At 40.2% G+C, this 72,089-nt stretch overlaps 1 protein-coding gene across 6 annotated transcripts; it reads right to left on the bottom strand.

The window, feature by feature from the left end:
- Positions 1-20,664: 20,664 nt before the first annotated feature.
- Ddx6 (DEAD-box helicase 6) lies at positions 20,665-50,235 on the bottom strand. 6 transcript variants are annotated; one of them, XM_076846319.2, is made up of 14 exons: positions 50,160-50,235; positions 46,282-46,750; positions 43,484-43,547; positions 42,023-42,127; positions 36,807-36,936; positions 35,851-35,997; positions 35,056-35,150; positions 33,944-34,066; positions 33,644-33,772; positions 32,491-32,607; positions 29,833-29,896; positions 26,057-26,158; positions 24,970-25,152; positions 20,665-23,903 (listed from the first exon to the last, which is right to left on the bottom strand). In XM_076846319.2, the coding sequence occupies exons 2-13, from the start codon at positions 46,479-46,481 to the stop codon at positions 24,977-24,979; spliced, it is 1,452 nt and encodes a 483-aa protein (XP_076702434.1). In that variant the 5' UTR covers positions 46,482-46,750; positions 50,160-50,235; the 3' UTR covers positions 20,665-23,903; positions 24,970-24,976. The 6 variants fall into 6 exon arrangements, with proteins under 6 accessions (XP_076702434.1, XP_076702433.1, XP_076702431.1 ...); XM_076846318.2 differs by lacking the exon at positions 50,160-50,235 and adding an exon at positions 49,677-49,738; XM_076846316.2 differs by lacking the exon at positions 50,160-50,235 and adding an exon at positions 49,475-49,554.
- Between the last annotated feature and the right edge of the window lie 21,854 nt (positions 50,236-72,089).

Below are 72,089 nucleotides of genomic sequence, written 5' to 3'. Positions count from 1 at the left end.
TTTTATTGATTGATTGATTGATTGATTGTACCAGGGATTAACCCCAGGGCACTTAACCACTGAGACATATCCCTTTTTTCATATTGTATTTAGAGACAGGGTCTCGATGAGTTGCTTAGGGCCTTGCTAAGTTGCTGAGGCTGGCTCTGAACCTATGATTCTCCTGCCTCAGCCTCCCAAGCCACTGGGATTATGAGCATGTGCTACTGCACCTGGCCTGAAGGCCACTTTTGCTGAAAACGCACTCTTCACTTGGCCTGCAGACGTGGGTTGGGGGCTGGAATGGGAAGAAATGGCTTGGCATCTCTACCTTCATATTGTGTCTGTCTGCTTTGCTGCCTTAGCCTTCGGTCAGATTCTATTCAGCAAGTGGACATGTGGAACATTTGAGAAATGTGTTGTCCAAAACTATAATACAGGGTTAATTTGACCTAGACTTGCCTAGTCTCCCTAGCCTGTCACCCCTTAAGGTTAAAGACACCTCCTAGCTGCTACAGAAGGACTGAAAAGAGGTGGCACCTGATTTCCTGAAAGATCTCCACCTATTCCCAGAAAAGACATGAATATTCCCCTAGTCCTTAATGTCTGTCTCTCCTATCTTGTTCCTGTCCTATGTCTCTAACCCCTCAACCCTGCAATAGAGAAGCTGATTTGTGAGCTGAGATTCTTCTTCTCCATTCTTTGGCTACTGAACAGAGCCTTTCTTTCTCCCTAGCACTTGTACTTTGGACACTGGTTTTTCCATAGGATGAGCAAGAGGAAGTCCCTTTTGCTTTCCCTGGAGAGGGTTCAGAGAAAGCTCCTTAAAGGAGATTCATCTGGTCCAGGTGCACTGCACATGCCTGTAATCCCAGTGATTTGGGAGGCTGAGGCAAGAGGATCACAAGTTTGAGGACAGCCTCTGCAACTTAAGCCCTAACCAACTTAGTGAGACTCTGTCTCAAATTTTAAAAATAAATAAATAAACAAAAGAGCTGGGGCTGTAACTCAGTGCAAAAATGTCCCTGGTTTCAATCCCCCGTATTAAAAAAAAAAAAAAAAAAGATTCACCTGACTTGGCTTTGTGTTCCTCGCCTTTTACCCCTCCCCCTTCTTCCTGTCTGAAGGACAGATGAATGTTCTGGAGCTGCAGAAGCCACCTTGCAATCAGGAGGCAATGGACAGCTGCAAGCTTCAGCAGAGCAGGAAGGTGGAAAGAGACTGACTAGGCCCTTATGGTCTCTGTGAGTCACCAGAGCCCTGGGATCCTGTTATATGAGACAGACAAACCCCTTGGTTGTTTCCAGACTGCTCTGGTGTTATGGCTGAAGGGAGTTTCTAACAGAGCAGCTCTTGTTCTCTTCCCCAGGTGGCTTCGGGCCAGGACATGTTTCTTCATCCCCACGACATTTTCAGCCAGATTCCAATGTCCCAGTACTGTTGTGCTCCTGGCTGCCTGTCCTAACCCCAGCCCAGCTCTAGGGGTGTAGGAAGGAGGATAAAGGAGGGAGACGTTACCTTTTAGCACACAACCAACAAAAGCCTAATATCCCTACTCACATGGATCCAAATATCCCTGCAGCAGGTGGTGCTGAGCATGCGCATTGACTGCCTCCCAGTTTGCCCCAACCCAGAGGAAAGCAGTTCCAGACACCTGACCTTATCGGCATTCTTGGGCAACCAACTCCTGGGAGCTCTGGAGCGGGTAGTGAGGCTGGGGCTGTCTGGCCACCCACTTCCAGCTCTGGGTGCTGGTGATGCTCAACTTCACGACCCCACAGAGACCCCAAAGATCTGTTAAACTGCCACACAGTCTTACGCATCTTCCTGCGCCATGCGATATATAGCTCATAACGAAATCACTTGGAAATTTTAAAAACAAGTCCATCAGACAGCATGCTTTGGCCCCATTTGGACAGGAGGGGAAAGGGCGTGGATGGCCAATGGCTCGCCTTGGGACGTGGACAGCTGCATCTGGCTGGAGGATGGGTCCGCAGCCTCCCGATCGGTCGGCGTCTGGGGTTGGGCTCTCGCTGACCCCCGGAGCCCTGATGGGAAGCCGCGAGCTGTTCATCTCTTAGAATAGCTGCGCACCTGCAGATAAGCAGTTTCTGTTGTGGTGAGAAATAGTGAAAAAAACTAAATAAAAAAGCAGTAAAGGACAAGCTCATCCTCACAGACAATTCTCTGCTGCTGTGAAACTACTACGGTCTAACACCTCCCACGCACTACCCTCAATCAGTGCCCTGGGCCAGGGCAGCGGAACTTGGCCAAAGCCATCTGAGACGAGGCTGCCCGCCACCCCTGCACTGCTCGCTCTTGATCGCTAGGCTGAGGCAGCCCTCTGCGGGGGACTTGGAGACACGTGTCCTGGTTTTGCCACACTTGGCCTCATGAATGCAGGCAAATCGTGTGCGCAGCCCTTGCAGCCTAATCACTTCTTAAAGGTCCCACCTGGTCCCATCTCTCAATACCTCTCAATGGGGATTAAATTTAAGCATGAGTTTGGGTGGGACTTTCAAACCATCACAGAGCTTCGAGGGGAAGGAGGAAGCTCTGGCAGCAGACCCTGACCCGGAACATTGACCACCTTTCCATGGCATTGACTGACTGCTGCCTGAAAAACACACTTCCAGGTCTCCACCTGAACAAGGCAGCCTTCCCTGCCCTACCCACCTGCCCTGGCTTGTCTAGCAGCTTGGCTCCTCTAGCAGTTTGTCCACCCTCCATTCCTGGGGTTTACAGTGGGGATGTGACTGGTCCACTCAAAGAGGGTGGGAGGGTGGGGTCTTCTGACATGAAAACTTCCAGGGGAGACAGAAGCATACAGGAGGCTCGTCCCCAGACTTGTCAACAAGATCCCCAAATCAGTGTGGGCTGCTGCAGGCTCCTGAAGGAGGGAAGAGCCTATTACCAAGGAAGAGAGAAGGAAAGAGAGGTGAAAAGGGCTTGAAGGGGTGAGTTCAAAGCTCTGCCCTTCTAGCAGCGTGGGGACACAGCAACAAGGTACCACGTTGGAAGGAGAAAGTAAGCCTCTCTAGATACCTGGTCTCCTGGAGCCTTGACCATGGACTCCTCAGACTCCTCAGATCTCAGAAGTGGATCCAATCAGTTTCTGAGGTTCTAAATGATCCAGTTCTGGCTATTTGGATAGAGCAGCATGAAGGGACTGAGGCATCTGGGCCATAGGGTGCTTAGCTGACAGGATCACCCTTCATCACTTTGAAAATACCAACCCACTGCCTTCTGGGTTCCAGGCAGGTTCTGGTGAGCAATGTGATAGGAACTTGTGAGGAAGTGATGTTGGAGGAGCCCTTCCTCTCAGGCTCTCAGATATTAGGAATGTGGCCATGGGTCTCAGGGGGCAGAGCATTTTGTTCCAGTGTGGTGATGTGAGTGAAGTGCCACTAAGCTTTTGACTCCAGTCAATTGAGTTGGAAGGAGGAGGAATTGCATCGTTTGAGAGGACATAGGATGGGGTCTTTACAAGGCTCAAGTTACGGCAGATTTGTGTACTCCTGGAGCTACTGCCTTGCACAGAGCATGGTGCACCGGGACCTGAAGGCAGACAACATCCTGCCAGAGGCAGCACCAAGCTCTGTGACTTTGTCCTGGTCTGCAGTTTCATGGCTGGGCAGTAGCTGGACGTGTTCTGTGCCACCGTCACCTCCTGGGCCCCAGAGCTGTACCAGGGGCAGGAGTACGTAGGCCCCATGATGAATGTCTGGAGCCTGGGTGTCCTCCTGTACCGCATGCTCATGGGGTGACTCCTGTTTAACGGCACCATCTTGGCGCAGCTCAAGAAGCAGGTCCTGCAGGCCAGGTACAACCTCCCCTCCAACCTGTACATCAAGGTGCAAAGCCTCATCTCCCAGATATTGACCATGGAGGCCAAGCACAGGCCCATGCTAGAGCAGATCCTGAGGCACCCTTGGCTGAGCCAGGGTGAGTCCTCCTGCTGAGCCGCTCCCCAAGTACCCAGATACTACATCTTGCTGCCCATGTTGGACCTGGGTTATGGGCTGCAGGAAACCTGGGTGTCGGTGTCGAACCGCCCATTTGATGAAGCCATAGCGACCTACCTCATGCTCCACTGCCAGAAAACCCAGGGGTGGGGGGTGAGCTGTAAGGTCCAGCTGCAGCCTGGGCAGCAGAGGTGGGGCTCTGCCCATCCCCCTCCATCTCTTCCAGCTTCACTCTGGACCCAAGGAGGGGCACCAGCAGGCTGGCTCTTTGCTCCTGGCCCCTCTTGTCCCACCCGCAGGTGCCTCCTGAACAGCACCAAGATGTCAGGGCAGAGGGCAGCAGAAGAACCAGCCTGCCTGCCGCTCCCCTGAGTGACCTGCTGCCTAGTGCCCCTACTCCCAGCCTTGTGGCCCCTCTGCTCGGTTGCTGGCCAAGCAGCAGCAGGAGGGAGGCAGAGAGCAAGTCCTCCCAGGCCGTGGCATCCAACCAAGCTCCCGCTCCACCCAGCAAACCCCACCACACACACAACCGGGACCCCTGGCTTTGCTGGTGACACCACCAGGGGCTGGAGAGAAGTGGACAAGAGGATGGCCACCTGTCTGGCAGCCTCTGTTGCTGTGTGCCGGCCCCCAAGACTGGCCCTGAAAACAAACAGTGGCTCCCGGGCCAGGAGGACACACCACCTGCACCTTTGGACCCAGTGACTCCCCCCAGTGGAGGGCAGGCCCACAGAAGGTGGTTCAGGAGTAGAGGGGCTCCCTGGGGGCACACAGCTGAGACACCAGCAGAGCCAAGTAGGAGGGGCGCTGCTGCCTTTGATCTCACATGTGCTTTGCTTGGTGTCCTTTTCCAAAGCACAAATCAGCTCCATGCACACTTGTGGGGTGCTGTGAGGTTTAGGCCAATCTGGGCGCCATGGGGTGGTTGACTCTTGCCCATTCACTTATCTGTGTCCTCAGTCAGATCCCATGGGGTCTCACCTGGGAGGAGTTGCAGCTGCTGGAGGGAGACGAGCAACCTGCTGTGGCTGCTGCCCCATGCAATCCAGGCCACCAGACTCCAGTGGCCTCTCCGCCCCATGGGAATAGACATTAGGGACCTTCCTGGGACACTTGCCCTGTACTGCCTTTTCTGCTCTTTCTCCCAGGTTCCTGGGGTAGACATGCTTTTCAATAAGTTCCTAATACATTTCCATTTCTCCCAGATCTTATCATAAATTTGGTGCTCCATCAATGATCAGATATTTCTTTTTTGTTGTTGTTGTTGTTTTTTCACATTTTCTTTTTTTTTTCTGGTTCTTCAATTATTTTTTTTTATTGGTTGTTCAAAACATTACAAAGCTCATGACATATGATCAGATATTTCATTCCTTGGCCTCCTCCCTGCAGCATCAGAAGAGTGGGTGGTAATGTCGTTGTGGGAATGTGTAAGTTGGTAGTGACTTTAGAGACCTACTAAGGTCCACCGAAGGTAACACGTGACTCAAAATGTTCCAATGGACAAGACTCTGAGCTGCCTGGGGGCAGAAATGTAGACCTTGTGTGTGACCTGACACAGATGGTGCCTGGCTGCCAATATCAGAAGGGAACCATTGACAGGAAGAGCCATCAGCTAGCGTACTCCTGGGGAGACACTCAGAATAGCTCAAGGAGACCTCGTGGTGCTGACCAGGATGGGAGTCTGGGTATGGATGGGTGCCTCCCCCAGAACAGCTTGGGAGCTGCTGCTTGCTTCTTAGTTTGACCGTAACATGCAAGGAATTCTGTCTTCCAAAGGTGATGCCTTATCTCTTGAGCAGCTCCACAGGACGGTCCCTTTGAGAATCCTGACCCAGGGATGGGCTGTTCAGCCACCCTGAATTTCCAGGGGTGCTGAGCAGTGAGCCAGACATCCTGTGGGGTGAGGGGAGCAGGGGAGGATGTATGTCCAGAGATATCATCCTGGAGGGGTGGAGGGCTTGCCAGGGCAAGTTTTTGGAGTAGAACATATTCCAGTCACTAACTTGGGGTGTGTGCTCTGGCCCTTTCTTTGTGATTCCCATGGGGTTTCCACTTAAACTGTGAAAGATACAAGTCTGATGTGAATCTACAGCAATAATATTCTTTTTAAAAAAATATTTATTTTTTAATTGTAGTTGGATATAATACCTTTATTTGATTTATTTTTATGTGGTGCTGAAGATTGAACCCAGGGCCTCACATGTGCTAGGTGAGCGCTCTACTGCTGAGCCACAACCCCAGCCCCAACAATAATATTCTAATGTGCAGCCCTGACCCCATCCCCCTTGGTTGTTGATGTCACAAAGCCACCTGGGCATACACAATGTTTTCAGTATCACAGACTCTTAATTGAGTGTTTTTTCTAAATTAGTCCCTTCCACGTAGACAACAAAAGTAATTCCAGCTCTTAGAATTGTCATGAACTTGCATATCCAGAGACTTGTGTGGCGTCACCCATTTCTGAGTCCCTGTCTAATGTCATTCAGTTCATCATGAAGGACTCCTCTCATGAAGGGGAGGTTCAGGCATGACCAACTCCCTTGGCTTTTGTTTCCTTGTGCTGTGGTTTGAAGAGTGTGTCCCTCCAAAAGTGCCGTTGAAACCTCAACGCCAATGCAGTAGTATTGAGAGGTTGGCTTTCAGGAGGTGTTGAGGCCACCAGGTTCTGCCTTCCTGGACAGGATGTGTTACATCCTTGTCTAGCAGGCAACCAGGCCCAGTTCCACCTTCAGTATCACACATGTGCATGTTCGGGCACATGCACATGTACACATGCACACTCATGTGCGCACACACACACAGACTTATCAAGTTGGGCATAATGGTAACTGCCTCTACTTCTTGTTGGTTAGGAGGCTGAGGCAGGGGTATTGCAAGTTCAAGACAAGCCCAGGCAACTTAGTGAGACCCTTTGTTAAAAGAAAAGAGAAAGATGCCAGGCATGGTGACGCAGACTAATCCCAGCAGTTTAGGAGGCTGAGGCAGGAGGATCACAAGTTCAAAGGCAGCCTCAGCAAAAGGGAGGCATTAAGCAACTCAGTGAGACACTGTCTCTAAATGGGGCTGGTGATGTGGCTCAGTGTCAAGTGCCCTTGAGTTCAATCCCCTGTATTACAAAAAGAAAAAATATATAGAAAGGGTTATAGGAAAGTAGCTCTCTACTAGAGTCCAAGTCTCTAAAAAGCTGGTCAATTTTCACTGTGCAGATGGTTGCAGGGCCCCTTCCCTTCAACTTAACCAGGTATGGATAAATCTTCTTTACATTATGAATCTTCAAGGCATATTGGAATGTTTAGAATATAAGAAACACAAATGTGCCTACCACCTGGCTTTGTCTTCTTTCCTTCAGATTTGATTCTGGATTTTGGATTTTTTTTTTTTTTTTTAAGTGGAGATTGATATCAGGGGTGCTTATCCTGATTTTGGAATGGAAACATCACAGCTCCACCCAAAATATCCTGAATTCCCTTTCCTTTATCTTCCTCCTTGTCCTGGACATGACTGGCCTCCTGAGCCTGCAGATCAGCATTCTGTCCTAACAGTTATGCTGCTCTTGGATATGTGTATGTCTGTGAACAGAGCTTGGTGAGGAACAAAGCATGGTTTTCATCATGGTAAAATACATATTATATGAAATTTACCATTTTAATGACTTTTTTTTTTTAATACCAAGGATTGAACCCAGTGGCACTTAACCACCGAGCCACATTCCCAGCCCTTTTTATTTTTTTATTTTGAGACAGGGTCTTGCTAAGTTGCTTAGGGTCTCGCTAAATTGCTGAAGCTGGCTTTGAACTTGTGATCCTTAGTCGCCTGAGCTGCTGGGACCATAGGCATGCACCACCATGACTGGTGCTCAGTTTAATTTTTTAGGAACTGTCACAGTGCTTTGCTTTATTAAAAACCTTATGTACAGTGGTGCACACCTGTAATCTCAGAAATTTAGCAGGCTGAGACAGGAAGATTGTAAGTTTAAGGCCAGCCTGAGTAACTCTTAAAAGTTAAAGTTTAAGACCCTGTCTTAAAATAAAAAATAAAAAGTACTGGAGATGTAACTCACTGTAAAGTGCCTCTGGGTTCAATCTCTGGTACTGGGGGGAAAAAAAAGGACAAGGTATTTGACTATCGTTTGCCAGTTTGCTGCCTTTTTTTAATGCTGGTATGTTTTTGAGACTTAGCTATCATAATACACAAATTCAGTCTGAGCATTAATGCCTTCTAATGTAGAAGTTTAAGTGATTTAAGGTTATTTTGATGATGATGATGATGATTATCTGAGTTTGATTTTCCCTTGTTCTGAGTTTCCCTTCTCTTGCTTCCTACTCCCTTTGAATTTCTTTAGACTCTTGTCACTTGTAAGTTTCATTCATCTGTTCGCTTCTTTGGCTTGGAAGTGCTGGATTTCATTCCTATTCTAAGTGCTTGCTTCTATTGACAAGACTAAAATTAATCAGAAACTATGGTGGGGGACGGTCTTTATGGGGAGTAGGACTTGGCCCGGTCACTCCTAGCTTCTCACTGTCCCCGGATCATCGTCATGTGGTTCTCCACGGCGGTGCCCACATTGGTTTATCCACAGGTTCCATTGGTTTGTTTCTACATCTCACTCCCGAGCTCCATTTCCTTTCTCTCACCATAAATATCTCAGTAGTTCTGCCGTTGGTGATGCTGGGAGAAACTCTTCCAGTCTTCATCTGAAAAGGTCCTTTTTTTTGCTTGCACTCCATTTGGGGTGACCTGTGGAGGTTATGGCGGCCAGTTTTGCCCTGTGCATGTCCCCACTCCTCCCAAAGACAGGCAAAATTGATTTTCCCTCTCCTAGTGACTGGGCTGGTCTTGTAACTTGCTTTGACCAATAGGAGGTGGACGGTCCAGGCCTTGGCCTTGGAGGTCTGGCAACATCCATTTTCATTCTCTTGGGATCCAACCATCATGAAACCAAGTCCACCTGCCCTACTGAGAGAGAGCAAGTGGACCTGAAAGATGAAAGCCAACAAGGGGAGAGAGATGGCAGCCAGCCACCAACGGCTCCAGCCCCTTCCACTGAGGACCACGCTTATGAGTGAGGCTGTCGGATCTATGGCCCGAGTTGAGCCACCCCCCACCCCCAACACCACACAGCACAGCCAGGACGTCCCAGCTGAGCCCTCACCAGACAAGTGACCCTGAGTGAGGAGGTGGCAGTGGGTTTTATGCTGTGGCATCTTGGAGTACGTTCAAACAGCAGTAGGGAACAGGAACCCTCCCGAGTGGCTCTGTGGGGTCTGAATTCCAGCGTGAGTTATTTCTTGTCAGCACTTTGAATCTGAACTCCAGTGGCTCTGCCTTCTCTTGCTGCTATGGAGAGTTCTGCTTCCTGGACACCCCCTCACCCCCACCCCCTGCCTCTGCCCCAGGTGATCTGTCAGGTGACTTTTAAAATCATCTCTGTTGTCCATGTTCTGTGGTTTCTCTGAAATGTATCTAGTACAGGCTTATTTTTATTTATTCTGTTCAGGAATTGTGCTGCTTTACTGCTTCCACTTTCTGGTCCTTTTCCTTCCAAAGGTGTTTTAAGCATCTGTTATACGCAAAGTGCTCTTCCATATCACCACCTAACCAGTGGCGCCCTCATGCTGGGTTCACAAAATCTGACTATTGCAATAACTTCAGAAAATGACAAAGAAAGCACGCAAACGCACAGAAGTACCTTTTCAAAACCCATGACGGCTCTTCGACCTTAAGGGCCACGGAAAGGGAGAGAGCCACTGGAATTCTTTATTCTTATATAGGGGACACACAAGGGGAAGTTCCATGGAATGTCCTATCCCAAAAAGGGCAAAGGGGAAGGATTACAAAGGAACAGGTGGGTGTAACTGAACCCCAGCAGGTGACACCTACTCCCAGAGCCAGGCCTTGTTATCCAAGCTGGGGGAACACCCAGGGTGCTACGGAAGGCAATAATTGCTCAGAACCTGGTGCATCAGGACTTAAAGGCGTCTGCAACTGTCACATATGTAGTTCATGGTTGATAAGATGTTAACAGCTCATAATGATTATGCTCATTCTTAGTGTTTTACTCTTCTCCTTCCTTTGCTTTTTTCCTTCCTCTCTCTCCTTCTTTCCTTCCTATGCTTCTTCTCTCTTTCCTTGCATCATTCCTCTCTCCCACCACCTTTCTTTTTTTTCTCCCTCTTTCATTGTTTTTTTTTTAATGGTACTGAAAGTTGAACCCAGGGCCTCCTACGTGCTAGGCAAGCCCTGTACCATTGATCTACATCCCCAGCTCCTATTCTTTTTTTTTAATGCTTTCAACTGCTTACATGCACCTATTTATATTAAAGATATAAATAAAATAATTTTTACATAAAATATAAGGATATTTTATACTATCTTTATATAATATGTATGCTTTGGCATTGTTCTTTCTGGGTATTTTTCTTAGTATATATCAAGATTCATTTTCTAAGTAAAAAATGGGATCGTGCCATGTATTGTTTCATAAACTGCTTATTTATTAGGTAAAATGCATGTTAATTTTCTATTGCTCTGTAATAAATTACCACTAAGTTAGCAGCTTCACAACACACATTGCCTCTTTTTTTTTTTTCCCCCTCTCTTTGGTACCAGAGATTGAACTCAGAGGTGCTCAACCACTGAGCCACATCCACAGCCCTTTTTTAAAAATTTGAATCGTGGTCTGGCTAAGTTGCCCTAAGAGCCTTGCTAAGTTGCTGAAGCTGTCGATCCTCCTACCACAGCCTCCTTAGCTGCGGGATTACAGGTGTATCCCACCACACACAGCCATTACCTCTTTCTCTAAGTCAGAATTTAGGCACAGCTTAGCTGGGTTCTCTGCTTCAGGGCCATTCTAGGCTGCTCTCAGGGACTGGCTGGGGCTGTGTTCTCATCAGAGGCTCAAATGGAGAAATGTTCACCTCCAGGCTCCCTCAGATTGTTGGCAGAGTTTATCTCCTACTACTGTAGGATAGAACTGGGGTTCCCATTCTCCTGCTGGCTGTCAGCCAGGGACAGCACTCAGCTACTGGACGCCGCAGCAGTTCTTGCCCTGAAACCCTCCACCATGGAAGCTTACTTCTCCAAAGCCAGCAATAGCAGGAGCATCTCTGACCCTCTGAGAAGACTGGCTCCTCTTTCAAAGTCTTCCCGGCTGACTTCCTGAGGCCTGCCCACAGAAATCCTCCTTTGGATCACTTCAGAACCAACTAACCTCGGACCTCAATGACATCTGTAAAGCACTTTCACCCTTCCATAGTCTGTTGGCTGGAAGTGAGTCAGGTCCCAACCTGAGGAGGGATTACACAGGTGTGAACACCAGGCAGTGGGGGCCAAGATCTGTCTACCACAGTTTTTTTTCCCCTACATCATTGTGTATTTTACTATGATACAATGTTAATGTTCTGATTGCATTCCACTGTGCAATGACTATAATTTATGTAAGTACTTATTACTGAACATGAAATAGATGATACAGACATTCAAATTCATTCCTTCTTTCCCTTTTCTATTACAAACAGTGCTGGAGAGAACACCTTTCTGCCTATGTCTTTATTTAGAACAAACTCCTGGAGGGCTGGGGGTGGAGCTCAGTGGTAGAACACTTGCCTTGCGTGTGCAAGGCTCTGGGTTTAATCTCCAGCACCAAAAACCAAAACAAACACCTAGAGAAACCCAAAGACACCTTCCACAAGAATGATACATTTGTCACAATTGATGGATCTGTATCATCATAATCACTCCAAGTCCATAGTTTACATTGGTATTATATATTCTATGACAAATATATAATATGTGGATCCACCATTATAGTAACATACAGAGTAGCTTCATTGTCCTAAATATTCTCTGTGCTTCACTTTATTCATCCTTTCTTCTCTGCTAACTCCTAGCAGCCACTGATCTTTTAAAGGTCTCCAATTTTGCCTTTTCCAGAATGTCACATAGTTGGAATCTTTCAGTAAGTAGCCTTTTCCAATAGGTTTCTTTCACTTAGCAAAATGCATTTAAGCTCCTTCTGGTTCTTTAATGGATTGATAGCTCATTTCTCTTTAGCACTGACTTGTCTATTGTCTATTTTGTCTATTTTCTCTTCATCCAGTCCATTGTCTAGATGTATCAGTTTCTTTATCCATCATCTTCTGAAGGAGGACATCTTGGTAGCTTCCAGGTTTTGACAGCTATAAAGAAAGCTATAAATATAGGCTTTTGAATGAACATGTCTTTAGTTTATTTGGGTGAACAACAAGGAGTACTATTGTTGAACTGTGAGGTCCAAATATGATTATCTTGTGAGAAACTGCCAGACTGTCTTCCAAAATGGCTGTACTATCTTACATTTCCACCAGCAATCAATGAGAGTCCCTGTTGTTCCACATTCTTGGGGCATTTGGTGTTGTCAGTGTTTGGGATTTTGGTCATTCCAATAGGTGTGTAGTGGTATCTTATTATTATTTTTTAGTTGTAGATAGACACAATACCTTTATTTTATTTATTTGTCTTTTTATGTGGTCTGAGGATCGAACCCAGGGCCTCACACATGCTAGTTAAGTGCTTTACCACTGAGCACCAAACCCAACCCTTATTGTTGTTTTAATTTGATGTGGAGCATCTTTTCATGTTTCTTTGCCATCTATATAGCTCTTTGGTGAGGTGTCTGTTAAGTTCTTTGGCCCATTTTAAAATCAGGTTTTCACTGTCTTACTGTTGAGTTTTAAGAGATCTCTGTGTGTTTTGGATGTTTTATCAGGTGTGTCTTTTACAAATATTTTCTCAGTCTCTGGTTTGTCTTTTCATGCTCTTAACATTTGCTTTTGCAGAACAGTTTTTAATTCAATAAAGCCCAGCTAACAATTGTTTCTTTCACGGATTAGAACTGTGGTGAAACTAAAAAGTCATCACAAAACCCAAGAACATGCTTTCTTCTCGGAGTTTATAATTTTGTGTTTTATATGTAGGTCTATGCTCCATTTTGATTTCAGTTTGTGAAGGATGTAAGGTCTATGTCTAGATTTGTTTTCTTGCATGCACGGCTGGAATTTTTGCTGTATTACTACTTTTGCTCTTTGGTCAAAGATCAGTTGACTGTATTTATGTGGGTCTATTTCTGGGCTCTCTATTCTGTTCCATTGAGCTATTTGTCTAATTTTTTTTTCCAGTTCTGGGGAACAAGCCTAGGACTTGACCACTGAGCTACATCCTCAGTTATTCTTTAACTAATATCATTCTGCCTTGATTACTGTAGCTTTTTTTGGGGGGGGTACCGGGGATTGAACTCAGGGACATTCAACCACTGAGTCACATCCCCAGCCTTATTTTTGTATTTTTTAAAAAAATTTTTTAGAAACAGTGTCACTGAGTTGCTTAGCACTTGCTAAATTGCTGAGGCTGGCTTTGAACTTGAGATCCTCCTGCCTTCACCTCCCAAGCTGCTGGGATTACAGGCATTTGCACACCGTGCCTGGCTCAATTACTGTAGCTTTATATCAAGTGTTGAAGTGTCAGTCTTCCAATCTTCCAGTCTTCAATACTGTGTTGGCTGTTCTGGGTCTTTGACCTCTCCATATAAACTTTAGAATCATGTTGTCAATATCCACAAAACAACTTTTCCTGGGATCTTGACTGAGATTGCACTGAATCTAAAGCTCAGTTTGGGACGGACTGACATCTTGACAACACTGAATTTACTGATTTATGAACATGAACAAGAATGTGGTTTCCACAAATTACATGTATGAAGATGTGAATTTAGCGTCAACATACCTTATATACTATCAGATAAATTGTGAATATATAAAGGTGTATTAAGTATTGTAATGCAAAAAATAATAATAAGAGAGCTCATGTATAATGGCATAATTTGGAGTGAACATACTTTATATACAGAGTTACAAAAATGGTGTTGTGAATGGATAATTATGATTGTAATGCATTCCACTATTGTCATGTATGTAAGAAAAAAAAAAAATGTGGTTTCCGCTTGTGTGTCTTCCGGGTAAGCTGGGATCCTGGCATCTGCCTCTCTCTCCAGTTTGGAGGCAGCAGTTCATACTGTGTCCTCACTTCTCTTATGGATTCAAGACGAGTTATTTTTTCAGTCTGTTCAGCTTTTCACTTGCTAGGACAGTGTGGCAACTTCTAGGCTCCTTATATGCCAAACCAGAAACCCTGCTTTAGGTATTTTTCTTCACAACTTCATTAAAGAATAATTGTTAAAAAATAAACTGCAAACATTTAAAGTTGCAATTTTATTAGTTTCAATATAAAACCATCCTCACTATCAAGATAACAAACATCCCTCACACCCACCCAGAAACTTCCTCATGCACTTTAACAATCATCTACTTCCTCTTATCTTTCTCTCCTCGGGCAACCAGTGGTTCACTTCCTGTCACTATGAGTCAGTTTACATTTTCCAGAATTTGACTTTTATAGGGAATGTATGTATTCTTTTCTTCTTTCATTCATCACAGTTATTCTAAGATTCATTCATATTATTTCATGTGTCAATAGTTCATCCATTTTTATTGCTGACTGGTGTTCCATTACACAGGTAGGCCACAATATGGTTATCCATTTAAGCTTATGGATATTTGGATACATAAGGGAGAGGTCTGAGCATTAGCACCCAGGACAAACTGCTGCTCCCAAGACTGGAGAGACAGAAAAATATGGGGTTTATGTGCTATAGGGGAGCATGCTGGTGGTAACCCCTGAGAATTGAGAGTGCTCTAGACTGGCAGACAGGCCTGTTCTACCTACCGTCTTCATCCTCCTGATCAGGATGTCACCAGCTGCCATTGGGTCCTTGAAACATAGCTCCTGATATTCTGGGCCATACCCCATGGCTTGGGGTGTGGGGAGCTGTGGGAGAGTCCCACTGAATGCCTCAAGGCTCCCTTTAAATCTATTCTACTGGTGGTGTGTCCTCTAGGCAGCCAGCCCTCAGCTCTCACTTTGCAGAAGTTTCTGCTTTTAGTCCGATAAGGAAGTTCTCGGGCTCTGCTTTCTGCATTTCTTGATTCCTGTTGGATTCCTATTCCAGCTCAAAAGACTTGTTGTGCCAAAGTGACATATTTTGGGGGTGACATATTTTGATTTCCCACAAATTCTCAAAGCTTTTGCAAATTTTCTTTTGGCCAATTCTGATCCAGAAACAGGGAAGAGGATTCTGGGGAAAGTAATTTTAGCTTAGTCAAATTGGCAAACTACAAATCCATCAGAGTAGAACTTTATAGGACAGGAGATTTTAGGAAATGCAGTTCCACATTAGCTATGTGGGCAAGTTACAAAACCATCATATTCTACCACTTGCTAACCTGGCATTAATCATACCTCCCACCCCACACCCATCTCTAGCTATACTAGAAATTGAATCCAGGATCAAATGCACTGAGTTACATCCCCAGCCCCACTCCCCATTTTAAATATTGAGACCGGGTCTCACTAAGTTGCCCAGGCTGACCTCAAACTTGTGATCTTCCTGCTTCAGCCTCCCTAGTCATTGGGATCACCGGCACACACCACCACATGGCCAATCACATCTCTTTTAAAGCCATGTTTAATTTCCAAACGAGACAATAGCAAAATCATGCTTCTGAAGAATGTTCTCCACTGTCTATCAAAAAGTCAAACACATGCTAAACCTCTCTCTAGAAGAGGACACCAATTTATATATGTCACTTTATCTTCAGATGATGTTCAAGGCTTTTCTAATTGGGTCAAAATCCCCTTTGTGTAAGATGGTTAATCTCTATTAATAGTTCTGTCTCAGATGGTGGAGAATGTGAGGAGGGAGAACGAGAAGAAATGGTTAATAAATAAGGAAGAAATACTCTGAACTATAATCATTCTCATCTCTGCCACTGATCATGTAGTTATGAATGGTGTTTACTACTTCCTTCTTACTCCTGCCTAAGCCTCCTGACAGCTGGGATCACAGGTGTGCACCACCATCGTGCCTGGCTATTTTCCATTAACTTTTATCACATTATACAGTCACCCTGCAGGATCTGCATCACAGACATGATCTTCCTTATTCTCTTCATGTAGTTATAAAGTTAGTCCACTATTCAAATCAGAATTAATCACCACAAAGTCGTTCTTTGCCTATTGGTTTATTAGCTTGAGAAGCTCAAAGTAGGCAGGTGACAGTCTCATTTCCAATCAGTGGAACCACTGCTGAGCTCCTTGGTGGAGGTATTCCTCTCTTGGGAACTAACATCTCTGAGCCAGTAGAGCCCGGAGTTGCCTTGGTGTGGTGAGCCAGGCAACACTTGGTTCATGATGGGCAGCTCAGGTTACATATTAACCTGGTGATTCTCAGTGGTCTCATAGTCAGGCTCTACCTACTAAGGTCTTGGTGGCAAACTAGAGCTGTTTTTCAAAAGGGGAATAATATTACAGAGGATGGAATAACTTTTCTTTAAAAACCCTCAAGGTCTGTGCAGTCATTCACCTAAAGAGGTATAGCAAAATTTCCACAGAGCATCCCTATCTGCCAGATACTTTAAGATCATTGGCTCTGCTGGATCAGAAGACCCCTAATGTCAGAACTACCTGTGATAACACCTAGATGTGTTGCAAAGCAAGTCAGATTTCCCAGTGAACAGGTTCAAGTTAGCACACTCAAAGTATCTAATGCTACCAACAAAGACCTCTTTCTTAAGATACAGCAATTTGTCTTTCACATAGAATGGGATATTTGCAACATGCCCAAGTCCATTGAAACCTTGGAAATTTCACTGAAGAGGCTAGTCCAGGATTTTCAGTGGGATTTATTTCCTATCCTACTATATGCTTGAGTTTTAGTAAAGTATCCAGGGCAAATGGTACATCCTGCTCTGTATTTCCATAATACAGTGTACCAGCATGATAATCTATAGCATTCAGAGGTGATTAGAGGAGTAATAGAGCCCCTGCATAGGACAATAAAGTTGTATCACTGGTCCCGTCAGCTGAAAGAAACTGCTTTTGACAGTTATTACTATCAAGTCTGAACAAAAAAGGCTTTCACTACAACAGCTGTGAACAGGTGGCAGGGGACATATTGATTTGCTCTACCAAAGCAAACATCTGGAACAGCAGTTGAAGTCATCTCTTGATTTTTTGGATAATCTGTCAGTCTCCTAGCCTCTTCTGCACAAACCAAATATACACATTGAATAGATATTTGGTGGGAACCACCAATTCTGCATCTTTTGAGTCTTTGTTGATAGCACTAGTCTCTTCAATTTTTTCAGAGAATGAGGTATTGTTTTTGGTTTACTACTTTGATAGAGGCAGTTCAAGTTGCTTCCATTTAGCATTTTCTGTCAAATTGTTTCTTATTTCGGTGGGCCAGGGAATTCATTTGTGGATTCGGTCAGTTGCTGAGGTTGTCAATTCCCTCTATGCTGTCTAGATCTGTTTATACAGATGAAGTAAAGCTTTCCTAGGCTGCTGTTTATTTCAGTCCTAGGGACATGGTAATCAATTAGCTCAAGATGAGGGCCCTTCAAACTCCCAAGGAAGCCTTCTTCTCTTTGAATGTTGATTGCATGTTTAATTTTCTGATTCTGTAAGTGCCTGAGGACCTATTGTCACTGTAATAATCACCACAGCCCCATTTCCCCATGTCTTTCCTTTTAACTGCATTTCATTCCATGATACCCCCAGTCAAAATCTGAATTGTGACACCATCATTTGCAGTGAATTAGGTTCTATCCTCTGTTCCTCCACCAGCCCTCATAAAGACATCATTGAGCTCATCAGATATGACTAACTCAACCCCAGAATTTCATTTTCAAAGTGTTTCCTGGGGTCACTTCTAGTACCAATTACTCTGTCAATTTGGGTTCCAACCAGAAAAAGATGACACACTTGCAACCAAGCTTATTATACACAATCTATTTAGAAAGTAATAAGTGTAGCAGAACTTAACAAGGGGAGGACAGTGGACAGAAAATGAGGGATAGGATCATGTAGATCCTATCAGAGCTGAGGGACAAAGCAGCCAGAGATAATCTTATAGGTAGGGAACTGGAGGGACACTAACTCTAAACTAGGGATGCAAAGGACCTTACTCTTCCCTTCAATTTCCACAGAGAACCCCTGGCCAGCAAAATAATGGAAGCCAGGGAATAGAATAAATGTTAATATGATTCATACAGGTCAATTCTGGAGACTGAGAACAGACTTGGGAAGGCAAATAGATATATCTTGTAATTAGTGTAATCAGAATGGAAAATATAGACACATCTAGGAACTGTTTCCAAGGAAATCTGACCTTATACCAGCCTGTAAAATAATCCTAAGTGATTTTCACGTCGATTCTCCTTACACCTTAGAAAGACTGGTGACATGTCCCCTTATGTGTTTCCTAGTCAAAGAACTCAGTTTGAAGGCAGGTCACCCAATTTGACTTTCTCATGTACAAGCTGCAAATATTGGACAATCTCTTTGAATTCTGAATTTACTGGAACTAAATTATAAGAGCATGTTCTGCTTTCTGCAGAACCCAACCAAGGTCACAGATTGTTTTTCCAAGTTTTTAATATCTTTAGGTCTTCATTTTTAAAAAAAAAAACAGGGGTGTATTGCAATTGTTTAAATAACATGTAGCAGTCGCACACACCAGTTGCACAAGTTAACCTCAGCAACTCAGGAGGTTAAAGGCGTAGGATTCCAAGTTCAAGGTCAGCCCCAGATAAAAGATACAAAATTAAAAATGCCCCCCCTCCCCCAATGGTAGGGCAGTGGCAGAGTGCCCTTGAGTTAAATCACCAGTACAGTAGGGAAGAAAAATTGTTTGCATCTATTTTGTTCCATTCTCATACAGGCCTATTCTTCTGCCAATACCATTAACACTTTTTTGACTACTATAGTCTTCCAATTTCCTGCTTTTACAAGTTAAGGCACAGCTTGCCTTCCCATATAAAAGTTTAGAATCAGCTTGTGGAAATCTACAAAAAAGCCTGCTGGGATTGATTGGGAATGCAATCTATACAGATGAAATTTAACCTCACCTTAGTATCTTCCCAATCCATGACCATTACTGCTCTCTCCATTCATTTAGGTATGATTTCTTTCATATTTTGTGGTTTTCAATATATATCGTGAATATTTAGGTTACCTATTGAGGGGAGGGGTGGTAAGGTCTGTGTGAGAAGCTCTGTGTCTGAATTTCTTTATTTAGGTCTTCTGATTTCTTTCATCAGTGTTCTTTAGTTCTCTTAACAGTTTTTGTGGGTGTGCTCGGCTTTATGCCTGAGAATAATTTTGGGAGGTAATGACACAATCCCTTAACACTGTGGACATCTCCCTCCTTCCCAACTGATTACTGGGTTCTCTATTTAGGCTATGAAGATTGTAAATATATGGTGGGACACTATCTAGGATAGATGAACACTCAGATTTTAGTCATCAGGACTCACAGAAATACTCTTGAAAACATCTGACTGCTTCACCATATGAATTACTTAAGTAAAATGTTCTCAGACCGAGACACGCAGCCTGCTGTCAAGGATATACAGCACACACACAACTGGAGTTCCAGTGGGCTTTTATTGAGATAAATTAACAAAAATCAAGATTTTTACCAACCATCTTTTCTGAACCTTATAAACTCAATTGAGACTCTGGTCTATATACGGGTACATACAACATAACACATCCCATCAAAAACAGTCCCACTGGAACACTTGCCAATTAACAGAAAGCCAATTTTCCCTTTCCCCAAATGTTTTCAAATTTGAATTTCCACTGTTCACTTCTCAGTGGAACTGGTCCCTTGTGGCTAGGGACACTAGAATTTTCTCCCGCTTTTCACCAAACAAAAAAATTTTTTTCAAGTTTGTTGTTTCAAAAAAAAGGGAAGTGACTTTGTTTTGTCCAGGCACCCCTCCCCGACAATCACTGGTTAAAATACAGTAGCCTGTATCTTAATAACCCAGCCCTACCCCCTCCCTTGCCCTGCCCAGCATTGTCTACTGGAGAATTTAAATACACTTCTGTTGGAATCTGTCAGCTGTGGAGGGGCAGAGTCCAGGTTCCAGGCTAGCTCCCTCTGACCTCAAACAGTTAAAACCTTTGGACACTTAACTCTTTACCCCAAAGATGAGTTTTCAGATCAGAGAGAATAGCTTTTCTTTGGGAGTTAAACAAAAAAAAAAAAAAAAAAAAAAGGAACCCATCTTTATGAATATAAAGCAGAACTACACAAGCTCACCAGTGCACATTAAGTTCACCAAAAAGCTGACTTACTTCAGCTCCCACGAGGCCAATAATTTTGCTTGACAGATATTTGGCAAGAAAATGATTCCACAATAACAACTGTAAAGATACATAGAACACTGGAAAACGCAGCAAATTAAAATAACATGGCTTCATTCCCAAGAACTTATTTCATCTTTTTGTTACTCATCTAGAAGGTCAGGAGTGTGGCTAAAGGCAGTTTCTGATGAGGTTATGAGCTTCCAAAGTGTTTCTAAATCCTTAGTGCAGACACCCTCCCCTTTGGGACACAGTACCCTCCCCTCCCACCCACATTAAAAAAAAAAAAAAAAGAAAAAAGAAAAAAAGAAAAAAAAATTAAACCAAATGATCAGAATGAGATGTTTTGATTCCAAAAATTTACACTCAAGGCTTTGTGCTGAGTTGTCTTGTTTTAACCAAGCATGATGGTATCAAACACAAAGCAGAGGAAAGATGCTCCCATCTCATTCTGAAAACAAATACTGATTAACCACCCTCCCACCCACCCACCCCAACCTTTTGGACCAACTTGAAAATAATTTGGAAATATATTTTGGTTTTCCTCTCCCTCACTTCTTTCCATCAAAGATCATTTTAGGATAAACTTATTCCACACTGAAGGGAAAGGCAAGAAAGTTTCACTTCAGAACACAAGAGAAAAACCAAACGGGCTCAGAGGCAGCAAGGTGTGTAATAAATGATCCATAACCCACTACACTACTACGTGACCAGAAAGCTAAACCATGAATTGGATGTAGTTTTAATAATAAAAACAGGGCCTAGTTCTCATCCAAATGAACCACTAGGAAGAAAAATAACCATTACTGAAAAAACAAAACAAAAACTGGAAAGAATCTGAAGACAATTTCCAATAGTAACAATGCTCCTTATAAGGGATTAAAAAAAAAAAAAAAAAAAGACTAGGCTTTGACCTAGTCTTTAGAGCATCTTTCCATTTAATAATTCCTATTCAAGTCAAGCACCAAAACTAGACAGCTGCCTGTCTAAAAGACAGTGTCCAATTGTGGTGTCCCAGATAGTTTTAAGTGCCACTTCCTCAACAGAGGCTGTACTTCAGTAATACTTTCAATTTAAGTCTGTGCTTTAAGAGGGACCCACAGGCATGTGGCACCGGCCAGCAGTCTAAGATTGACAAAGAAGACTGCTTTTTGTTTAGTTACCCACAGGCTCTCTGGCGAGACACAAAATTGCATTTATACTCCTTTCTTGTTCTAAATGAATGATCCCTCTTATCTTGCCAGAGGTGGCAGCAGGAGGGGGATATAAGAGAGCTGCATCAGTACAAGGCCAAGATATGTTGGTCAAAAGATGACAACTTTAAAGTTCCCTCCCCCTTGGAAAAAAGTTACTTCCTTAATATAGGGTTTTTATTTATTAACCAATGTTGACTAGATAGGGCATATATGACTTGGATGCCAAATAAAGGAGCTTGCTCTTTTTGGGTTTGTACTATGCAGCTCTTGCTACAGCTGTTAAGGAGTTAGGGCTGTCTGATCAGGAGGCATCTGCAGGATTTTGATCCCCAAGCAATTTGGGGCAAGTCTCAAATAGTTTTCCTTAGAATTAGGCAGAGTCAAAAAAGCAACTTCAATTAACTGATTTCTTTCTCCAGATGAACTGAGCATGAAAGCATATGCAGAATTTATCTGTAATATTTTAGGGGTTTGAAAAACAGTGGAAGATGGAAATCAATTTTTAAAAAATTTTTGTTTTTTGCTTTTTTTCCTCCCCAAGATGCCTCCTGATTGACCTAGTACACTGGGTTAAAAGGGAATTAAAAACATTTTTTTTAAAAAAAAGTTCACTGGTTTTGATTCATCTCACTCCTTTTGCCTGGAGATCAGGCCAAACATCAAGCATGTTGGGAGGGGCGCAATTTAAAGCAACACTACTGACTGTAAAGCATTTGCCAGCAATTTACAATGCAAAATGAAATAACAATTCTTGTCACAACACAAGAGGATAGCAAGCAGCTTTCTGTAGCATGGAAGTTAACAGCTCTCAGGGGTTGCCCATTTCTGCAGAAGTTTATTTATCAAGGTGGGCAGAGGGCAACGCATTTATACACTACAAGAGATGATCCACAGAAAAATTAAGCTCCAGAACTGCTAACATTACCAAAGCTGTTACTGGCTAATATTCTGAAATGTAAATCCATGCTTTATACATATTCTGCTCAAAGACACTGCTACTTAACGTAATTCCCACACTGCACAGATTAACCTTTGCCCCCTTTTGCAGAGTTTGAAAAAGTTCCTCAAATTTTTATAAAGAAGCAAAATCAGAGAGCTTCTCAAAAAAAAAAAAAAAAAAAAAAAAAAAATCACCTTTAATTATATTTTTGAAACTTTCTTGCTCTCTGGTGAAGACTACTCCAAATGTACTATGTGACAGTGTGGCAGCAAACAGTGCATTCCAGACCTCTGGGTCCCTTTTCTAACACAGGGTCCCCATAGATGTCTGGTTTCTACAGTAGAGGCCAAAGTACTCCTTTTTAGAATTTAGTGTTGCAGAAAACTGAGCCCCTCTCATCTTTAGCTGCTCCCATAATCACTCTAATCCCCTTAATCCCAGCAACCTTCATCAAAGAAAAAAAATAATATATATATATATGTATATATATATATATTATATATATATATATATGAACCCAGAAAAAAACTTATTTACAAAGTTTTTACAAGTATACACACCCAATTTTCTATGGGACACACTTTGCCACAGAGGAAAGAGGGTCAAGGCTCTGACATCATGTCTACACATCAAGTGCCATACTGCTAATGGAGGCGTATGTAAACCAGTCTTTAGTGTTCTGCTATAGAGCACAAAGGCTTGTCATATGGCTCCTGCAATGATAGACTGCTCTTTCCTTTGGGAGCGATGATGTTGTATTTACTCAGCCCAGAAGAAATTTTTACTTGGGATTGTTTTTTTTTTTTTTTTAAATACATGTATTTACAGTGCGGATGAACTGCAGTTGCATATCAACTCCTCCTCATAAAGAAAAAGAAAATGGTGTTTAACATTACTAGTAAGTTTCATCTTTCAGCCCTGGGTTTCGGTACTAGGTAAAAAGGGAAGAGAGAGACTTCAACTTGAAACCAAAATGGAAAGACAAAAAAATTAAAATAAAAAAAAAAATTAAAATAAAAAAGCAAGAAAAACGAAAGGAAGAAAAATTGTGGATTCCTCGGGCTGCGTCTAAAAGATGATATTCTGAATGGTCTTATAGCATAAGGCACTTCGCACAAATAAGTAATAAGCTCTTCAGGCTTAAAAAACGGATGAGCAATTAGGGAGAAGTTGAAATGCACTTGAAGAGTCAGCTGTTGGAGAATTTTGAAATTGTAGACGAGCTTGTGTGTTCAAGATTCTTCTCTTTTTAGGGTTTCTCCCCTTCTCTTCTTTTTCCTCCTTCCTTGTCCCCTTTCCCCCAAAAAACATTTTTTTTTTTTTTTAAAAAAAACCAGCAGTTAGTGCAACTAATGTTCAGTCAGCACACAGTGCAAACCAGTGGAACAAAAAAGGTATATTCCTTCTTTTCAGTTTTTTTCCTCTTCACCAGTTAAAAAAAGAAAAATGTCTGAGCTCTTTTAAGTCTTCATAGCTCCAAAATAAAAGAAGATGAAAAACCCACAAAGAGAAGAGCACCCCCCAAAAAACGATGTGTCACAGATCCAAAGGAGCGTTCTGTAGTTTTGTCAAAGCCTACAGAAAGAGAGGAGAAATCTAAAATTAACATTTGTGAAAGCTAGGATATATACATTTCACAATTCTCATTCCAAATCTCTGTCTAGTAGTTTCTACTGAATTTTTGTTTACTGTAGAATCCACTGGGGGTGGGGGACAGGGTTGTGGCTCAGCAGTAGAGCTCTCACCTAACATGTGCTAGGCACTGGGTTCAATCCTCAGCACCATATAAAAATAAATAAAATACAGGTGTGTGCGTGTGTGTGTGTGTATATATATATATATAGAGAGAGAGAGAGAGAGAGAATATGAGAATATATCCGAATATCCACTGGGTACAATTAATGAACTCCTCCTAGCTGAGATCCTGAAAGTCCATGTTGCAGCCCTCATTAGTAACAATTACATCCAGGAAAAAATGCTTATTTAAAGGCTGAGATTGTAGCTCAGTGTTGGAGTGCTTGCCCACCATGTGTGAGGCACTGAGTTCAATTCTCAGCACCACATAAAAATAAATAAATAAAATAAAGGTCTATCGACAACTCAAAAAATATTGATTTAAATGAATTGAATAGTATATTTGTAGTTTTGTTTGTCTAAGGGTTTTGCATTGATATTTAACTTAGGGAAAAAGTTAAAGTGAAGAGAATAATTTGAGAATTCTTTAAGCTATATTAATATGCTTATTATGACTTTGAAATTATTGTCAAATTAAATTGGATGAAGATAAAAAAAGATGGCTCTTCAGGAAACCAGAGTGGGCATTTTAAAAAGCCATCTTTATAACTGTCAAAACTAAATACATAATTTTTTTTAACTTTATTTTTGGAATTCGAATGTGTTAAGTACTGCTATTACATTCATCAGGAAGCTACATTCCAGAATATCACTAATATATTCTCTAATGATATTACTACCTCACCCAAGCAATGTCTGCTTTTTGCCGTTTATGTTTTTTTTTTTTTTAAAACCCTATTTGCAATTATACATGGTGGCACACCAAATTTCCCCTAGGAAAAAAGACTCTTATTTCTTTCCTTTACATTTAAAAGTTCTGCTCACTTCACTATTGTTAAGTACATACATGCTTGTTAAGGTTTCTCATCTTCTACAGGCTCGCTGTGGTATTCTGCCACATACAGGCTCTTGTCAATGTTGCTTGGAATAGGTTTAATTTCTGTTCCCAGCTGCTCCTCAATACTTTTCAGGTTGAAACGATCATCATATGTGATCAAGTTGATGGCTAAGCCAAGATGACCAAAGCGACCTAAAAAAAAAAAAAAAGTTAAATATGATAATACATACATAGGTAGAAGTCTTTAACCTGGCAAAAACACAAAGAATTAATATCTATGTTCAGTGCCAGTCTAAGTGTAAAAAAACATTTCTTATAATCTCTTCATTACCAGGTTATCTTCAGATCTCAGTCCAAAATAGTACAGTTGGCCTTCTGCATCTATGGGTTCCACATCTGCGATACAACCAACCACGGGTCGAAAATATATGGAAAAAAGTGTGTACAGACTTTTTTTGGCCATTATTCCCTAAATACTATAGTATAACTACTACTTCCATTGTATCAGGTATTATAAACAAGTTAAGAAAATTTTCTAAGTATACTGGAACAACGTTCACAGGTTCTGTGCCAAATACCATGCCATTTATACAAGAGACTTGAACTTGAGCACCCAGATTTTGATATTCATAGGAAATACTAGAACCAAAACCACATGGATACTGAGAAACAACTGTATTTTATTTTACCTTCTTCAAGTGACAAAACAGATGCTCACATCATCAAAAGTTGCCAAAACACACACACTTAACAGTACAGTCACATACAGTACCATCCAATGAGTCAAGTTTTCACATTAATTTCATCTTAAAATAAGTAGTCATTTTAACTCTTAATGAATTACTTAGAATTAGAAACTGGAGTTTTAATCAAATGACTGAATTAGTGTAAATTCACTGTTACAGTAGATAGTGTATTTTTTATTTATTTATTTTCTAAATTTTTAATTTTTTTGCAGCCCTGGGAATAGAACCCAGGACCTTGTACCACTGAGCTACAAACTCAACTCTTATACTGTTCCACAAAGGAACAAAATTTTAGTAATTACACTTCTCAAAAACCAACTCCCACAAACCATCCTCTTTCCCTTCCTCACCTGATCTTCCAATACGATGAAGATAGGTCTCTGCCAGCTTTGGGAAGTCAAAATTTATTACCACATTCACAGCTTGTATATCAATACCTCGGGTAAACAAATCTTTAAAAAAACAAATAAAAAGATTAATTTCTATTATACCTTTTAATTTAAACATGCTTCTTCTTGACACCATATTTTAAACACATTTCTTGTAACCTAAGTTTTAAAATTTCAGTTATTAACATGCACTTGCATATTATTGACAATACCTTTCGTGATTACAACTCACAAATTACCCTTTTCCATTCCTATAAGTTTTGTGGGGTTTTTTGGTGGTCTTGGGGATGAACCCAGGGATTTTCACATGCTAGGCAAGTGCTCTACCAACTGAGCTATATCCCCCCAGCCCCTGTGAGTTTTAAATAATGGCCTAAGGTAATTGCACAAATGCAGGAACACGACTGTGATGACTGGTATATTAAATTCATAAAAAAGCCTCAGGAGTAAACAGTAATTTCCTTTAGTCTATTTTCTAGCATTTAATCTAAGATTTATACTTTACTTCAAAAAGAGATAATTTCACTAATCAGCATGTTTTGTTTAGCATTCATTTCACTCTGCTAAACGATTTACAACAGACTTGAAGTAAGTTAATGGGCAAAATTCCTTCTATTCTTTTCTAGTCCCATAATTACTATGCTAGTTCAAATTCTGTGGGTGGAGGAGACCTAGATAGAAACAAGGAAACCTAGCTATTATTTCTATCAGCTCCATGACAGCTGGGCATGGTGTCACATGTCTTTAATCCCAGCTGAGTCAAGGGGATGGCAAGTTTGGGGCCAGGCTTGGTAACTTAGCTAGACCCTGTTTCAAAACAGGGCTGGGGATGTAGCTCAGCGGTTGAGTGCCCCGTAGTTCAACCTCTGGCACCCAACCCCCAACCAAAAAAACTGTTATTAGATAAAATCTAAATTGACAGTTGAGGTCCCCAAGTTGGTCCTAATTTAATTCTCTAATACATTTCTACCAAACTCATTCACTTGTTCTTTCTCAAACTTACCTTCTAGGCTCTCTATGGATCATGTATTTAAAAAATCCCAGTCACCTAACTTAAAATTTCTTCTTCTGCAGGTCTAAAATTTACCCAGGTTATAAAGCTAATTAAAATTACATCTCTCCTCAAACCACCTCACAGCTAATAATTTACTGTGCATTCCAATGAACACTTACGATTTCTTACTATTTGTACTTCATACTTGCTCATCACTTTTTCCTCTCTTTTGAAACCAGCCCAACTAATATTTTTTTGTAAATAAAGTTTGACTGCAATAAAATTACGCCCTTTGATTTATATACCAAGGCTGCTTTTGAGCTACAATGACCGAGTTGAGATTACTTGTAAACAGACACCATATTGTGTACAGTCTAAAATATTTACTACCTGGCACTTTTAAAGAAAAAGTGTGGAAGCCTTGCCTTAAAGCTGTTTGTCTTTTTGTGTCTGATTAAATCACTGCTCCCTGAAGAAAGGGTAAAATTTAAATGTTTATATATTTCACACCTATGTGTTATGTAGAACTTATTTAATGACATATTATACACTATCCTGAAAAAACAGAAAGGAGAAAGTATTAGCATTTCAAAACCTTATCTGAGGGCAACCATGTAATTAACTATTAAAAATAAACCCAACTAACCAGTGTAACAATTCTTTTCAATGTGCAAATGCTAAGAACTTTTACTATTTTATTTTTGGGAACTAGAGATTGAATCCATGGCTTCTCAGCCTCAAATTCCTTTTCTTAAATAAAGAAAAACTGCCGGGCACCTGTAATTCCAGTGGCTCTGGAGGCTGAAGCAAGAGGATTGCAAGTTCAAAGCCAGTCTTAGCAACTCAGTGAGACCCTGTCTCTAAATAAAATATAAGGGGCTGGAGATGTGGCTCAAGCGGTAGCGCGCTCGCCTGGCATGCGCGCGGCCCGGGTTCGATCCTCAGCACCACATACAAACAAAGATGTTGTGTCCACCGAAAACTGAAAAATACATATTGAAATTCTCTCTCTCTCTCTCAAAAAAAAGAAAGTGCTTTAAAATAAATAAATAAATAAATAAATAAAATATAAAAAAGGGCTGGGGATGTGGCTCAGTGATTGAGTAACACTGGGTTCAATCCTCAGTACCAAATTAAAAAAAAAAAAAAAAAAAGAGTAATTCACTCTCTAATAAGGGAATGTCTGATGGCAATTGGTACCATTGCTCTATAAATTCTGAGCAGTATAAAAGAGAAAACTGGACTTGCCCCAGGTCACAATTAGAAGCTTAAAGGAAAAAAAACAAAATAAAACAAAACTGAGGACTGGAACCTAATCTCTAAACTCAAGGAGTCTAATATCTTTTCCATTAAATCAGGTTACTTATATTTTAAGTATACTTAAAGGTCAAGTTGCCATTCGAGGATTAATTCCTAGCTCAATTGTCCTTTCAGATGTAAGGCAAAGACACTATAAATATGCAAGATGTTTTATAATCACTTTCCTTCTTTTTGTCAATCACCACAATTTTAATATTCTAGGAGAAAAATATTGAAGTTTATTTCTAGAACAGCATTTTATAAAAATCCAGATTTTTAAATATTCTAAATCTTTATCTGAGTGATTGTTGTTTGAGTGTATACATATGCAAAATTTAATCAATCACTGTACAAATTAGTGTATTCTTCTGTGTATATATCTCAAATTCCAAGTTCTCCATTTTACAACTAGTTTTTTTCTTTCTTTTTTGGTACAAGGGATTGAACTCAGGAGCACCCAGCCCTATTTTTGTATTTTATTTAGAGACAGGGTCTGAGTTGCTTAGCGTCTTACTGTTGCTGATACTGGTGTTGAACTGTGATCCTCCTGCCTCATCCTCTCGAGCCACTGGGATTATAGGTGTGAGCCAATGCGCCTGGCAATATACACTAGATTATTAATCTCATACCAATAAGATTAAAAGTGTAGAGATGGAAGGGTACTGAATCCATTTGCTTTGTCTGACTTGACTGTCTACCTGTCTTTTCAGTTTATTTTTCTTCATGTAGCAAAATAAACCAAAATAGACTAGTCTGTTTCTGAGGAAAAACAAAAAGACAACTTCAAAAACACATGTTAATTTCTTTTTAAAAAACATACGGAATTTCTTAGTATTCATTTTGTGTTAGCTCATTCCTGTATGCTAAAACTACTCAAAAAACACATAAATTCTTGGTGCTGGGATTGTGGTTCAGCAGTAGAGCACTTGTCTAGCAGGTGCGAGGCCCTGGGTTCTATCCTCAGCACCACATAATGTTAAAAAAAACAAACAACAAAACACAAATTCTAAAAATAACTTAAGAGACAGGTGAGTGCCAGTGGGGGAGAAGGATGAAGAGATGGGAATGGCAAAAACAGTAGAATGAATCGGACAAAAATTTCCTATGTTTAAATATAAATACATGACCAGTGGTAGAGCGTGTGCTCACCAGAAAAATGGGAAATTATACTCTGTGCATATATAATAGTCAAAATACAATTTACTGTCATGTATAACTAAAAAGAACAAAAATAAATTAATAGATATCAGACAAGTATTCTGCAGATTCAGATAAGGAGCCCAACTTTGGGGGTTAACTAAGGTTCATTCTTAATTTCAGAATTCTCAAAGTGGTAGTAGGCTATGCTGGTCTACATCACAAGCTACATTGTATGATACATAAAAAAGCAAACAGAAATATGGGGGAAAAAAACAATAGGTAAAAGAAACAAAAAAATACTTACCAGTGCAAACAAGATTGCGGCATAAGCCATTTCGGAAATCATGAAACACACGATTTCGATGTTCCTAGGAAGAAAAGCACTCCATTTAATTAAAACTAATACACAGCACAAATTTTTGGTCATTGTGTCTCCTAACCAGTCAGTTCTTTTTTAACATTTAATTTCCTGTGGTACTGGGGACTGAACCCACGGACATTCTACTAGTGAGCTACACCCCTAACCTTTTAATTTTGAGAAAGGGTCTTGCTAATAGGCATGCACCAATACACCTCGCTTCAATCAGTTCTTTACACCAAAATGATCCATGACATTAAGCTTTATTTTCTCTTTCATTTGTGGAGGATTGAACCCAGGACCTTGAACATGCTAGATAAGCACTCTACCATTGACCTACATCCCTAGCCCATGACATTAAGGTCCCTTCAAAACAAATTTAATGTCTTAATCAGTCTATACTAACTTTTAGTGGGGGGGAACCTTTCAGTTTGGGGACCATAAACAGTAGTTCAGTCTTATCCTTTGTTTTGCTTTCCATAGTCTGTTACCCATATTAATCTCATACCAATAAGATTCCAAGAGTAGAGATGGAAGGGTACTAAATCCATTTGCTTTGTCTGACTTGACTGTCTACCTGCCTTTTCAGTTTGTTTTTCTTCATGTAGCAAAATAAACCAAAAATATTAAATGGATAAGAAACCCCAGAAATTCAATTGTAAATTTTAAATTGCACGCCCTTTTGAAGAGTGATGAAATCTTGCACCATTCTTTCTGGGACATGAACAATCCCTTTGTCCATATGTCCACAGTGCACATACTACTGTATACACTACCCACATCACTTAGCTATCTCAGTTATCAGATCAACTGTCATGTCACAGTGCCTGTATTCAAGTAACTCTTATGTAATAGCCTAAAGTTGCATCACTTATAATGCCTATGTGATTCACCTCATTTCATTTAATCACCTCACATCATTATAAGAAGGGTGAGTTTAGTAGAGTAAGATATTTTGAGAGGCATCAGTAACATGACATTATAGTGTACTGCATAATTATTCAACTTTATTACCATTACTAATCTATAAGTGTATAATATATAGAAAAAACAGTATTTAGAGATGGTTTTATGAAGTTTCAGGCATCCACTGAGGATCTTGGTACCTCCGCAGATAAGAAGAAATTATTATAACAATAAGTTAAAAATCTAGACCAGAGCTTTCTGTAATACAGGAAATGTTCTTCATTACTCTCCAATATGAAAGTCACTAGCCACAGGTAGCTAACTGAGCCCCTCTGCAATATTGCTAATTTGTCTAAGAAACTAATTTTTAATTTTCCTTAAAAATAAATAAATAAATAAATAAATTTTTACGTGGTGCTGAGGATCCAACCCAGTGCCTCATGAGTATGAGGCAGGCGCTCTACCACTGAGCTGTAGCCCCAGCCCCCCCTTTTTTTTTAAAATTTTTTAGTTATACATGGGTACAATATCTTTATTTTGTTTGTTTATTTTTATGTGGTGCTGAGGATCAAACCCAGGGTCTCACACATGCGAGGCAAGCACTCTACCACTGAGCCACAACCCCAGCCCCTCCTTTATTTTAATATATTTTTTTTTTGTTGTAGTTGGATTCCATACCTTTATTTATTTTTATGTGGTGCTGAGGATCAAACCTAGGGCCTCACATGTGGTAGGCATGGGTTCTACTGCTAAGCCACAACCTCAGCCCCTAATTTTTAATTTTCACTTTAACTAATTTTTAAAAATATCTATTTATTTTTATGTGGTGCTGAAGATCGAACCCAGGGCCTCGAATGTGCTAGGTGAGCGCTCCACCGCTGAGCCACAACCCCAGCCCACTAATTTAAATCATCATATATGGCTAGTGGTTACATGCAACAATGCACATCTATAGCTTACCTAGGAAAAAGGAATAAAATTTCATTTCTGTATCATGCCTGATAGCTTAGAATACACTTACTCACACATTATTCTCAATCTTTTTGCACCTTCTAAGGTATGAGTATACCATTAGCCCTTTTTATTTTTAGATAACTGAACCTTAGGGAGTGTTATAATGAAGGGGCCTTTGCTACTAAAGAACAATACTATTTTTCTCTCCTCCTGGTGCTGAAGATTGAACCCAGGGCCTTTCATTGCCACTGAGCTATACCCTCAGCGAAGAATAATCTATTCTTTAAATCCAGGGCATTTGGAGGCATATTAAAATAAAACAGCCCATGGGGCTGGAGTTGTGGCTCAGCGGTAGAATGCTCACCTCGCACGTGCAAGACTCTGGGTTCGAACCTCAGCACCACATAAAAAAATAAACAAGTGAAATAAAGGTGTTGTGTCCAACCACAACTAAAAAATAAATTAAAAAGCAACAGCAACAACAACAACAAAAAACACCAAACCGAGCCCAGTACACTGTTGCATGCCTATAATCCCAGCAACTCAAGAGGCAGAGGCGGGATTGCAATATCAAGGACAGCCTGGGCAATTTGACAGGACCCTGTCTCAAAATAAAAAGGACTGGGGATGTTGTTCAGTGGTAAAGCACCCCAGGTTCAATCTTTAGAAATGAATAAATAAAATAAAATCCAAGAAATAATTAGATTATTTTTGTAAATCTGTTCAAGTCCACTTTATACTCACCTGCCTCATTTTAGCATGGATATAGAAGCAGGAATAACCCAGTTGAGAAATCTTCTTGGCTAGCAATTCAACTCGCTGAGAAGAGTTACAGAAAATGATCGACTGGTTTATCTGAAGCTGAACACAGAAAAAATTAATTAGTATGAGAAAGAAAAGCAAAGACTTTCATTTGTTTTGCTAGTAACTAGCAAAGAAGAAAAATGCCAGCATGCTGGCAGATTACCTAAGCAACTCAACAAGCACCCCCCACCCCCTGCCATAAAATATATTAAGAAACAAGGGCTGGGGACGTGGCTCAGTAATTAAATGCACCTGTGTCCAATCCCCAGTACTTAAAAAGGCCTAAAATTTGGAATCTTATGATATCAGATGGAAAGTTATAAAAACTGTAAATGTTTTGTTTACTTAATAATTGCAGATAATTATATAATGATTATAACTCATGACTGCCAAAAGCTTATCCAACCTACATTTTCTCTACAAGACAAATTAGTCTTGTGCTTAGGAGCAGTGAGCAAACTCTTCAGCACTATGTGAAGGGGCCATGTGAAATAGTGAATCATCAACACGAAAACAAAACAATAAAAAACACAAAAATTTGGGGCTGAGGTTGTTGCACAGCGGTAGAGCGCTTGCCTAACACGTGCGAGGCCCTGGGCTCGATCCTCAGCACCACATAAAAATAAAAAAGATATTGAGTCCAACTACATATATATATAAGAAAAAACACAAAAATTTGATAAATACAGCCTTAAGAGTGCCAAATGGACACTTGTTTACAGTATGAGAGCTAAAACAAGAAAGCAGAGTGTCATCTTCCCAGACCTTTAGTTGGGAAATGTACATGTCAAATGAGTCAATTTATGGCCAACCTGCATAATTCAAATGATCATGAAAGTGCATTCAGCATTGATTTTGGAGCTATAAATAATTTTAGTGACCAGGCAAATTCATAAACAGACTGTGAATAATAAGGATAACTGTAAGTAAGGTTACATTATTGTAGACTAAAAGTGTCTGTGTTGATTATAAAGTTTCAACTTCAGGTCAACAACTAAAATGCTATTTACTGAAGATCAAAGCAAAATTCATATAACTTTTTTACTGGGATTAAATGATAGAAAATATTCAGCAACAGAAATCTACTATTTACCCTGGAAAAAAGTGTGTTGAGGCAGTGTACTTTTTGGCGCTCAGTTACATATGCGTAGTACTGGGTTACTCCCTTCAGAGTTAGTTCCTCCATCAGGTTTATCTCATAGGGTTTCTGCAAATGGGAATTCTGAAAATAAGAAGAAACACATTTAAAGGAAAGCAGTATTTTTCTCCTTTTAACTCAAAAAGCCAAAAACTTAAAATAATCAGTGTAAAGCGTATACTCTAAGATGTAACTATGGGTAAAAGCATACAGGCAACAGGATGGCACTGATTACAAGTACAGATTTACACTTACCATGAACTTTTGTACACTAAGAGGGAAAGTAGCAGAATATAGTAAAATCTGCCTGTTTTTAGGTAGCGTGAGAATAATATCCTCCATTATCTGCACAAAATCCTGCGACAGCAACTTATCCGCCTATAGTACAAAGAGAAGACAATTTTTAAGACAACAAATTAATGTATAACGTCGTTGGTTAATGTGTAGTGTGGACAAAGAATAAAGCATAATCCAACAAAAACATCCATGGAACATTCCTGGGTATAAATAAGTTCACTCCAACACTGCACAGAGTACAATGGCACCAAGACAAACTCCCACTGATCCAGAAAGGGAAAAGTCTATAATCCCTATTTTTTTTTAGGAAAAAGAAAATAATTCTAGACTGAAGCCACCCCCCATCCCCGTGACAGAATTTTTCAGGTGATTCCCATCAAAAGGGTAGTATAAAATATATATTTAAAACCTATATTTAAAATATAGGTTCTAGAGTCAAACCATCTGGGTTGAAATGTCTCCTTTATTCATTAGCTGTGCTGGGATGTTACTCATCATTTTGAACCTTGGTTTCCACAACTTTTGAGCTGGGTTATCTTCTTATCACACAATCCAAATGGGAAAACTAACTATGCCAGAACATTTAACACTAATTTTCTACATTTATAAAACACTATCAGATTCCAGTGATAGAAAGTTGAGTAAGTTCTTAAAAGGCACTTATAACCTATTCAGATAATACATGTGACCCAAAAAATAAACAAACAAACAAAAAAAACCCCAATATAAAGTGTAAAAATTAATGGGATTTACAGACAGTATTATAATCAACTTGGCTTTGAGGTTATTCAGTAACTCCTCATCTTAAAAGGTACCGTGTCCAACTGCATAAAAACAAAAACAAAAAAACTTATCTGGTATCCCTAAGGGAAAAAGAGGCTGAATTCCTATAAATGCCCATCATCTACTACCTTGGAAGATAAACATGTTTTTTTATAAGCAAACCAGTTTAAACTTGATTAGTCATGTTATTAGGTCATAAACAGAAACAGACTTTGCTGTTTCACTGGAAATTATAAGCAAAGCATAGAATTGTACAGAAAAAATATCTTTCCAAATGGAGACATTACCTCATCCAATACTATCATCTGGACATGATCAACCTTTGCTACTCCTTTCTTGATAAGATCCAGGATTCTGCCAGGGGTAGCAATCACCACATGCACTACAACAAGATTTAGAAACATTATTCTCATTAATTTTAGTTTGGACCAAAAGGACTGTAAAGGCTTTAACATAAATAGAGACGGGAGTAATAAGGATGTGTTTTAGGCTTTTTATTTCCATTTTACCTCAAGAGAGCTAAAAAAAAAAAAACCCCTTTACTGCACTTCTACACTGGGTGAGCTACAGCTTCCCAAATCATTTGCTCCAAATAGGGGACATACATCCTGTCTGAGGACAATCCACAATAAATACTAGTAGAATTGCCTCTAATCTAGAACAGGAGATTCAGGCGATACTTACCCAATTATTTCTTCAGGAAAAATTCTTGAAAATATACATTTATAATGCTGAGATATAATGCCAAACTGCCCACAAAAGAGATCAATTTATACTCCCAAATTGTAAGACAGCCTAAATTTCCAATAACTGATGTTAACCATTACCATTATTTTTCAGCCTTACAAATTAGATAAATATAAATTTGCTATTTTCAGTTACATTAAAAAAATTACTACTTACATTAAAAACCTTTCAATAATCAGTTTGCCCTTTATTGAATAAAATCATCTCTTTTCATTTTCTATTGCAATGTATCTGTTATCTTAATTTTTAACAATTTTTACTAATTTACTGTAAGGAAGCAACATGTGACTAAAATTATAAGAGAACTATTGTACTTTATATTAACCATTTCCTACCTGTATCATCAAGACGCATTATGTCATCCCGTAAATTGGTTCCTCCTGTGGTTGCCATCACTTTGGCCCCTCCCATGTGTTTGCTGACCTGGATGCAAATTTGACTGACCTGTAGAGCAAGTTCTCTAGTGGGAACAATCACCATTGCTAGAAAATATCAGGGAACAGAAAATGGAAGGAAAAAAAAGAAGAATGTCAAGAGTTTAAGAAGCTATAAAAATAATGTTCCTTGTAAATCAGATACTGAGAGATATTAAAAGTCTAATTATCACAGATCATTAACAATATTCTTAACAAGTCCTAATTACATTTGTTTGACAGGGAGAGATTCACTAAGCATCCAAGTAGGAAACTCCAACTGCCCAGGTTCTATATTTGCCCATAGGAAAGAATGGAAAAGTGATAATTATAGATCAAGAGAGTGGAACACTTAAGAAATGCTTTAGAGGTGACATCTTAATTCTATTAGCTTACCCTGGATACAACTACAGAAATTTATTTTTTCTCTACAAGACTTAAAATCTCCAAATCACAACTTTTAAGCAAGACTGTTCAGGTTTCTACCAGGAACTTTGCAGACACACAGCTATGACAAGAAACAATTCAGTTCTACAGTTTTTAAGAATGTCCACTAATTTCCTACCAATAGGGCATTAGTACTTAGTTTGATTATGACAGTGCAATGTTGTCATCAACAAGAAAATTACTCCAGACTATGTAAATTCTGTTGCAAAAAGACAGGAATATTTTCTACATGGTTCCAAGATTTAAACTGCCATTTTTACTTTAAAATAAAAACAAACTTGGGGTTGAGGCTATAGCTCAGTGGTAAAGTGCTTGCCTCGTGTGTGTGAGGTACTGGGATCAATCCTCAGCACCACATAAAAATAAATAAAGATATCCTGTGTTCATATACAACTAAAAATAGAAGAAAAACAAACTTTTTTCCAACTAACCTTGTATATTGTCCTTCTTCAGGTCCAGCCGTTCAAGTAAGGGAATGAGGTAGGCACCGCTCTTGCCTGTTCCATTTTTTGCTCTAGCTAAGATATCCCTACCAGACAAAGCAATGGGAATGCTCTCCTCCTAAAAGATAAAATGCAAAATTTTTTTTGAATAAAAGCAGTATACAAGCTAATTCTTCTCTAAAATAAGTATATTTTGGTATTGCTTTTAAGTGTCTTACATTTCCATTTTACATGAATAACAAAAATCAAAGTAAATTAACAGGACCAGTGAACAGCACCATCATTGTCAACCAATATCCACAATTCATAAGGATACATTTTAGGGCTGGGGATATAGCTCAGCTGATAGAGTGCTTACCTCGCATGCACAAGGCCCTGGGTTCAGTCCCCAGCACCACAAAAAAGGGATATATTTTAAGTTGCATCCCAATATAATAACTATGTGAATGTATATGTGTGTACAAAGAAGATGGAGGAAACAGAAAGACCATAAAAAGAACCTGAACATATGGACAAAAAGGCAAAGAATATTTCTTTAAAAATGGGGGGCAGGCGCTAGGATTGTGGCTCAATGGCAGAGCACTTGCCTCATACATAAGAGGAATTGGATTCAATCCTCAGCACCACATAAAATAAAGGTATTGTGTTCATCTACAACTAAAAAAAATATTAAAACCAAAAATCAAACAAACAAACAAAAACCCACATACTGGGGGAACCCAGCAGCTCAGGATGCTCAGGTAGGAGGACTTCGAGTTCAAAGTGAGCCTCAGCAACAGTGAGGCTCTAAGCAACTCAGTGAGACTCTATCTCTAAATAAAATATAAAAACAGGGCTGGGGATGTAGCTCAGTAGTCAAGTACCTGAGAGTTCAATCCCCGGCACATGCCCCCAGACTCTCCCCCCTCAAAAAGGGTGTGTGGGGGGGACCAAAAAAACCAACCCACCAACAATGTCAAGGAATGACAATAGATAATATTTTCAAACCAGTCAGCCTATCTGACTTTGTAGATTGGGTTGGAGGTGTAGCTCAATGGTAAAAGTGTGTGCTTAGAATGAGGGAGGCCCAAGGTGCAATCCCTAGCACCAAAATCAAAAATAGTAACTTAGCTTATATTTGCATAAAACAGAAATAGGCTGGAAATGTTTAACCTCCGGTCCTATCTGGCATTTACTTATATAGTACATAAACCCCCAATGTCTGATATGTCTTAACACCAAACTTCTTTATCCTGAAATGTGCTCAACTGGGAGTTCAATCCTATTTTGGTTATCTCATCCTATGGTCATATCTTTAATGACTTCTCATTTTCATATTTAGCTTATTTTGTCATGCATGTTTTACAAAGGTAACAATACTTCCTATTAACTTGGAACACAGTAAAGGATTCCCATCAGTTATTAAAAATTAAGTACACATGGGCAGAGAGGAAAATGAAAGGAAGAACAAATACAAAAGGTCTGGGGATACAGATCAATAGTACAGCATCCTTGGGGTCATCCTCAGTACCAAAAACAAAAAAATTTCTATAAACAAACAATAGACAACAGCATCTCAAACACACTATACCAGTCATTCGATAAGAGATTCTCTTTATATTAGAAAACAATATATGCTGGAAGGATAGTTCATCTAAAAAACAACTAAGGTTTTACACGTTTGAAAGTTTGTTTTGAACTCTCTGTAGTTCCCTATCTTAAGGCAAATATCAAGTAAAAAATAATATATTCTGCCACTCTTCCACTACAATTTGACTTTACAGGCCAGCTAATTAGACATAACTAGCCTTCTCATTCTAATTTAATGATGTTATGACACTTTTTACTTTTTAGTAAGAAAAGTTCACCCTGTGTGACCTGAAGTTAAATTTTCACTTTAAAATGAATGACCGAAAAATTATGTTAAGAGGAAATGGGACAGAATTTTTAATTTGCAAAACTAAAAAACTAGAAAAATAAATAAAACAGATTCACAATCACTAACATTTTATTCCTTCTACATCTAGGCTAATGATCGAAAGAAATGTCTCCAGTACTTTAAATTATTAATTTATAAATAATAAGCAGCTTAACTTCCATCTCCCACCATGATACCATTTATATCTAGAATGCCAGTCATACAAGTCAGATGGGTTCCAGATGGGCAAAATAATATAGCTGTCAGACCCATGAAAATGATCCAGTTATAGACAAAAACCTTTGACCCCTTGGTCTTTATTTCTCCCTTCCTTCAGAATTTGAGTCAACTTTGTTAATCTTTAGTTGTTTCAGAGATTCCAACTACTCCCACAGGTTCACCCTCTTCTGTGGTTGTGTGGTACTTGTGGACTGTGGTTTTTAAGAAGCGAATTGTACACTATTCAATTCTATATTATTGAAAAGTTAAGAAGGATGGTCTCTGTCTGGGTCAGGTTTTTAAAGGATAATAGAATGGAGGACTGATGCTTATTACAACACGAAAAGACCCTGAAACCATTACACTAAATGAGAGAAGCCAGTCACAGACCACATCCTGTATGAATCTATGTATATGAAATGTCCAAAAAGGGCTCCCTCCCCATTCAGGACTGGGAACTGAACTCAGGTGCTCTATCACTAAGCTATATCCCCAGCCATACGCATGTAAGTATGCATGCATGCATGCATGTATTTACTGTTTTGACACAGAGTCTTCCTAATTTGCCCATGCTGGCCTTGAACCTGTGATCCTCCTGCTTCAGACTCAAGTAACTGGGATTACAAGCATATGCCACTACACCCAGCTAAAGATGCAAATTTATAGGAACAGAAAGTAGATTTATGGTTGGGGATGCAGCTCAGTGGCAGAACATTTGCCCAGAATGCATGAGGCCCCTTGGTTCAGTCCCCGCTACTGCCAAAAAAAAAAAAAAAAAAAATTAGCAGTTGCTTAAAGCTGTAGGAAAATGAGGGATGATTGCTGAAAGTGTTTCTTTTGGGTGTGGGGGAACCAATTGTGGCAATGATCATACAACTCAACACAAAACTAATGAACTGTTTTCTTTAAATGTGTGAATTGTATGCTATGTGATTTAAATCTCAAGTCACTGTCTCCTCCTTCTCAAAAAACAATAAACCCCACAACTTTAGGTATCTTTTAAGTCTATGTTCCACTTTAAGGTTTAGGGACTGATCCATAGATATGATTACTGTGTTTCGTTTTACCCAGTAGCCCTTTCCTAACAGCAACCCAAATTCCCTCTAAGGAATTATATTCCTTCTTCACCCACTCTAATAAATCGGGTTTGGCTAAACTCCTAAGCTAGATGGTAAACAGATAACAAAACTGAGGACACTTGAAAGTTCCCTTCTAAGAAGGAACTAAATATAAATTGTTGTAATGCATCCATTACAGCTTCCTAAGCCATTCAGACCTGCCTCAGTTTATGACCATCTCCAAGTGTTTTTGCAGGCAAAAGCACATGTTCATCTCTGAGGAACTACTACCCCACAGCCTAGAATAAGACCACTTCTTATAGGTTGTCCTTCCATACTCTAATGGCTACAATCATATGCAACCATAGAAAGGTACACATCATATTATATTGAAATCATCTATACAACTAATTAGCTGTCCCTTCCACCAGGCTTTAGTATTGAAACCTTATTTATCACAGAATTTCAAGTGTTTAACACTTTCTAGGTCACTCAATACATGCTTGTTCAATGATAAAATACTCAGTGATGTCACAGCATTTGACCTCAGCACAGCACGGATTCAACTTACATCTTCATCAAACTGGTACAAGTATAGTATGTGCTTATACATAAGTACATGCACATGCACATGCACAGGCACTTACTTGTTTTCACTGAAAAGATTAAAGTAGCAAAATGTGTACCCAGTGCCTACAACATGGTTCCCAATACTATTTCCCATTAAAAGGAAATCAGGGCTCCTTGAATTTCAAGGCTGGGGCACTATCAAGCATAAGATAATCATGGTATCATTGGTATCATGCCAAAAAGTAAGAAAGTGCTAAAGAAAAATCAAAGAAATACATCACAAAAACACAAGAACTGGCATGAAAATGTTTTCAAAGGACAAATGTTTAGGCAATCTGGGCATAAAAATATCAGTTAAAAAGGGAATTAATGAGTTCATTCTGACAACAGATAAACAGGGTGGGGGAAAGAGAAGGCTCTTCTTTATAAAAGGGTCAAATATGGATGATGTGCTACAGCCAGAAACTCATTATAACCCATAAGAGGAGATGAGACCAAGTAAGAATCATCAAAAAATGTTTAAATGAAGAAATTTTGATGAAGAGCAGAATATTTGCACAGTCCTCAAATGTGCCCCAGGCTGCTTGTCTGTTTTAGAAAAGTAGTAATTAGATAGTAGCAATAAACAAACAAACAAATAAATAAAAATCAGATAACGCTTTGACAAGGCAATCAATTAACTAGAGGGACAATATGTACATCTTTAAGTGTGATACTTTTGAGAAGATTATAACATGACTTCTTCAATATTCTAGCTGAGAAAACATAACTTGAAGCTAATCACTTGGAAATATCAGACAAACCCACAGGAAAAACTCCTTTTCCCTATCAGGAAAAAAGAAAGGGGCTATTTTAATGTGTTAATGTCCCAAGAGGGAAAAAAAACGGGTCATGATTAAAAAACAGGTTAAAGAAACAATAACTAGAGAGAAAATGGGGACTGAAATAGAATTTCCTGTATATGTATAATCATGTCAACAGGAATCAAAAATTATGTAAAAATAAAAATATAATGCTAAAAAAATAAATAAAAAACAAACCCAGCACCACCACATACAACACAAAACCCAGACACCACACACACACAAAAAACATAATCTACAAGCAATACTTGATTCCAGACTAGATTCTGTACCAGATAGGAAAAAAAGCTATTAAAGGTATTTTGGGGTCAATTATTAATTAGAATATAAATGATATGTATCAATGTTAAAATTAATGATTAATGATAATGATACTGCAGTTAAAGAATATTCCTGTTCTTAGGAAATAGTCACAGAAAGATTTAGAGGTAAAGGACGTAATTCTATAACTCAACGTTAAAATTTTCAGAAAAATAGTGTGTATAGGTATGCAGACAAGAGAGAAAAGTTACACCACTGCCACAGATCAGAATGAAAGTTTGTAATGTGTGAAACATAACCATATATGTATATATATGATAAAAAGAGTAAACATACCTGAATAGGAGATGGCTTTTCCCAGCCCATTTCAAAAATTCCCATCAATAACTCCCGTTTCAAACAGTAATCTTCAAACTCATTTCCTTTTGTGGAGGTCACATCCTAATTAAACAAACAATAAAATATGGTACAACTGTGTTTGGTAATTAGCATGCTTTTAAATCTAAATTTATTTATTTATTTTGGTACTAGGAATTGAATCCAGGGGTGTTTAACCACTGAGTTATATCTGAGGCCCATTTTATTTAAAGAAAAATTTTATATATATATATATACACATATATATATATATACATATATATATATATATAATTTATTGTAGATGAACAATACATTTGTTTACTTACTTGTTTATTTGGTGTTGAGGATCGAACCCAGTGTCCCACTCATTTGACACAAGTGCTCTACTACTGAGCTATAACCCCAGATCCCCCAGCCCATTTATTTATTTGTTTATCTATCTATTTATTTATTTATTTTTGAGAGAGAATCTTTAATATTTATTTTTTAGTTTTCAGTGGACACAACATCTTTGTTTGTATGTGGTGCTGAGGATTGAACCTGGGCCGCACGCATGCCAGGCGAGCACGCTACCGCTTGAGCCACATCCCCAGCCCTATTTATAAATTTTTTTGAGGTAGGGTCTTGCTAAGTGCTTAGGGCTTTGCTAAGTTGCTGAGGCTGGCTTTGAACTTGTTATCCTCCTTCCTTAGCCCCCTGAGTCACTGAGATTATTATCTAGGAGACTTTAACTCTTTACGTACTTAAATATATACTAACTATTACTGTTTTAATCTATATCTCACCTTGTCCTAGAGAATAACCACTTTTCCTTCAACACAGACAAGCCACTTTAAAATTATGCTTTGGGAAAAGGAACTCTGGTCCTAATCTTCTAAGACTGGTAGAATACTGTTATTTCTAAACAAGTATCAATGCTATGAATTGCTAACCACAAAATGTTAAGTCAAACCCTAGCTCTACCACTTTTCAGCTACATCTAGGTTTCTTAAGTTCAGTATAAAGAAAATTCTGTTTTAAAATGGTGTCCTGTATCCACCAGGGGAGATAAATCAAAATGTTTCTAGCTATCTAAATGTCCCTTGGGAGACAAAAAAGCACTCCTGATTGAGAATACTGAGTTAAAAAAAAACTAACTTCTTTAAATTTCCAAGTTCTTATACACAAAGTGGGTGTAATGCTTAACTTGAATATCTCACTAGGTTGCTGAGAAGAAAGGAAATTTTTGAGAAAATTAGGTAAAATGTGCATATTTATTTTTTTACAACATAATATATAATTCCACCCAAAAATGGTAAAAACAAAAAAATCTGTCAGCCCAACTTATATGAATAATTTCAACCATTTTTATTTAAAGTAAACTCAACGTCTACTGTCCTATTACAAGGAACTATTTTTACCCACCATTTTTACACTTGAATTCTACACCCAACTTACCGAAGTTTTGATTCTTAGATCCTTTGGAGGGAGTTTTAAAGTCTTTTTCCAGTCATCACCAGGTCTAGAGGGAAAATATAGTAAATGTGAATATCAAACTTCCTAGCCTCCTACCTGACAGTTCGATAATACAAGATAATTCATTTAGAATATAATTAAGTTCTAAAAAGCACAGTAATTTCATATACTGTCATATACTGGTTTTTAAGAATATAGTTAAGAAGAGAGTTAATTTTAGAGGAAGTGATCTTAGGAAAAACACAATATAGGGACCAAAAAATCAGGAACAGAAGAGTTTAAAGGCATCCATCTTGCTGGGCATCATAACGCATGCCTGTAACCCCAGCTACTGGGGAGGCTGAAGACAGGAGGGTTACAAGTTTGAGTGAAATCTGTCTCAAAATAAAAAATAAAAAGGGCTGGGGACTTGGCTCAGAGGAAGAGCATCTGCCCTGGGTTCAATCCCCAGCATCCATCCATCCACAATCAATCAATCGATTAATCAAGGCATCCAACCTTTTAGGAGAAGCAGTGTAGTATACAGTGTATTATACAGAGCAACATCAAAACGTATTTTGTTTAACCTACACAGTATTTTAATTTAAATTAGCTGCTAACATTTAAAAAATAGGAGATACATCAGATTTCTTGACTTTCTTTAGAAACTGGAAGCTTCTCTGGGTTTGATCCCTAATACCACAAAAAAGGAAAAAACTCTGGAATCTTAGCAACACTGTTTCAAATTCTAAACAGGGTAACATGTTGTTTAATAAAGCTTAATAACTTGAGTTTAAAATCAAGCAGCTGTCCCTTTAAATATGGCAAAAACCTTATAATTTGGCATGCTATTCTGTAGGCACTTTAGTTCGTAACTTTTGGTGACTAGTTAAAACCAAGGTGCCTAATTCCCAGCAATTCAGAAGGCTAAGGCAGGAGGATCGGTTGAGCCCAGGAGTTCCAGGTCAGCCCAGGAAAAATGTACCTCAACTTGAAAAGTTCAAGTCCTGACTACTTCTTATTAGTTCTATAACCTTTAAAAACATCTATAAATCTCTATTCTCTAAAATAAAATGGGTTGCTAACAATTTTCTTAACATATAAAGTACTCAATATAAGAATATAAGAACCAATTAGAATATACAGCAATATAAGAACTCAATAGTTGCTGTTCAAAACATCTCAAAGGGTTAATTTATTTTACTTAAAGTTAGAGCCAACATAATACAAATACCCTAACACAGATAACCCTTGCTACCAATTCCAAAGCCTTTCATCTCAGGCTATACCATCAAACTTTCTGAGTAAAAATGTCAATTCAACATCCTAGAAAGCCAGCCTGCGCATTCAAATTCAATAGTACATGTTGGATAAGATACAAAACAAAACCTGCCCACAAGGTATTTGTAATCTTAAAATGTAACATAACAATTTAAAATAAGTGATAAGAGTTAAAATAGTAGATGTAATTTTAGAAGGCTTCATTAAAGAGGTGGCACACAAAAGTGAAATCTGGAGAACCAACAGAACTAAAAAGAAACCATTAATCCCAGAGGGAAGAAAGATTAAAACCCACTATTGTCTTACAAAAGAATTTTTAAATTGGAAAATACTTTTATAATGAAGTAGCAAAGCTTTACATTTCCTATCCTCAAGAAATAAAGGCAATCTAAATTTTGCTAGCCTATTCATATTTTGTCAAAACAAACTATAATTCAGAAAATACTGTTTATTTTCATACCAATTAAAACATACTTCTTAAAAATAAAATGCAAAAATCTCAATTCTCCCAGTAGGCATCCAAGTTCTGTTGGAGGTGGGGGATTTTTACTTTATTTTTTGATCCCAGGGGTGCTTTACCATTGAGCTACATCCCCGCTTGCACTTTGAAACACTCTCCCTAAGTTGCTGACAGGAATTAATTCTTATATGTCACTAGTGAACCATATAGCAGTAATCATCTTTATGATATTCTGAAACCATTTTAGCCTAGGAAATGAAAAGATCTGGGTTATAATAAATATATACTACAGTTAAGTATCATCATCTTATGCTCATGTTATATTTTTAACAAAAAGCCAAACCTTGACTGGGATCAAGAGTCTAAGTATCAATTCCCTATACTGAATATTTGGAGTGACAATTACCATTCAAATAACACTTAGAGGACAATTAGGCTATACTCAGCTTTAAAATATACTCTGTAGTGACATGAAGCTCTTAAGCCTGAGCCAACAAATGGTTTGGGACTGTTCAAAAATGTGTTTCCAAGAGTTTAAACATCCTAAGTTCCCTTTGGTTTGTGTATTCATGAAAAAAAATTAAAAAGGAGGGAAAAATGAATATCCATGAACTAAAAAAAGTTATGAATAAATTTTCTAAGGCTGGTCATGTTTTAAAAATTGAGTCTTCAAATTAGCTTCTTTAAAAAAATTTCCAATTGGTTTTAAAACTGCTGTTTAAAATTTAAATTAGGGTAAGATGCAGTGTTAACACTGGAAAAACAGCATTGACAAAAACAAAATGAATCTGATAATTTCATTAATTTGTAACAAATCCGGCTAATAACTATATAACAATTAGGAAAGTCAGTAATGTTTCCAAAAATAATTTACACAAAATTAATATATATCACCTGTGCCTATGTGCATTACTTGCTGAATTATGTTATTCTACTATAAATATCTACTGACCATAAACAGTCATCTTCCTCTTTACAATCAAAATGATTACATTAAGGTCTAAATAACAGAAAAAGAAATCTTGGTTCCACAGTGGGTTTATTATTTTCTAACACTTACTTAATAGTGGTGGTCATACTCTGTGCTTGCTGCTGAGTGCCATTATTGATTGTGTTGGTGTTTTTCAACTGGTTCATCTGTTGCTGTGACTGTGTGCCCCCTCCTCCGGGGCCACCACTGGGCTTCACAGGGCCCCTCAGCTGACCATTTTGACTGGACAGACCCATTATAACAGGGTTCTCTGTTCTGGCCGTGCTCATGCTGTGTTAATTGCAAAGGTGTCTCTTTCAAACTTCAAAACTTTTGAAAGTCAGTAGAGAAACTGTAATAACAGTTTATTAGGCTCTCCAAAACGAAGAGATAAATAAGTCTTGCTCAATATATGAGTCCTTTATTGCAATGCAGGCAAGCACCTGTAAGTCTCTGAACGGTAAGCAGCAGTAACTTGCTGTCATGCACCGAATCAACTTTTTATTTTTAAAAAGCCCTCTAACAAGCTTGAGTAATATCTGAATTCACTCACTTCAATCTGAAACAAAGAAAAAATTAAGTTAGCACACACAGGAAAGTTAAGAAGAAAAGTGTTTCCCTTTTAAAGAATTTCTTTAGAACTGTCATCTTTTAAAAAAATAAGAATACTGCCATACTTAGGTCAAATCACTAGCAAAGCTAGGAGAGACAGTGATGAGCTGCCTCAAAAACCAGTCAGTAGTGAGACCAATCTCAAACCATTAAAAATGTGAGATCAAAGCAACCCATAGAAAATTATGGTGGAAATATACTATGATTAAATAGTATTATTAAATATCGTGGAAAGATACTATGATTAAATTAGCATCACTAGTCAAAAAACAATCTGAGCCGGGTGTGGTGGCGCAGACCTATAACCCCAGTGGCTAGGGAGGCTGAGGCCCTAAGCAATTCAGTGAGACCCTGTCTCTAAATAAAAAACAAAAAAAGGGCTGGGGATGTGGCTCAGTGGTTAAATGACCCCGAGTTCAATCCCAGAACCAAAAAAAGGAAAAAAACAGTTTCCTCCCTAATGAATTCTCCATAAGTCTCTACCACCTCTAAAAGTTAATGATTCATTATACTTAATCACATTACAACTCAGTGAAATATCAATCTATTTAATGTAATTCTAGATTTGAACAAGGCAATTTATTCTTTTTTTTTAATTTTTCTGACAGCAACCAAGAGCCCTTGAAGAGTTAAATTAGCTTTTAACTTGAACATTGTGCTTTCAGAAAAAAAAAAAAAAAAAAAAAACAACTTTTGTTCCCTTCTGAATTTCAACTATTGAACTTTATGAAGAAATATATTTTCTTTTTTCCCTTAAGTTTTTGTCCTTTAAAACAATAAATAGGATATGGACATGCCTATATGTCAAAATCTTTTGCTTCAAAAAAAAGCCAAGAAAATCTTTAGTTACCTTAATAAAATCTGGAAACTAAAGTTACTAGTTACTTTTCAATAACACTTTTCAAAAAGTACATCCTAATTTAAAACTGCATCTTTTTAAAAAAAGTAAATTTCCTGTTTAAAAAAAAAAAAAAACACTGTAAAAAGCTAAACACACTAGTGACTTCAATAAAACTTTCCAAACAACCCAGAGTAGTAAATCTAATTACTAGTTCTTAAAAAGATCTGATCAACTTCCTCTATTTTTCAATTGTTCCCCAAAATAAAAAATTTTAAAGCTTAATAACAACTTATACCAGAAAACAAAAGTTCAACAGTTATTTTTTAACCCCCTTCCTTTTCTCCTCTAACCCCCAATACTAGCTTAATCAATGATGATGAGTTTTGCCATACACCAAAAATCTCAAAAATTTAAAGCCAAGATAACTCAAAAAACTAGGGTGAAAAGCTTCCTAGTTACATCTACCTTTAAAAAAAATTTTTTTAACAAGTTGCTCACAAGCAAATCCTGATTGTATCACATACACTGAGCTGTTTATTTAGAAGTTTCCCTGACCCCTATTATCTGTTTACATGGTTAAGATCTACTTTTCTGTATTGAAAAGGTTTTATATTATAATCAACAATATCACATAGTTCATACAGAGAGATTTTCTCGTTTGCAAAGCATTAAGACGATGAAGAAGGAACCTCTAAAGACTGAGCGATGGTCGTCATTGTCCATCAAGCACAATAAGACTTCCTATCTCCTTAAATCCAAAATGAGATAACTGCTCCCTTCTTAAACTGACACCTGCATTGCAGCTTTATGTCTCAGAGAAATAACTATTCCTCCTACCCCCTTCCCAATTTAGAATTCCAAGTTACATTTCTACGTTTTTCAAAAACCCGAAGGAACGTAGACTACTTGGGAGGAGTCCCTGTCGGAGTTAATTACAACACTTCCCAGATCGTAGTTAGCAATTGACAGTTTCACACCCAAAACAGTATCGTCATCTCCAACAAGAGCTTTTGTTTGCAAATGCAGCGCAATTTCTTCTCTAAGCTTTGGCAGCTAGTTGGAGTGACTGGGATTTACTCTTAAGAGAAAAGGAGACTGTAGAAAAAAAGGGGAGATAGGGGAAAGAGACAAGCCAATGATTGAAGCCCCATAACTACAGGGCGATAATTTCTTGGGCCCCCCTCCCCCAACCACACACACTCAAGTCAATTCCCTCAAACCAGAAACACAAAGGGTTGGGGCCCTGCAATCCTATCTGCGCAACAAGAGCCAGGAACGAGCTCCGCCGGTTGGAAACAATAGGGACTCCCCCTGTAAGGTCCCTAGGAGGTTCCCCCAAACCCCAAAAGCCCCTACTTTCCTCCACGACTCGGGGACTCCCTAAGCACCGTGTTACTGACCTACAAGGTCTACTGCAATCAAGCAGCTGCCGGTCCTCCTCTAAACCGAACCTTTCAATACGGCATATCCCTGCCGCCCCCTATAGGGCCGCCTCGTACCCTATAACCTCCACCATCACCCCCACCCCCGGTCCCTGCCGCCCCTTTTGGCACCCTTTCCCATCATCTTCTACCAAGCTCCTGCGAGCTCTTGGCCCGCCTATCCTCCCGACCCCGCCGCGCACCACATTCCTATATTCCACTCCTCTCAGGCGCCCCCACCCCACACAGTTGCCGCCAGCTTTCCTCCCAAGGCCCAGAGAGGCCTTAGGCCTCCGCCCCAGAGAGCCCCCCCACGCCGGCCCGAGGGGCTCCCCGCAGCCCCCAGGGCACCGCCGGCCTTGGCCCCACCGCCTCACCCCACACCCCGCGGCTCGGGCCCGAGTCCTACCACCGAGGCCACTGCCGCTCGGCACCCTCGGTCCTTTATTGTTGACTCGAAGCTCCCAAAATGGCGGCGGCTCCTTCCTCCTCGGAAACCTCCGCCCGCCCCCACCCGGCCCCTAGCAAAGGCCTCCGCCCGCCCCCGCCCCGCCCCCGCCCGCTTCGGGGGCCGCGCCACCCACACCCGCGCCGCGGGCTCCCAGCCCTACCTCCGCTGCTGCCCGCGCTCGCGGTGCCGCCGAAGTCGTCGCCGGGCTGAGCTAACTCGGCTCCTCTGTCCCCTCCCTCTCCGCTGCCTCCCTCCCTCCTTCCCAGCCTTCTCCGCATGGCGGCGGCCGCGGCTCCTCCTCCACTCAAGATGGCGAGAGCTCGGCCGCCGCCGCTGCGGCGTCACGGCCTGCCGACTTGGAGGCCGGGACAACCCTGCCGGGGACGCTCGCTGAGGAGAAAACGGGGGGCCGTTCTCTGGCGCCGACGAGAGAGAAGCTCGAGGGGAAACCCTGGCTCCTTCCGGAAGGGACAGAAGGCTGCTTTTTCCACAGCTGAGAAGTGTTTGGGGAATGATGGGTGGGAAGAGTTGCCCTGACTTCGCCCTAAAGGGAACTTCAGGGGCTATGAGGAGGACCTGCTTAGTCCTGACCAAGGGCACGTTATGAGAACAGTCTGATCGGGCTCGGGGACGGGATGCTGACCTGACAGCTCCTGCGGGCCGGGGAGGCAACTGCGGTGCTGGGGCCGCGTCCGAGCCCCTTGGGGCGCGCCTCCATCCAGGAACGCGCGGAACTAAAGGCCTGGAGGCGCCGGCGCGCGTCTGCCGCGGGGCCGGAAGGGGGCCTGGCCCGGACAGGGGGCAGGCCCGCAGGCCCGGACGGGAGTGCGTCCGGGGGCCGCTGTGGGCTGGGGGCGGAGAGGGTGCCCTGGCGAGGGACTGGGTCCTGAGGTCGCATCTGGGGGAAACTTGGGAGCTGGGGCTGTACCTGCAGTTTGCCCCTAATGGGGAGTATGGAGCGGAGAAGACGCCGGGGAGGGGCGAGGACGCGACCCTTCGCTCTAGCCGCCCGTGAGCGGTTGTGGAGAAACGGGCTGATTCTCCTCTAGGGGAAGAATACTTCTGAAAAGTCTGTTACAAGCGAAATAGGAGTTCTGCAAGTAAATGCGGAACCAGAAGACGGGTGGTGGTGGTTCTCCTGCCTGAGTCTCACCGTAAAGATATTTATAATGGAATTGGAGCATTCATTCCCATCATCTCAGATCCTGGACTGTTTAAAAGCTAACTAGGTCAAGGGAAAGTAAGACCCTGGGTCTCACTCAGCTGAGAGACTGAATGTACTAAGAGACCGAGGCCAAATCGTATGTGATAATAGAACTCCGACCTAATACTTCTGTAGCCCAGGATGGTCAGGACTTTGTGTTTGGCACCTCCCATATATTTTTAACCGCGGCTTCCAACTCAGGACCAATCAGAGGAAGCCAAATATGCTCTCTAAGCCAATTACAAAAGATGCATTACCTCTCTAGCCCTCCTCCAACTTCCTGGTGCCAACAACCTCCAATCGGAGCTGATCTAAAGCCTTCCGTTTTTTTTCCCCCCTTTCACTGAAGTTTTTCAGTTCCTTGGTCGGCCTGAGGCTATCTACCAAACCAAGTGATGGCATCTGACTCCCTTGCGATAGCAAGGTTTTATTAACCTGTTTTCCTTCGTTGGTCCTCATTTATTTCCATACAATGAGAATGCTGTGGAACACAAAAATAATACTTAAAAACACTGTTGGGATTGAAAAGCTTCCCTTGAAAAAAATTTAAATTCCAAATAAATCTCCCACCCATATTTTTTAAAATCATTTTTTGGGGTGCTGGGAATTGAACCAAGGGTCTCACACATGGCTAAGCAAGTGCTCTACCACTGAGCTACACCCAGTCCCACCCAGATTGTAAAACACCTACTGGTGCAAGGGAATAACCCTATACGTTGTGCTCATTCTAGAGAGAAGGGGACTGAGTGGCTTCTGAATAAGGTGGTAATGTGTGAGATACTGTTCCTCTACTCTTCCCAAGTATAAGACAGGTGAAGGGGAGGTGGGCCAAGAAATGAATTGGAGGATGAAATGTCTAAGTCATCTACCTGGTGGGGTCTTTCCTAGGCCACTCAAGGAATGGGACTGGGCAAAGGAATGGGGTTCACATCCACAGGTAAACTGTAACCTTCAAAAGAAATCAAGTTGAGGTAATGACAAAAATAATACTTAAGGAGCTAAAGTGTTTAAAGATTCTTAATAATTTTCTGTTTTGTTTTGTTTTTGATACCAGGAATTGAACCTAGGGGTGTTTTTCCGCTTACCCACATCCCCAACCCTTTTTTATATATCATTTAGATATTATCTTCTTGAGTTGCTTAGGGCCTAACTAAGTTCTTGAGGCTGGCTTTGAACTTGGAATCCTGCCTTAAATCTCCTGAGTTGCTGGGATTACAGGCATGCACCACTGTGCCTGGCCTTCATAATGTTCTTTTAAGATAGTCAAATACTTTCATTACTCATTTATGTCAACCCTTTTCAGTTTTCTGGTCGGAGTCACAAATGGTTTAGAATTAAGCTATGGGGCTGGGGTTGTGGCTCAGTGGTTGAGTGCTTGCCTAGCACGTGTGAGGCCCTGGGTTTGATCCTCAGCACCACATAAGAATAGTAAAATAAAGGTATCATGTCCAACTACAACTAAAAAATAAATATTAAAAAAAAAGCTACGAATGCTTAGATGTTTGGGGTTCCATTTTAGTGGTTGATAGGTCCAACTGTCTCAATACATTTTTTCCCTAGTTCAAACAGATTAGCAAGAATCACACAGAATATGATACTTTAGAAATACACTTGAATTGTTTGCTAATGCATATGGTACTCTTATATTTATAAGATGTTAAAGAAATTCAGTCCTTTGGTCTTTTAGTTAATATTGAGTTTAGTAGCTGTAGATGGTCTGTAGTAAATATTGTTCCTGGAGTGTGTACTATCCCCAGTGAACTTACCTATTAAGCAGTTTTCCAAAATGTATTGACCATTTCCGTGTTTTGTTTCTTGGTAATGGGGTTTGAACCGAGGGGTGCTTAACCACTGAGCCACGTTCCCCAGCCCTTTTTATATTTTATTTAGAGACAGGGTCTCCATGAGTTGTGTAGGGCCTCACTAAATTGTTGAGGCTGACTTTGAACTCATGATCCTCCTGTCTTAGCCTCCTGAGCTGCTGGGATTACAGGCATGGGCCACAGCACCCAGCCCCAGCCATTTTTTTTCCCCCAGCCATTTTTATTATTTATTTATTTTTATTTATTTTAAGACAGGTTTCAAAAGTTGCTGAGGGCCTTGCTAAGTTGCTGAGCCTGACCTTGAACTTGCAATCCTCCTGCCTCAGCCTCCAGAGTCACTAAGATTACAGGCATGTGCTACTTTCCTGTCTTCATGGCATTTTTTAGTCAATCTAACTACCAAATTCCTACTCCAACCCATCCCACTTCTTGGACTTTGAACTATGAAGGTGTTAACCAAAGTATTAGGTCTTGACTATTGGGGGGCTTCTACAGAACCTGTCTTTAGGAGATACATTTTAAAAAGGAAAAACATCAACAGATAGGTTTGTGGTATTTAATATCTCCACTTGAAACACAATAGGATTCTTTTTTTTTTTTTGGCGGGGGTGAGGGGGATTTAACTCAGGGCCACTGGGCCACTGAGCCACATCCCCAGCCCTATTTTGTATTTTATTTAGAGACAGGGTCTCACTGAGTCACTTAGTGCCTTGCCCTTGCTGAGGCTGGCTTTGAACTCCTTATCCTCCTATCTCAGCCTCCCTAGCTGCTGGGATTACAGGCAAGGGCCACCGTGCGGGTTCACAATAGTATTCTTTTATTTATTTCTCCTAAAAATGAGATGGGACTAAAAATGCTACCTGGAATCCAGTCACAATCCTGGGTCCTCTCAGTACATATTCACCAATCTCATATCCTGACCTCATTTATTTTCCTATAAAGAAAAAAATTTGGCTTCATTTTTTACTTCAATTCAAAGTATTTAGAACCTAGAATTCCAAGTGGTTTGGACTTGGAATGTTTGGCTGTGTGATAATATCTAAACACTCAAATGTGTGGTTTTGATTTTTGTTTGTTTGTATTAGCGATGGAACCTAGGGGCACTTAATCACTGAGCTACATCCTCAGCCTTATTTATTTACTTACTTATTGGTACAGGGGATTGAACTCAGAGGCACTAGACCATTGAGCCACATCCCTGGCCCTACTTTGTATTTTATTAGAGACAGGGTCTCACTGAGTTGCTTAGAGCCTTGCTGTTTCTGAGGCTTGCTTTGAATCGTGATCCTTCTGCCTCAGGCACCCAATTCACTGAAGTTATAGTCGAGCACCATCGTGCCCAGCTTTGTGTTTTATTTTGAAACAGGGTCTCACTAAGTTCTTATGGCCTTTTTAAGTTGCTGAGGCTAGCTTTGAACTTGAAATCTACCTGCCTTAACCTCTGGAGTTGCTGGGATTACAGCTGTGTGCCACTATGCCCAGCTAAATACCCAAATGTTTTTAACATGCTGAATTGGATTCCATACTCTTAACTTTCTGGGATTTTTAAAAACTAGTTTAACTCAAATTACAGACAAATGTGTTTATTACATAAAAGAAAAAGATTGGGGGATGTGGCTCAGTGGTAGAGCACTTGCCTAGCATGCTCAAGGCCCTGGGTTCAATCCCTAGCACTAAAAAAAAAAAAAAAAAAAAAAAAAAATTTAAGTAGGACTCAGTGACACTTGCCTATAATCCCAGCTGTGGAAATTGGGAGGGATGAGGGTGCAGGATCACAAATTGTAGGCCAAACTGGGCAACTTAGTGAGACCCTATCTGTAAATAAAAAGGACTGGGATGTAGTTATGGAAAAGAGCACCCTTGGGCCCCTAGGTTCAATCCCAAGTACCACAAAAAAAAAAAAAAAAAAAGAAAGAAAGAAAGAAAAAAGTTTTACCCATGCCATGTCCTCAATAAAATGATTATATCCCACCTGGCTAAGCTTAATAGTATAGCATTTACCCTCTTTCAGTGATTTCCAGTGTTAAATTCTGCTTTTCCCAAGATGGTTCTATGATGTGAAGTTCTTTGCCAAATGTGATTGAGTAACATCTGATGGTCACTAAAAGGCAAATGAATCCAAGGAGGCAAATCCTGTTTTCTTTGGACTTCATAGCAGGTAAAGATTGCCTTTTCAGGTTATATACCTGAAGAAAATGAAGAAGCAGCATCTACTGAAGGCTTACTAAGGATGTCCTCAGAGGTGGCAGACTGTGCTGAGGTAGACATACTAAGCAGGTGTCTCTAATTCCTGAGAGACCACATCAGGCACTTTTTGCAGGAATAAATGTTCTACCTCCAGAGTAAGATATAAGAAGGGAAGTATGTGGGTTGAACACATTTTCTCAAACTGTAGAGTTTGGTTACTTAGGACAGATAACAGCCCCTCACTAAGACCAGCTAGCAAACTCGGCTCACCAGGTGTTTTTCAACCTCATTAGGTCTCAGCATTATATATGTCTGGTCATCAAAGAGAATTCTAGCTACTCATTTTGCCTTTTCAGTTTTCCTAAGATTACTGTGCATCAGCAATTTTAACTTATTTATTGACTTGAAAATAGTGTATGCCTAGGAAGACACTGAAGTCTGGAAACTAAATTTTTAGGCATAAAAAATACTGTGGTCAACTCGGATCAATAAAAAACTAATGCATTTTTTGTCTCAGATGACTTGACCCCCTTGGGTACTTTATGAGTTAATTCAAGGGCAGCTACGGACAAGCAATATTGTGATCTTGTTGAATTGCAATGTCATTGATATGTTTACCATGGTCCCTTTGTACCCAAGACTCTGACAAGATTCTAATTTCTCAATAAACTTCTTTGCAGGAAGCCTGAACAATCATGAATACTGCCCAGCTCTGGTTTCCTGCTGCTTGACACTTTGCAGAGCCTTTAATTGATCCCTGAAAATAGAACTGTCATGTGTGCTGGGAAGGGGGCTTATGGCTAAGGAGTGGGCAATTGCATCCTGAGGACAGGAACAAAGGGATCTCTTCAGTGCAGAGTCTCCATATTGACTTTCCTAGTTCTTCATTGGTTTGATGCACTTTATTTATTTATTTTTTAATCTTTTATTGATTTTATTTTTTTAAATACACGGCAGCAGTGGAATGCATTACAATTCTTATTACACATATAGCGCCCGATTTTTCTTATCTCTGTATATAAAGTATGTTCACGCCAATTTATGCTTTTATATGTGTGCTTTGGGTTTTTTTGCATTACAATTCTTAAGACACATATATATCACAATTTTTCATATCTCTGTTTGTATATAAAATATGTTGACACCCAATTCAAGTCTTCATACATGTACTTTGGATAATGATGCCCATCACATTCCACCATCCTTGCTAATCCCCTGCCCCCTCCCTTTCCCTCCCACCCTTCTTCCCTATCTAGAATTCATCTAATCCTCCCTAGCTCCCCCTCCCTATCCCACTATGAGTCAGCCTCCTTATACCAGAAAAAACATTCGGCATTTGTTTTTTTGCGATTGGCTTGTTTGATGAACTTTAAAGGCTACTTTTTATTATGTTAGTCCCCCTTTAGTGTTTCTCAGTTTCTTTCTTTTTTTCTTTCCTTCTCTCCCTCTCTCTCCCTCTCTCTCCCTCTCCCCCCCTCTCCCCTCCCTCCCCTCTCTCTCTCTCTCTCTCTCTCTCTCTCTCTCTCTCTCTCTCTCTCTCGATTGAACCCAGAGGCATTTAACCATTGAGCCACATTCCCAATGCTTTTTATACTTTATTTTGAGATAGGGTCTTGCTAAGTTGCTTAGGTACTCACTGAATTGCTGAGGCTGGCTTTGAACTCACCATCCTCCTGCCTCAGCCTTCTGAGCTGCTGGGATTACAGGTGAGTGCTCCACTCCCAGTTTATTTACTACATCAAATCTACAGTCCATTGATAGATCAGGACTGTCAATGTACCTATACAATCTGATTTCCTGCTTTCTCCCCGAAAACATTTGCTGCTCTGGTCTCTTCATAGAACACTTCTGCCCCCACTCCCCCCACACACACCTTCCATTGCTTTCCTTAGTTAGAAGCCCTTTTATCTCCTTTGCTCTGGGTCTAAGTCCTGCTGAAAGCCCAGCGCATATATTGACTCCAAGTCCTGATGCCACCAAGCTTCCTACTCTTTCACTCATAACCAACCAGAGCTCAACTTCTGGAATCAGATCTGAGTTCAATTTCCAGTGCCACAACTTATTAACTCCATAAACTTGAAAAAGTCTCTTAACTTCTGAGCCTCAGTTTCCCCATTATAAAATGTGGATAATAGGACTGAGAACTATAGTAAGTGCAAATGAGAATTTGCATAAATCACTTATTTTAGTAATTGCAGATAGCACTCAGAAATCTTAGTTGGTATTGCTATTGATATTTTATAGACTTTGAACATCTTCCATCAGATTTCAACCTGAGGTTGTTCAATTCAATTCTATTTCTCCAGTCTATCACATCTCGCTTCTTCAGCTCTGTGCCCTACTTTAGTAAACCAGTGTCACACTGTAAACTCACAGCTTCTGCCCCAGCACATGGGTTCTAGAGAGAGCCCAAGCTGATTGGCTCAACAAGTTCCTGCTCCTGTACCTCAGCTATGCCCTTTCTGCTGCTCCCCAAGATTTACTGGTGGTTCTCAGGCATGGATGATCATTACAAGCAACAGAGACTCTTAAAAACACTAATGCCTGGGGCCCATCTAGAGGAATTAAATCAGAATCCAGAAGTCATGGCCCACTCCTATAATTCCAGCAGCTTGGGAAGCTGAGGTAGGAGAATCACAAGTTCAAAGACGGCCTCATCAAAAATGAGTCACTAAGCAATTCAGTGAGACCCTGACTCTAAATAAAATACAAAACAGGGCTAGGGTTGTGGCTCAGTGGTCAAGTGCCTCTGAATTCAATCCTCGGTATCCCCCACCAAAAAAAAAAAAAAAAAAAAAAAAGAATCCAGAATCTTTCAGGCTGGGATCCAGCATCATTTTTTTGCTTCAAGATTACACATATGTTCCTAATTTGCAGACAAGGATAAGAACCACAGTTATTAAAGAATAATTATCTCCCATAGCAGTATTTCAAATCTTTTATCCATAAACTGACCTTCAAACCAAAGTCATTTCATAGGAACTATGTAAACTTGCTCCACAGACTTCTATACATTTCTGTCCTGGAAGATACAGTATCACATCTCCAACTTAGGCTAATTTACCCCTTAAATCTATCTCTTTTTAAATAAAATATTCTATCAGTCACCTTTTTTCCTTTATGTTTTTACTATCTCCCAATATGTTGGTTCTGCCTGTCAAATTTGATTGATGCTCAAGTTTTTCTCCATTCTAAACAACAAACTGAAACAGTTTTTCCTGCTGATAGAAAAGGAAGAACAGCATTCACTGATGAACTCCTAGGGACAAGCAGCATAGGTGGCATGCTGTTGCAAAATCCTGTCCATTCCTTACTCTGAAGCTACATTTTCCTCTCTGCCTCTTTGTTGTTATTGCTCCCCCATCTTATCAGGATTGAACTCAGGGTCACTAACCACTGGCCACATCCCTACCTTTTTTATATTTTATTTTGAGACAGGGTCTTGCTAAGCTGCTCTCATAGTTGCTGAGGCTGGATTTGAACACACAACCCTACCTTAGCTTCCTGAGCCACTGAGAGTACAAGCGTGAGCCACTGCTCCCAGCTATGCCAGAATAATTTTCCCAGTAATATCACTATCTACTGCAAGAGTCTTCAGTGACTCTCCATTACCTTTAGAATAAAATTTAAACCCCTCCCATCTCCATTTAGAATAAGTAGGAAGCCCTTAGAACCCCCTCCTACTAACCCCTTGAATGGAAGTTAGGGCTACTGATCTTTGGGTCCTTTTTTTTTTTTTTTAAGTATCCTACAAATCTTAATTTCTAAACAAGTAAATATCAGCCTTCATAACCCACTGAAGCAAAAACCTTCAGGAGTCCATATATATATATATATATATATATATATATATATATATATATAGTTGTTGATGGAATTTTATTATTTATTTATTTAGTTGTATGTGGTACTGAGAATCAAACCCAGTGCCTCACACATGCTAAGCAAGTCTTTACCACTGAGCCACAATCCCAGATGTCCTTTTTTTATTATGAAACTCAAAAAGGTCCTGAAAGCGAAAAAGTGAGATGACCACTGGGAATTATGCCTAGTGACTAGGACATTTCCTTCTCTGACCTCAGAAGGAGCCACTGTGAGAAAATTTTCAAACTGGGTATGTAACAGGCTGGTTATAGTTGGATTTTTGTCCATAAGTACAGGAAGCTTTGGTGGTGACACTTTCGGGCACCCGGATAGCACATTTGATGGTTGGTGGCTGGTGGTTGTGGTCTTCTGACACTGGTTTATTTATTTATTCTGTTTTGTTTATTTGTTGTTTTCTTTTGTCTTGTTTTTAGCTAGCATCCTTAGTTGTTGGTTTGTCTCAGGATGTGTAGTGAGAATAGTCTACTATTCTACTTACTACTGCTTCAGGGGCCCAGCTCCCGCTGAGACCACCTTCATGGACCATTATCAGGTCCTGATGGCCATCAAGCAGGGGGGTTTTGCACAGGTGAAACTAGCCTGCTATCTTCTCACTGAAACGGAGATGGCAGTGAAAGTCCAAACGAAGGTAGCTGAACATCCCCAATCTATCTGAACGGGATATGATGATGGCCATGGGACACTGAAGTGTGATCCAGCTTTTTCAGGTCATTGAGACCATGGAAAATATTTACATCATCATGGTGGGGGATAGCCACAGCACCAGAACCCAGAGGCTGGTGGCATGCAGGAAGAGGAGGCCTAGAGTTCAGATATCTCTCCAGTGTTATGTCTACTGCCATGAGAAGGGCCTGGAGCACCTAGAACTGAAGGCAGAGAACATCCTGATGGATGCCAGTGACAACATCAAACTCATTGACTTTGGCCTGAGCGCCAGGTTCACAGTTGAGCAGAAACTGAAGAAGTTCTAGGGTGCTCTTCCTGTACTTTGCTCCTGAAGTCACCCAGTAGAAAGAATATGAGGGCCTTCCCAGTGGATGTCTGGAGCCAGGGTGTTATTCTGTATTTTATGGTCACAGGGAGCCACCCATTAATAGCAATGACATTCCCCCGCATGTTTCCAAGGGTACATGAAGCCTTATAAATCAAATATTGATGGTGTATTCTATGCAGACATCCACAGAGCAAATGATGGGGTACCCATGTTTGAGCCAAGGTTAAGACTCTTCACCCATTCTAGTGAGCCACTCCCCAAATACCTGAATCTCACAATTATGACAATCATGTTTGACATGGGTTATGACCCCTATCATACCTGGGTGTCCCTAGCAAATCAAAACCACAATGAGGCCATAACTATGTATCTCATATTCCAGCACCAGATAACTTGGGGCGGGCTGCACGTTCAAGGTAAAGCCTGTATGTCAGGGGGTTGGGCCGCGCCCAGGCCCTGCAGATACTTCCATTGTCCACCCAAACAAGGAGTATCAGTGAGCCTGCCCTTCCCACCTTCCTCTTGCCTGGTAAGCAGCAGCTGACTGAGGTGGTCAAGCAGTCAAGGAAGAAGGGCAGTAGAAGTGCCAGCATGTGCCACCATTCATCTTCACTTCCTGCATTCAAGGACACCCACTTCCAGCATGGTCTCCCCTCATGATCTTGTGTCCCACAGGCCCAACCCCTGTACAATCCTCATTAGGTGGGTCACAGCAGCATGTCCTCCCAGCATACTTCCTCAGAACAATCCCCTGACAACCCAAGGATCACCACTTCATTCAATAACTGTTGTTACATGTCATGCTTCTGTGGGCTGAAAAACCAGCCTCTATCTCAGAGCAAAGCCTGTCCAAGGAAGGGACATCACCTTTGTCCTTGGAAAGACCCACAGAGCACTCCTAAGCACATTTCCACCCTGCTGAGAAGTTTATCTACAAATAACAGGAGAGATCTGCTGCGCCAGGTGTCCCTGACTCAGTCAGGCTAGGTGGGGATCCATAGCAACCCTCTAGCAGCCACCAATCAGCATGAGACAGGGAAATACCTGGGTTGCCAGATAACCCTCCCAGTAGTTTATGGTGGTTGATAACATGTTGGGAAACCATGTAGTTCAGCACGAACACCCTTCTTGGCTCAAACCAATCAGTTCAAACGAATATCCCTTTTGTTCTGACCAATCACCCCTACCCAACTTATTCCCGCCAGTGAATGTGCTAATCATGTTTTAGAGTTGTTATTTGATTTTCCCACGGTGTGTGATGATTTGCTAAGGGATGCTATGATGTATGTGAAGTCCCTGCCCTCTCCAAAAAAATGTATAAAACTGCTGCAAACCCTGGGCTCGGTGCCTCTCAGCGTCACCAGTTGCTGTGTGTGTGTGCGCGGAGGACCGAGCTAGCTCGCAATAAACACCTCTTTGCTGCTTACATCGATCTTGGGTCTCTGGTGGTCTTTGGGGGTCCCGAATTCGAGCATAACAGGCCAGCATTTAGAAAAAAAATTAAAAAGTGCTTCAATGGAAGGAGGGCAGAAACATGCTAGATTCAAAAACAGTGGTCCAACAAAAATGCAGAGCTGAGACAGATAAACCAATGGATAGCCAGAAGACCCTGAACCCTGTGGATTCTGACATCATGGCTTGGGCATTTGTTAGGTGTGGACTCAAATAGTTGCAGGAGTGAGGTGTGCAATCTGGCTCAGGCTTCTCCACACAGGTTCCAGCCAGGAGCACCTCTGGGTCCATCAGGAATATCTTCTGCCCCCATCTTGAGCCATTGTAAATAGAGACTCCATCCCCTTGACCTAGTGTAGATGGAGATTCTCCCCTTTAGCTAGTGGGGACTTGATTATGTTTGAGATAAAGTATTCTCCAGCCAGGTGTGGTGGAACACACCTGTAATCCCAGCGGCTCAAGAGGCCGAGGCAGAGGGTGGCGAGTTCAAAGCCATCCTCAGCAACTCAGTGAGACTCTGTCTCTAAATAAAATATATGAAAGGGCTGGGAATGTATCTCAGCCCTTGGGAATGTATCTCAGTGGTTAAGTGCTCTGGGTTCAATCCCAGGTACCCAAAAAAGAAAAAAAAAATTTTTTTCAAGATTTGTCTTTATCTCTACCAGACCTTAAACTACACTACAGAGCAATAGTAACAAAAACAGAATGGTACTGGCACCAAAACAGGCCAGTAGACCAATGGTAGAATAGAGGACACAGAGACTAACCCACAAAATTACAACTATCTTATATTAGACAAAGTTGCCAAAAACATGCACTGGAGAAAAGATATCATCTTCAACAAATGGTGCTGGGAAAACTGGAAATCCATATGCAACAAAATGAAATTGAATCCCTATCTCTCAGCATGCACAAAAGTTAACTCAAAATGGATCAAGGATCTAGGAATTAAACCAAGGACTCTGTGTCTAATAGAAGAAAAAGTAGGCCCTAAACTTCATCACGTGGGATTAGGCCCCAGCTTCCATAATAAGATTCCTATAGCACAAGAATTAAAACCAAGAATCAACAAATGGGATGGATTCAAACTAAAAAGTTTTTTCTCAGCAAAAGAAATAATCTGTGAGGTGAACAGGGAGCCTACATCCTGGGAGCAAATTATGAAAAATTGTGGTATATATGTGTATTAAGAATTGTAATGTTGGGGCTGGGGATGTGGTTCAAGCGGTAGCGCGCTTGCCTGACATGCATGCTGCCCGGGTTCGATCCTCAGCACCACATACAAACAAAGATGTTGTGTCCGCTGAAAACTAAAAAATAAATATTAAAAATTCTCTCTCTCTCTCTGTCTCTCTCTCTCTCTCTCTCTTTAAAAAAAAAAGAATTGTAATGCAAAAAAAAGAGTACATGTATAATGGCATAACTTGGCATGAACATACTTTATATAGAGAGATATGAAAATTGTGATGTATATGTAATAAGGATTGTAATGCATTCTACTGTTGTTGTGTATTTAAAAATAAATAAATTTTTAAAATTATTGACTACATGGAAAAAAAAGATTTGTCTTTGAGAGCTGGTATGCTTGCACACACCTGTAGTTCCACAACTCAGGAGGCTGAGGCTGGAGGATTACAAATTCAAAGCCAGCCTTAGCATCTTAACAAGGCCCTAAGTAACTTAGTGAGACCCTATCTCAAAATAAAAAATAAAAAGGGCTGGGAATGTGGCTAAGTGGGTTCAATTTATGGTACCAAGTAAATAAATAAATAAAATAATAGAATAAATAAAATAAAAAAAGAGCTGGGGATGTAGCTCAGTAGTAAAGCAACCCTGGGTTTGATCTCTAGTACCAAAAAGAAGAAAAAGAAAATTTGACTTTGACTTTTTTAATTTCATTTTTTCTTTCAGCTTAAATATTACCTCTTCCTACATGTCTTACCTGATGGGACACTACTTAAAATAGCGTCCCTTCTTCCTTACTGTGTATCCATTAAATTATCTGGAGTTATTTTATTCACATTTATTGTCTCTACCCTCCCAAGAAGTACACGCAACTCAGATCCACTTTCCCACTGAGTTTTGATGCTTAATTCCAAATTTCCTTTGGGTTACTACCACTCAAAGCTCCTTCATTGCTAAGGTGGTACAACCAGGTTGGTTCAGAATAGTCTGGGTTTTTGCAGCATAATTATTAATAGTGTGCTCACTTATCCTCAAAAGTTTCCCAACTTGAACAATAAATTATAGAATCACAGTCTTATCTATCTATCTATCTATCTATCTATCTATCTATCTATCTATGAGAACAGAATGCATTACAATTCTTATTACACATATAGAGCACAATTTTTCATATCTCTGGTTTATACACAGTATATTCACACCAATTCATGTCTTTATACCTGTACTTTGGATAACAATGATCATCACATCCACCACCATTTCTAACCCCATGCCCCCTCACTTTCTCTCCAACCCCTCTGCCCTATCTAGAGTTCATCTATTCCTCCCATGTTCCCACTCCCTATTCCACTATGAATCAACCTCCTAATATCAGAAAAAACATTCAGCATTTGGTTTTTTGGGATTGACTAACTTCACTTAGCATTATCTTCTCTAACTCCACCCATTTACCTGCAAATAATTGATTTTATTCTCTTTTATTGCTGAGTAATATTTCATTGTGCATATATGCCACATTTTTTGGATTCATTAATCTATTGAAGGGCATCTAGGTTGGCATCTCACTCCAGTCAGAATGGCAGCTATTATGCATACAAACAACAATAAGTGTTGGCAAAGATGTGGAGGAAAAGGCACACTCATATACTGTTGGTGGGACTGCAAATTGATGCAGCCAATATGGAAAGCAGTATGGAGATTTCTTAGAAAATTGGGAAACCACCATTTGACCCAGCTATCCCTTTCTTCGGCCTATTCCCAAAGGACTTAAAAATAGCATACTACAGGGACACAGCTACATCAATGTTTATAGCAGCACAATTCACAATAGCTAAACTGTAGAATCACAGTCTTTATAGCTTTGAATCAAAAGACCACCAGAGACCAAGATCGATGTAAGCAGCACACACACAGCAACTGGTGACGCTGAGAGGCCCCGAGCCCAGGGTTTGCAGTAGTTTTATACATTCTTTAGAGAAGGCAGGGACTTCACATACATCATAGCATTTCTTAGCAAATCATCACACACCACGGGAAAATCATAAAACAACTCTAAAACATGATTAGCACATTCACTGGCAGGAAAAAGTTGGGTAGGGGTGATTGGTCAGTACAAAAGGGTATTCATTCGAACTGATTGGTTTAAGCCATGAGGGGTGTACGTGCTGAACTACATGGTTTCCCAACATGTTATCAACCACCATAAACTACTGGGAGGGTTATCTGGCATCCCAGGTATTTCCCTGTCTCATGCTGATTGGTGGCTGCTAGGGGGCTGCTATGGATCCCCACCTAGCCTGACTGAGTCAGGGACACCTGGCGCAGCAGATCTCTCCTGTTATTTGTAGATAAACAACTTAGCAGGGTGGGAATGTGCTTAGGAGTGCTCTGTGGGTTTTTCCAAGGACAAAGGCCATGTCCCTTCCTTGGACAGGCTTTGCTCTGAGATAGAGGCTGGTTTTTCATTATTTCCAAGCCCAATGAGGACAGAAACAAAGGCACATTCATATTTTTTAAAAATTTTTTTTAATATTTATTTTTTAGTTATTGGCGGACACAACATCTTTGTATGTGGTGCTGAGGATCGAACCTGGGCCGCATGCACGCCAGGCGAGCATGCTACTGCTTGAGCCACATCCCCAGACCAAAACATTAATCTTTAATCAAAAACAGTTAGTAAAATATTTTTCATACACATAGTAGAATTCAGAAAGTATTTGGTAAATGGACTGGATAATAGATTACAATAAGATAATGTATGTGAAGAGACTAGTATAATATCTATATATAGTAAATGTGTCATTTTTTTTTATTAGTTGTGGATGGATCTTTATTTATTTATTTATATGCAGTGCTGAGGATCAAATCCAGTGCCTCACACATGCTAGGCAAGCACTTTACCACTGAACCATAACCCCAGCCCAATTTTTTTTAATTTTTAAATTTTATTTATTCTAATTGGTTATATATGACAGCAGAATGCATTTCAATTCATATTACACAAATAGAGCACAATTTGTCATGTCTCTAGTTGAACACAAAGTAGAGTCACACCATTGGTGTTTTCATACATGTACTTAGGGTAATGAAGTCTGTCTCATTCCACTGTCTTTCCTACCCCCATACCCCGCCTTTCCCCTCCCTCCCATTTGCGCTATCTAAAGTTCATCTATTCCTCCCATGCTTCCCCACCCATCCCCCTTATGAATCAGCATCTTTATATCAGAGAAGACATTTGGCATTTGGAATTGGCTTACTTTACTTAGCATTATATTATCCAACTCTATCCATTTACCTGCAAATGCCATGATTTTACTCTTTTAATGCTGAGTACATTTCATTGTGTAAACATACCACATTTTCTTTATCCATTCATCCACTGAAGGGCAGCTCAATTTTTTTTTAAAAAGTTCAATAATATTACCTTCCCATTTCTCAGAGAACTCCAAATGTCATGTCTCAATGTCTTTATTTAGTGACCATACTATACAATATAATACCCAAGTATGGACTGGTTTGTTTGCCTTTACTGAGTTTTTGTTTTGTTTTGTTTTTAGTTTATTGTGTTCCTTGTAGTAGATCAAAAGCTTTTTTAAAGCAGGTATCATATTTTATAGTTCTCCGTTCCACACAGTAGAACCAGTTCTTATTTGTAAACCAGTTGATATAAAGATGTCAATATTGATTGGATGTTTAATTTGCAGAAGAGAGAAATTTTGACAATGGTATTAGGTTATACCACAGTCGGTGACATGAGTGTCAAGATCACCTTCTGTGTTTTGAAATGCACATCTCCATGTTCTTCCAGGTAGCTTCAAATATCTTCACTCCTATTGTTGGTAAAGAGTGCTTCTCTTCTCTTCCGGGAGCTCAGGTCCATGACTGCACTGAATGGCCCGAGAACCGTCACCTCCAATCCCTGTGAATGGTGCGAACTTTGAATGGTACACCTCCAATCCCTGAAGTGGCTCAAACTCTCAGCCAATGAAGAAGTAACAGCCCACTCGCCTTGCTCCTCCTCATCCTGTGTTAAGCCCATAAATATCAACACCCTGGTCATGCTCTCTCTCTTACTCTCTCTCCCCCCTCTCCCCCCTCCTCTCTTTCTCCCCCTCCTCTCCCTCTCCCTCTCCCCTCTCCTCTCTCTCTCCCCCCCCTCCTCTCTCTCTCTTTCCCCTATCCTCTCTCTCTCCCTCTCTCTCCTCCCTTGTCTTCTGCAACTGGCTGCTATGGTCCTGCTAATAAAATCTCAGGTAAATGGTTGTTTTGGCTTGTTGAGTTTATGGAGTTTACGGAGCTTTTCCATCGTCCTTTACACCTATAATTTTCAGTAACTACAAGGATATTGGGACAATTGATCAAGTAATCTTTATACAAAACCACATTGCCTTTCAGAAGTAGGAGAAGAATGACTTTGGAATAATAAGACTTTGGTTTGAATTCCTTAGTTCTCCAACCTCCCCAATTTGCTTTCTGATCTGTAAAAGGGATGATACATGCCTCTGGGGAGACTGTAAGAAGAGTAAATGAGAAACACATATAAAATGCTTAGCATAGGACCTCACTCATTGCAAGCCTCAGTAACAACAGCTGTTTTTATAGTAGGCATTCTAGGCAGCTCCAAAGCTTGTTTCAATGCTAAAGGTGAAACTAACTAATGTAATTAAGTTCTCAAATTTTTATTTAAATCTTGTTTCTGGTGTCAATGACTAGGTATAATTCTTGTTCATTCAACAGCTTATCCTTTTTTTATTATTTCATTTTTCATTAATTTATTCAGTGCCAGATATACAATAAATGTTTATTAAATACTACAGAGTGAATAATAAGTGTCTTGAGAGAAGTCAAGATTTGGGGGCCTATGCCCTCAATGATAACTCCACATGAGCACAAAATGCCCTGTCATCAGGTCCAGGTCATTGTGCTGGATGCTTAAAGTGTAAACCCAGTCATATCACCTATCTGGAGCACAGCCAAGAAGACAGAGCATTTCTTTAAGCCTTCTAATCTATACCTACTCACAGCAGATGAGGGGCTCACACGTAAAGGGGAAAATCAGGGTCATCGAACTCTATTGCTCAATTTCCCTTCTCTACCCCTCTACTGTTTCCTGCAGACTCTAGCCTTACCTCCTTGTCTGCTATTTCTTCCCTCCAACACCCCAAACAGTTAATCACCTCCACCTCTCTGGCACCATTGAACAAATTTCTATTTCTGTTCAAATCACTTGGTTTTGGAGTTAATCTGACTGTGAATTTGCCCTCCACAAGGACTGGATCTATCTGTGTCTCATTCCTTATATGTCCAACACATGGCCTGACATTTGGTAGAGCTCAGTACACATTTACTGATGGGGTTCTTCTTTTTGTTTTTGTTTTGGTACTGGGGATTGACCCACTGACCCACATTCCCAACCCCTTTTTATATTTTAGTTAGAGATAGGGTCTCCCTGAGTTCCTTACAGCCTCAAAAATTTGCTGAGGCTGAATTTGAACTCTTGATCCTCCAGATCCAGTCTCCCAAGCCTCTGGAATTACAGGCATGCACTACCATGCCCGGCCAGATAGGGTTATTGAACTACCCCTTCCCTTTAGTCGGCTCTTTAAGAAATAACCCTTCCAAAAGACCTATTTGATAGCTCAGTCTCCACTTCCTTGTCCTAGACTTTTCTCTCTTTTCCCACAATCAATCTCTCACCAAGTCCTAGGGATTCAACCTCTAAAATATTTTCTGAATCTGTCCATTTCTTAGTGCCCTATTGCCTCCACCCTACGTAGACAGAATTATCTTCCCTTTGCCTATTTCCTGGTGCAGTGTCCTACCTTGGGCTATTTACCCTCTTGCCTTAGGTATTCTGCAGGGAACTTTTATGTTATTTAAAAAATGTTAATGACATCACTAACCTGCACTTTCAATAGCTTCCCAGTGACCTAAGTGTTGAGAGCCACAACCAAGTCAAGATGGCACCTGGCATTTTGCCAGAAGGAGTGGTTGAGAAGTAAGCCATCGAGCCATTAAGATGATGATAATTAAGTTAAGCTGTGTATAATTATTAAGATAATGACTGATTGCTATAACTGGATGATGCTAAATTGAAACAAGCTGTGTATTCAGTTGTGTATATAAACCTCTGCTGTCCTGCAATAAGGCGGCTCCTGCTACCTCGGGTGCCCAATACTTTTGAGTTCCCATTGAGTTCTGGTTGAGTTCCCATGGGGTTCTGGCAATAAAGTAGTTCCTGTTTGAACCTAGAAGTGGCTCGTGACCTCCCGGTTATTTGTGCCCAGCCAGACTGCGGCACCTGAGAACATGCTCCAAATTCCCTGCCCTGGTCTATAAGACTCTACATGATATGTTTTTATTTTTTTGTTGGTTTTTGTTTTTTGGTACTGGGGATTGAACTCAGGAGCACTTGATCACTGAGCCACATCTCCATCTCTATTTTGTATTTAATTTAAAGACAGGGTCTCACCCAGTTGCTTAGTGCCTCCCTAAGTTGCTGAGGCTGGCTTTGAACTCACAATCTTCCTGCCTCAGCCTCCCAAACCACTGGGATTACAGGTATACGCCACCATGCCTGGTTTCTACAAGATCTGAAGCCTGTTTTCCCCTCCTACTTTAGTTCATGCCACTCCCTTAGTTGCCCATTCTGCTCCTGCCACTAAGGTCTTGGGAATCCTGATCAGTTAAACTCTCTTCCACTACAGGACCTTGAACCAATTGTTTCCTTTATCTGGAGCATATCTCCCTGCTTTTCCTTCTTATTCTTCAGGTCTTCAAGTTCATACCTCAAAGTCACCCATCTCACCTTGCTCTCTCTCACAATATATGATTTTTAAAAATTATCTAATTATTTAATTTTTTCATTTGCTGACTTGCTTATTTTTTGACTCCCCTGTCAGAATATAAACTGCCAGTGAGTGGGGACCAAGTGTATTCTGTTCTCCAATGTGTCCCAAGTGCCTCGTACAGATCCTAGAGCAAAAGAATGTACTATACAAACATTCACAAGTGAATATATGAGTGAGTACTCTCACTAACTTTATTTTTTATTAATTAAATTTTATTAGTTAATTTTTAACTTGCAAATAGTTTGACTTCCCAGACTGAAGACATCTTTCCCTAGACCATGTCTCCTCCTGCCCCCAAGCTCCTGCTCTATTTCTTCTGCCAAAAAAGAGTAAGTTCTGTCTAGACTTCAGCCACCTGGATCGTAAAACAGCTCTCACTGGTATCATCAGTGACCTTTATTGTTAATCCAGTGACATATGCTCCCATTCTCAGCCCACTTGACCTTTCCACAGCCACATTTCCTAAGTTTTATTCTGCACTACACTAGTCCCTTGAGCTGCTCTAGTGAAAAAGTGTATCCTTGTTCCTCCTCTTACATACTTTTGTAGAATCTTGTGCTCCAAAACCAACCACTTAGCACAGTGCAATTAATTTATATCTATCTTATTTGAGAATTCTTGAGGGTAAGAATACTGTCTGTTTTGTTACTGTGATGACCTCATAATTCCAGGCATCCAAAAGATGTGTAATATTTGCTAAAATGAATGCATGAAAATGTTTCCCTATGGGGAGTTCACAATGTGAATTAACATGCTAATGTAAATTTCTACATAAAAATCAATGTGTTTAAATCTGTTTAACCCAGGATTTCCTAAACTCAGTTGCCCTTAACTCTCTTTGCTCTCCCAGAGCCCCAGCAGAATACCACCAAGTACCCTGAGGGACTCTTAAAACACATACATCGGGGATTAGTAGGTTCTCACTATTTCTCCAAAATTTTCTTTCCTTGGCTTCTATAACTCCACTTTTCTTGTTTTTTTCCACCTTTGTGGGTTATTTCACCCCAAATCATAGCAGAATAAACAGTCATTAGGGTGCTGACAACCACCAAGCCTGGACCAAACCCAGGTTTGAGGTCCCATCTTAAAATTTTGTGTATATCAAACAAAAATTATAGGAAAGCATTGTTTTGGACTAATCTCCTACACTTCTCAACAGACCCGACTAAAAATCAAAATGGAGTCACTCAGGCTAAAGTTCTAACTTAGATTCTAACTGAATCTAAGTTGTTCCTTGACCTTCTGAGAAATCAAGAGACAGAGGTAACAGCCAGGTTTCTAATTGCATAACAATGAAATTCCTGTTTTAATCCTTACATAAAAAAGGAAACTGGTATTAATTTTCTAGTATTTTGGCCTTCTTATTCCCCCCTTGCAAGGAAAGTAACTTTAAAAATGAGCAATTGACTCTTTCTTCTGTGTTTCTGTTTTCTTCACCCCTTTGCTGTCTATAAAATCAATCTCTTCTGTTCAGCTCATTAGAACACATTCTATTTTATGCAATGAACTGTTGCCTGGTTCTAGAATCTCAAGTAAGCTAATTAAGATGTTTAAAGTAAATTGTTGTAACTTTGCCTTTTGATCTATATGTCTATTCTATCTCATTAGCCTTTATTTTGATCACATCCAATCTCCTCCTCTTCTTTTATCATGTATCCTAGTATCACAAGCCACGCCCCTCCCCAGAAACTTAGGGGTCTTATCTATGATGCCTCTCATCTAACCCCCTGAACTAAATGGATCAACTTTATTTTAGAAGTATTATTTTTTAAGAGAGAGAGAGAGAGAATTTTTTAATATTTATTTTTTAGTTTTCGGCGGACACAACGTCTTTGTTTGCATGTGGTGCTGAGGATCCAAACTGGGCCGCACGCATGCCAGGCGAGCGCGCTACAGCTTGAGCCACATCCCCAGCCCTTTAGAAGTATTATAATGTTAAAATTTAACCCCTTTGTTTATATCCACTGCCATTGTCGTCTTCTTCTTCTTCTTATTATTATTATTATTATTGTTGTTGTTGTTGTTATTATTATTATTTGGTACTGGGGATTAAATCCAGAGTTTCTTTTTCAGTGAGTTACAGCCACAGTCTTTTTTGTTTGAGACAGTTTGGCTGAGGCTGGCCTTGAATTTGCAATTCTCCTGCCTCAGCCTTCCAAGTCACTGGGATTGTAGACATGTGCCACCACACCCAGAATCATTTCTTAAAAAAGTAAGAGGACCACACAGTTAGAAGGCGGTGTTCTTCTGCATCCCCTGTAGGACTTGTGCTGTTGCATCTCAGCACATCTCTTAGTACCTGGTTTTTCAATAAGTGTGATCATCCTTTGGAATTAGTCCCAGGACCTCCCCCCAGATATCAAAATCTGGGGGCGCTCAAGTCTCTGATACAAAATGACATAGTATTTGTATATAACCTATATACATCCTCCCAAATACTTTAAGTCTAGATTACTTATAATACCCAATACAATACAAATACTAGGTATATAGGTGTTATTTTGTTTAGGGAATAATGATAAGAAAAAAGTCTGTGCAAGTGCTGTACAGATGCTATTTTTTTCTCTAATACTTTATTATTATTATTTGTTCTACTTAGTTGTACATGATCTCTAATACTTTTGGCTTAAAGCAGTTGAATTCAAAGATGCAGAATGTGCTGATAGAGAGGGCTAACTTAAATGTAGAATAAATGACTGATAGATTGCAATTGAGTAAAACAGTTTGAAAGTAGAGGGGCTTTCAGAGAAGGTGAAAGGGCAGTGGTGCACGCTTGCCAGCTAAAATGCAGGACACCCCATTAAATTAGAATTTCGTGTAAACAAAGATTTTTTTAATGTAAATATGTTTCAAATATTGAATTTGGGGGCTGAGAATATAGCTGAGTGGTACAGCCCCTGCCTAGCATGTAAAAGGCCCTGGATTCCATCCCTAGCACTGGAAAAAAAAAAAGAAAAAAAAAATTGAATTGGGACAAACTGAAAAACGATTT

The sequence above is a fragment of the Callospermophilus lateralis genome, chromosome 2 (genome assembly GCF_048772815.1).
Source record: "Callospermophilus lateralis isolate mCalLat2 chromosome 2, mCalLat2.hap1, whole genome shotgun sequence".
NCBI classification, from domain to species: Eukaryota; Metazoa; Chordata; class Mammalia; order Rodentia; family Sciuridae; genus Callospermophilus; species Callospermophilus lateralis.
Note: the sequence above shows the minus strand (reverse complement) of the source record. Positions and strands in the feature narration are given on the sequence as shown.

What these genes read in the sequence shown, in the direction of transcription:
- Ddx6 (XM_076846319.2), bottom strand. Translation starts at nt 46,481, where the DNA reads ATGAGCACGGCCAGAACAGAGAACCCTGTTATAATGGGTCTGTCCAGT. An exon ending in TCAACACACTTTTTTCCAGG is followed by an intron (nt 32,608 to 33,643) that starts GTAAATAGTAGA and finishes TTCTGTGTTCAG; the next exon opens with CTTCAGATAAACCAGTCGAT. An exon ending in CCGCAATCTTGTTTGCACTG is followed by an intron (nt 26,159 to 29,832) that starts GTAAGTATTTTT and finishes GTTTTTTTAAAG; the next exon opens with ATTTGTTTACCCGAGGTATT.